Source organism: Phocoena phocoena, chromosome 7, assembly GCF_963924675.1.
Source record: "Phocoena phocoena chromosome 7, mPhoPho1.1, whole genome shotgun sequence".
NCBI classification, from domain to species: Eukaryota; Metazoa; Chordata; class Mammalia; order Artiodactyla; family Phocoenidae; genus Phocoena; species Phocoena phocoena.
The window spans coordinates 96,161,039-96,218,863 of NC_089225.1; the positions used below are offsets into that span (position 1 = coordinate 96,161,039).

The 57,825-nt window shown below is 42.9% G+C and overlaps 2 protein-coding genes across 2 annotated transcripts; both read left to right on the plus strand.

Moving 5' to 3' along the window:
• The first annotated feature begins 3,373 nt into the window (after positions 1-3,373).
• CNOT9 (CCR4-NOT transcription complex subunit 9) lies at positions 3,374-31,487 on the plus strand. The gene is made up of 8 exons (XM_065880764.1): positions 3,374-3,507; positions 13,195-13,374; positions 15,197-15,312; positions 17,227-17,336; positions 22,005-22,114; positions 27,335-27,433; positions 27,649-27,740; positions 29,164-31,487. Exons 1-8 carry the CDS (start codon positions 3,484-3,486, stop codon positions 29,330-29,332), a joined length of 900 nt encoding a protein of 299 aa, XP_065736836.1. The 5' UTR covers positions 3,374-3,483; the 3' UTR covers positions 29,333-31,487.
• Positions 31,488-42,172: 10,685 nt separating this feature from the next.
• Positions 42,173-56,784, plus strand: PLCD4 (phospholipase C delta 4). Its single transcript, XM_065880598.1, has 15 exons — positions 42,173-42,194; positions 42,332-42,490; positions 43,693-43,921; positions 45,039-45,174; positions 45,755-45,986; positions 49,493-49,694; positions 50,649-50,793; positions 51,426-51,578; positions 52,730-52,903; positions 54,422-54,578; positions 54,914-55,030; positions 55,258-55,430; positions 55,982-56,117; positions 56,448-56,597; positions 56,678-56,784. The coding sequence occupies exons 1-15, from the start codon at positions 42,173-42,175 to the stop codon at positions 56,782-56,784; spliced, it is 2,292 nt and encodes a 763-aa protein (XP_065736670.1).
• The last annotated feature ends 1,041 nt before the right edge of the window (positions 56,785-57,825 follow it).

Consider the following 57,825-nt stretch of genomic DNA (forward strand, 5'->3'; position numbering starts at 1 on the left):
AAATATGTGCTACTGATGCTAATTCCCCTCCCAAACATTAAAAAAAAAATTTTTTATTTTACTGTGGTAAGAATACTTAACATGAGATCTACCCTCTTAACAAACGTTTAAGTGTACAATACAGTATTGTTAACTATAGATACAATGTTGTACAGCTTATCTCTAGAATTTATTCATCTTGCTTAACTGAAACTTTCTCCCAAACATTTTTAACAGCTCATCACTATCTACAAAATAAATCCAAATGCTTCTGTGTTTGGCACTCCTACTTTTAATTTTCAATTTCTCAACATAAATCCCGTTCTACACACACAAATTATTAAATTTTAGTATTTTCTTCCATAACTACCACCAACCACTTACTTAAACATGGAATTTTCCTTTATATATTTTTGGAAACCTCATCTTCACTGGTCTCATAGTTTAACCTGTTGTTAAAATATATAAGCACTGCTCTGATTTCTAAGGGCTTTCTTTCCTAAAAAGATCCATAAAACAAATGTACAAAGAGATAAAATTAGTGTGGTCGCTGAAAGTAAAGAGAGAAGTTGACCTAGATAAAGTTTATCTCCAATTCAAAGAGTCTAAAATCTGAATGATTCTATGACATAAGAATGGGTAAAATCATCCAAAGCTGGAAAACCCTTTGGTCTTTTGTGTCCTTTAATTTGTCTGCAGAGTGAAAAAAGATGTTTGTCATCAGATGACAAGAATATCAATAAGCTGGTGTTTCCCAAAGACATGATGCTTCTTATAGCAAGCTCCAATTTATTTATTCATTTAACAAATTCTTGAGAAATAGAAATGAAATAGTTCCTAACCCATATTCTAGTAGAAGACACATTTTAAATAATCACACAAGTAAATATATAATTAAAAGTTCTGAAAAATGGTATAAAGTTCGGGCATGATGAAAGATTAATAGGGTACCTGATTTAAGGACCGGGGTGGGTTTTTAAGCAGAGAAATGATGTGTTACTGCTGAATGGAAAAGTGATGTGGTTTGTTTGGGTCTGGGGAAGAGAGTGAAAGGAGCAAGAATGAAAGAAATTAGGACAACCAGACAGGAGAGTATTGAAGTGATTCGGCTTATAACGACAATTACAACAACAATGAATGCTCACTGGCTATTTACTCTACATCAGGTGCTTACCATGGTTATTTAATTTAATCCTCATAGCAATCCAATAAGGTGATTATTATTGCCACTTTACAGATGAGAATATAGGAAACATTAAGTCCAGGTGAGAGAGGACTGTGGCTTGAACTAGAAAAGTGCTAATGAAAATGTACAGAAATATATTCAAGACATATAATGAAAGTAAGAATAAACAGAACCTGAAGAGGGTATAGATACATGGGATGAGGGCTTTCAAGTTTCTACACTATGTAAATGGATAAATGGATACACCACTTAATGAAACAGGATACCGGAAGAGAAAGCATTTGCGTATGGAGAGAATTAAGACTGGTTTCAGACATGTTACATTTGAAATTCCTAAGAAAAAAAATCAAGTTGAGATGTCAAGCAGACAGTTAGCTATTTAGATCTTGAGCTGAAAACAAAAGGAACACGCTGGAAATAAAACTTCTCATCAATATACAGGTAGAATTTAAAGCACAGGGTGGAAGGGAAGAGTAAAAGGAGAACAACCTAGGACTGAACACAGATAACCATTTTACTCCATCAAACATCTCTCCCTATGATCATCAATTACTTTGATGTCAACAGGCCTTTCAGTCTTCATTCAACTTTACCTTTCAGCAGAATTCAACATTATTGATAACTTCCTTTACCTTTTCTACAAGACTTGTACTCCTCTATCCGATTACTAAACACCAAGAATCCCTCAGGTGCTCCATCCTAGGTCTTTCTTTTCTAGCACTGTACTCTCTTTAGGTAATTTCATCCACATCCATAGCTTCAATTACTATCAACATGACAAATGACATCTACATATTATATACGTTTACCTATACATCCAGCTCAGAGCTCTCCTCTGAGCTCCAACCCAGTATCCCAACTGCCTACTTGACATCCTCTGATAGCTTTTCCTGTTAGAGACTTGTCAGACACTGCCACCCCAAAAAAGGTATTTACACAGAGCCTAAATTTTGAAAGGATTACAAAACCACTACAGGTCAACTCTTCAGACAGAATTTTGTCGTCAATTATCATTTCCTTTCACGGATCATGACCTAAAACAGGTAAACCTGACAACCAGATCTGATGGCTAGAGATGGGGACCAACCAAAGGCACTAAAAAATATAAATCATGCCTTTTAGTGAGAAAAGGTTAGGAAAGAGAAGGTGAAGAACAGCCAAGAGAGTGAAACAGTATCATATCCCAAGGCCTGATGGACGTGCGGCAACGGAAGTCACCTGAAGAGATAGCAGGCCTCTCTAAGGGACGAGTGGCGGACGACAACAGCCCCTAGCAAAGAGGGGTCAGGTTCGGGTCGCGGAGGGAGCGAGTGACGGTAAAGACCAGGTCAAAGGAGAGGAAAAGCCTGGGGAAAGACCTAAGTGGAGTACCTGTGAGGCCAGAGGGGGCGTCGCGAGGATGGGGTCGGGCTGAGCAGCAGCCGGGCGAACTCCAGAAGAGTGAACGCCAAGTGGGCGGACCGCACGGGGTGGTTGGGCCGGGGGAGCTAGGGGAGCCAGGGTTGGGGCGCCAGGGTAAAAAGGCTCAGTTGAGACGCTCGCCGGGCCCACCTTACCTGTGCCTGCGAGTCCGGAGCCTCGGACAGGCCTGCCGGAAGCACGAAGTCCTCAAGGAGGGGGAGGAGCCGGGGGTTAGGAAGGAAGGGACACCGGGCACGAAAGAGAGGGGCCGCTCGCTCCCCCAGTCAGGGAGAGCGGCTGATGGCGGGAACTGTGACCACACGCAAACACGCACGCACGCACGCACACCCGACGCGAGCAGATGAAGCGCGTGCGCGCCAGTCTGAAAGCTCCGCCCCTTCTACTCCCTCGCCCCGCCCCAGTGCCGAGCGAAGTCTCGCCCCAGCCCTGACCGTAGTACGCATGCGCACTTTCCACTACATTCACTTTCGCCCTCCCACCGTTTCCCTCCTACTCAGCCCAGTTGGGCATGCGCACTACTTGTCCTCCTGGGACTGCCCGGCTTTTCCCGCCCTTCACTGGCCTCCGGAGAAGGGTCAGAGTTCACGCCCTTCTCTGGAGATACCTGCTCCAAGCCGGGGACGCGGGGACTAGTAGGTGGCGGATGTCCTTCCTGTCCTGAAACTTAAGGGACAAAGGACAAACTCTAGAACTGTTAGCTCCAAGAGCTGGGAGGCGGGAAGAGGTTGTGTGGGCGGGGTCAGGGGTGAAAGGTCAGAGGGGCTGCGAAGGGGCGGAGCCAGCCGGAGGCGGATGGCGGCTGTGGCGGCTTATCTGCTTCAGCGGCAGAGGCGCTGAAGCTGGGACGCGGGTCGGGCGTGTCCGGCGGTGGGAGGAGAGCGGCGGCCGCTCCCAACATGCACAGTCTGGCAACGACTGCGGTAAGTGACTGGGCCGCCTAGCCTGGGCCCAGAACGCCTCCTCAGCCCCGCGTTTCGGCCTTCTTTCCTAGCTCCCTGTGTCGGGCTGGGAGTCCTGCTCCTCCTGCCCTCAACCCGCGAAGCCCCGGCCCCCTTCCTCGCCGCGTTTGGCTGTGGCGGAGCCGGCCCCCACTTTCCTCGCCGGCCAGCTCCCGCGGCCTCTGACGCCGCGTAGCGCGTTCTTTTCTGGCCCCGGGGCCTGGTCCCGCGGCTGGAGCGCCTCCCTCGCGGCCCAGACGGGCCATTCATTGATTCATTTCGCTGACCAACAGTTTCAGGGCGCCAGTTCCGTGCTTGGCGTTGGCGGGGGCGAGGGGACTTCCGCAGTCCGCCTGACACTGCCCGTGCTCTTGGAGCTCCCTGCTTAGGCACATCGCGGCGGGGAGGAAATGGCTTCTAGCTCAAACCACTTGCTTCACAGATGCAAAATCCGAGACCTGGAGAAGCAAATAGTTACCATGTCCGACTGACGGTTCTCTGCGCTTAAAACCTTTTTTCACACATCTCATTTTACCAGCGAGATCTTTTACCAAGAAAAACAGATAGTGTAAATTAACCTATGTGAAGTAATCCTGTGGTCTCCCATTGCATTGAGAGAAAATCCAGACTCTTTGCCTTGGCCTACAAGGCCCTCTGAACGTTATGTACCTTACCCAGGTTTTCAGTCTCTTCTGTCACTTGCTCCGCAGGCTCCAGCTACACTGGCCGCCGTTACATCTCTTCTACTTAACGCTTTTCCACTCCAGGTTGCATCTCTTACACACACACACACACACACACACCCATGTGGGTGTCCGGCTCCTTTTCCCTCAGGTCTCTGTCTAAATCTCCCTAGAGTTGCCGTCCCTGACCGCCCTATTTAAAGTAGTTCTGTAACCCCCCAACTTTTCTCTGTTAGAGTACCCTTCAAAGAATTGATCCCAATTTGTAATTCTTGTATTAATTTACTTGTTTGTTATTTGTCCCCCTTTTGAGGTCAGGGACAGGGATCATGTGGGTCCTGTTTATATGGTTACTCCAGTGCCAAGTCAGTTCCTGGCACCAAGTAAGGGCTGAAATATTTTGCTGAATGACGCCGTATAGATGAGGGAGATGACTACTGAGAGCAAATAGCCGTAATGAGCAGACAGGATCTTGTGATTCGAGCATATTCTTCTGAATGCCCATCCAACTTTTTCAGTTTAACCAAGGTGAAGTGACTTAAGGAGAGAGTAATATACTTAAGTTGCATTACCAGGCAAAATAACATAAATCCTAAATAGAGGACAAAAGTTGCCTCAACTTTGAAGTCAGAAAGTGAGCTGAGTGTGACTAGGCTATAGACAGCATTGTCATTTCCAGGGCAAGTGGCATCTCTGCCTCCTGGCACCAAGTTTCTAAAGTGTTTGTAACTTTTCACAGAGAGAGGTACCTTTTATATATCTCTTAACTAGGTGACTGCAATTTCCCCAGCTTTTTTGTTTCTTCCAGATTTTACATGTAATATGGGAAGAAGCTAGTCAGAAAATGAGGTTGTTGCTGGTAGGAGGGGGGCAGGTTAAACAAAGGATTCTGCTAAGGTTGGCTTATTCATCTCTCAAAATCTGATTGTCTTCTCTAGGCTTTGATACCAAGCTGCTCTTTCCCCTGTGCCTCCCCAGACTCTACCTATTCAGTTCCTTTTCAGTTGCTCCCTAATACATCTTTTGAACAGATATTAGAGCTGTGGTTCATTACTTAAAAACTCAGTACGTGTTTCTTCAAGTAAATTTATAGTGCCTTACCTTTATTTAGAAATTGAGCTTTTGATACTTTTTAACCTGTTATGCTGTTTGGACTACACAAAAGCTCTGACAAGTTCATTTGTACCACTCATTCACTGGAATATTTGGTTAGTGAATCTGAAGCAAAAAAAAGTTGAGCCACCTCTTTCCCAACCCTTAATGCCTTCCATTAGGCTAAACTGCCTGTGTTATTCTGATCTGGGTAAAGGGACACTAATGGTATATATCCCTCACTAGAAATTGAGGAGTTAATAATACATGCAGCAGTGCCTGCAGTAATCTAAACAGCTTGAGAAGATGCTTACTTTTTGTCTAATGATGAAAATTTGTGTGTATCTTTATTTCTTTTTTTAAATAACAAGTAAATCACTTCAGCTAGGGAGATAGTACTATCAAAGGAGAATGTGATCACATACGAATGCAGGATGTTATTCACTAGATGGAAGAATTGAGATCATTTGGGATGTGTCTTAAATTTTGACTCTTTTCTTTAGTATTTTATTATGCCAGCAATTTGTAGTATAGTGGACTCTTCTCATTCTTTGCAGAATACATCTTAACATCTTCATTATTGCCATCACAGAATGTAATTTCTTTCTCACATCTACTAAATAGAAACAGAAATACCCCACAGGATTGTTTTAAATAAGAATAAGAGAGTGCTCAGTGGTTGGCTAGGTTCATTCATTGGTTAAAAGACTTGCTCCCAGACTTTAGCCTTGGGACTCTAATTCCTGCCTCAGCAAAGTAACAAATCACCTGTTATGGACCTTGAAGACTGCTTCAGCTTAATAGTACCACAGATCTTCACATACAATGGGTCTTTTGTAATGAATGTTATACTAGTGATCTAAAACAGCCAAACGTAAACCTTTAGGAGGTGCATTGGGTATGCTTCGTTTTTTGTTTTTTTTCCCCACTAATTTCCAGTGGCAATTCTGACATCCTTAAACCCTTGCTTTTTCCTCACTTTCCATGTAACCAGCAGCTGCATTAGTCATTTTATATCTCTTCGCTGAAGCAGTGCTAGACCCCTCCTCTTTGGCAAGTAGAAAGAACATTAAGCACTCTGAAGGATCTAATTCAGACAGCTGTCTCCTATTGAAGATTTAAGCAAATTAACCAACTTTTCTTTGTTTATTCACTTCTATTTTTAAAAAGTTATTTTGAAGAACATTCTGGCCCGTATTTTATAAAGATATGAGGATAGTTAAGCTAATTTAGTGTTTCCCTGTGGCACTATTAAGAAAGGTGTTTTCTTGTTATATCATCATTATGTAGACAACCAAAGCCACGTGTTGAGTCATCTCCAGACCAGAAATAATCTCTATTTCAATCTAATTCCATTTTTTATTCACTATCATGTATTCATTGATAAGAAAACCAACAGCTGTTTTGGTCCTCGAACATGAAATTTTATTGATAGATTTGGCCATTTTCAGTTTAAGAGAGCCATCAACAGCAATTTTTTAGTTTACTCAAGGGGGGATCATATTTCTTTCCCATTTATGGGTAAATGTGGATCTTTTCTAAGTTCTAAATATCTTCTTTTCACATTCTGTTAAGATTTTTCAGAAGTGGAAGACCAACTATCAGTACCCTTTGTTAGTGACACTTGGAGTTAACCATTGGTGACTCACTTTGATAAATGTCTTAAGCTTCACTGAAAGAAAAATGTTACTTGAAATACATTTTCCACATACAAACCAATAAACAGGAAGGAGGAGAATGAGTCCCTCCTAGTTGATAGTACAGACATTTTTTAACACATCTGTTGAAAGGACCACTGACTCTAAGTAGGTTATAGCTAAAAGTATATAGTTACATGTAATTGATCTTGTTTTTGACGTTGGAAGTGTTGAGGGTGATAACTAATAGTCCAAATCAGACTTCTCATAAATGACTTTACCTCTGGGTATGTTAATTGAACCCACTATTTACTCAAATCCAACTGTAACAGAATATCAAACTTAAACTTCTGTATTGGGTTCTTAAATAATTTCTTCAACTTGGAGGAATATTTGTGATTTCAGTCCTATAGACAAAGTAGGACTCACTGATTCTAGAGAGTAGATTAGAGTTTAAATGTAATTCTGCCATATACTTGCTTGTGTAAACTTCAGTATATTAAACCTCCCTGAACCTGTTTCCTCTTAGAATTTTGAGAATAATTTGAGGTAATCCACAGTGACTGGCACATAGTATTTCAGTAAACATTGTCTCCTATTAAAAGTTCTTAGAAAAAATCAAACCTAGTCCATAGTAGAGGGCTGTGTGTGGGGTTTTCTGAAAGGAGTATAGAGAATTTGGGGGGGATAATGGAATGTCCAGTAATGTATCTTGATTGTGGTGGTGGTTACTTGGGTATATAGGTTTCTCAAAATTCATTGAAATGTACACTTAAATGGGTGCACTTAAAAGTTGTATGCAAATTGTACCTCAGTAAAATTGATTTTTTTTTTTTTGCGGTACGCGGGCCTCTCACTGTTGAGGCCTCTCCCGTTGCGGAGCACAGGCTCCTGGACGCGCAGGCTTAGCAGCCGTGGCTCACGGGCCCAGCCGCTCTGCGGCATGTGGGATCTTCCCGGACCGGGGCATGAACCCGCGTCCCCTGCATCGGCAGGCAGACTCTCAACCACTGCGCCACCAGGGAAGCCCAAATTGATTTTTTTGTAGCCAGTTAGATTAGTCTCTCACTTGTAACTAAAGAAAGAAATTTTTGAGATTTTAGAGCTGAGACTTTGATAATTAATTTAGTTCCCTCATATAACCAATGATAAAATGGAGGCTTAGAAAAGTAAATGATTTATTCTAGGTCACACAATGGTAAAAATGGCAAAACTGTTTTGAAGCCACTTCTAGCTCCCAATCCAGTGTGCATTCCAGTTATGTACTTGTGTAGTTACTTGCAAATCAAGGTCTTTCTTCCTTTTTTTTTTTTTTTTTTTTGCAGTACGCGGGCCTCTCACCGCTGTGGCCTCTCCCCTTGCGGAGCACAGGCTCCGGACGCGCAGGCTCAACTCTCAAGCACTGCGCCACCAGGGAAGCCCTTTCTTATTATTTTTAATTCTTTTTTGGCTGCACCACACACGGCCTGCAGGATTTTAGTTCCCCGATCCCTGGATCAAACCCGGGCCCCCTGCAGTGGAAGGTCAGAGTCCTAAACACTGGATCACCAAGGAATTCCCAAGGTCTTTCTTATTCTTAAACTTGACAACATGTTCTTAATTTTAGGTCTGTAAAAGGGGTACAGGCAGGATCTATGAGTTCCCTGAAATTATGTATAAATTTTAGGTAAAAATAAATTATGTGCAAAACAGTTTGAAATTGTGTATTTTTCTAAGGAAAAGATCCAGAGATTTCAATTCAAGAAATGCTACCCTCTGCTTTTGTGGTAGTATCCTGCCGTTATTGTTAATGTGTTTAAGTTAGGTAGTTTCCAAAAGGGAAATCAGATAAATTTGCTTCTCTGCCACTGGACGGTGTGTGCTGGTAGATTGTATCAGCCACAGCCTCAGAAATGTATTAGTAAATTATAAATTTAAAGAATTATAGCAATTGAACTAGGAATCTTTAGAGGTAATCTTTAAATAGAGAATTGGAGGAGGAGGAAGTCTGCCCACCGTTTACTCATAGTTCCATCAGTTGTAAAATGAGGATTATAACCACGGTGCTGTGATCATTCAATGAAACCATGCTTTTTAAAAGTACAATACAGGGACTTCCCTGGTGGCACAGTGGTTAAGAATCCGCCTGCCAGTGCAGAGAATGCAGAGAACACAGGTTTGATCCCTGGTCTGGGAAGATCCCACATGCCGCGGAGCAACTAAGCCCCTGTGCCACAAGTACTGACCCTGCGCTCAGGAGCGGAGCCTGCGTGCCACAACTACTGAAGCCCTTGCACCTAGAGCCCGTGCTCCGCAATGAGAGAAGCCACCACAATGAGAAGCCTGCGCACCACAACAAAGAGTAGCCCCGGCTCGCCGCAACTAGAGAAAGCCTGAGTGCAGCAACAAGCACCAAACACAGCCAATAAATTAATTAATTAATTTTTAAAAATAAATAAATAGGGCTTCCCTGGTGGCACAGTGGTTGAGAGTCCACCTGCTGATGCAGGGGACACAGGTTCGTTCGCCGGTCAGGGAAGATCCCACATGCCGCGGAGCGGCTGGGTCCGTGAGCCATGGCCGCTGAGCCTGCGCGTCTGGAGCCTGTGCTCCGCAACGGGAGAGGCCACAACAGTGAGAGGCCCGCGTACCGCCAAAAAAAAAAAAAATAATAATAATAATAAATAAATAAATAAAAGTACAATACAGTTCCCTCTCTTTCCTCATCTACCCCACCCCCTCTTTTACTTCCCACTCCCTTTTAGGAAGGCATCAATTTTCAGATTCTAACATTTTTGGGACAGGTGTGCCTAAATGATCTTTGGGATTCAGAAGGAGAGTCAGATGCATTTGGGGTTTTTATTACCATCAAGATCTAGTAAGATGCTGGAGTTGTGCTTTGGGGCTTTATTCAGGGATGAAGTCCAAAGTATTTTATCAGTCGTCTGGTAATATAAGTTAATATAGAAATCAGTGCGTAATTCAAAATGTAAAAATATGGGAATTCCCTGGCAGTCCAGTGGTTAGGACTCGGCGCTTTCACTGCTGGGGCCCGGGTTCCAAGATCCTTCAAGGCAAGCAGCACGGCCAAAAAAAAAAAGAGCAAAAATACTTCCTTTTTATTCTCCAAAATAACTAACTTTCCTTGTGTGTTATAAAATTACTTGTTGATGTAGGTAGGGAAGGTGTGTGTGTGTGTGTGTGTGTGTGTGTGTGTGTGTGTGTGTATGTGTTGGTGGTTATCACTAGCTGAATTATGCCCATCTGAACCATGATTTGACATAGGGAACTATGTCAAACTATTTCACTGACTTTTCCCATCAAAATGATGGTTATTAAGTACCTCATAATCTCAATAAGTAGAGAATTTCTCTTAGTATCAATGATATTGCTCATGGGTGTTGATTGTTTTTCAGATTCTGCTGAACTAACAGCAGTAACATTTTAATTTTTGTCTGAGATTTTTTTTTTTTTTGTCTGAGATTTTTATATATTTCCTATCTCTTTTGTCTAGGTCACAGGAAATAGTTTTTTGGAAAGTTGTGTTTAGATCAGACCTAATCTTTCAGGCAAGTGAGAAGCAGCATTAGCAAGGCAGTTAAGAGTATGGAATCTGCTGCCAGACTACCTGAATTCAAATCCTAGGCTTTGCCACTTAACTTTTAAATAACTTCTCAGTTTTCTCATCTATGAAATGAGGGTGGTAATGACAAGTATTTATTTAAGACAGTGCCTGACAGAGTAAGCACTATGTATGTGAGCTCTCACTTTTATTTTAAGAAATAATTGTATTCATCCGGTAACGAATAGGTATTCAGTGGGTTTAAACTAACTCCTCCTATTAAATTTGGGGCAAAATTCACCAGGGGTGATGAAAAGGAGGGTCCCTACCTCAGACATTTCCTGGTACCAAACTGCCCTAACTGCCTTCTGGTTGTTAGAGTGGCTGCAGAACTCATCTCTAAGCTTATATCTGAGGGCCACATTACCACCTACCTGACGTCCATAGCTCTCTTAGAACTAAAGTCCAATGGAGGCTGCAGAAGTTGTAGTATTACTGGCAGCAGGTGGTCATGGCCTTAGGGACCCAAGTAGGCACCAGATATTGACCCTCCAGAGTGCCAGCACCGCTCCAGGGGCACGATCTCCTCTGCTGTAGTCAAGCCAGCTCTGGAAACGTCATATGTGGAGATAGGACCTGGTGTTCAGAAGCCACAACATGCTGACTGGTGTCTACCAGTGCAGCCTGGCGTTGTTCACCTAGGGTTCCCCAGGACAGGATAGGGTACAGGGTGCTGGGTACAAGTCACACATTGGCTTTAGAGAGGGTGATGGAGTTTACTGATGGTGGTGTCTGGATGACAGGCCTCTAGGAATGAGTAATGACTAATCAGGATAGACACTATATTGCTGGAGCATTATCTGTGGGGCCCTCTTTAGGATTGTGGGTCATCCAAGAGACTGTGGGCAGGAAACCCAAAGCTAAAATTTTAGCCCTTGTTTCTACTGAGCTTTTAAGGTGATGTAATACTCTAAATGTAAACATATCCTATCTTCTGGTGGGAATTACATTTCCAAAAATAATTTTTAAAGTCAAGGGCCTATCTGTGGCAACATAGAAAAGTCAAGTGCTTGGACCATACTGTTTTTGCTGTTGGGAGCGGAGGGCAGGAAAACTATTCCTTCTGCATCATTTAGGAGCCTATGTTTTCTTGAGGAGCATCACTGATGGGAATTACAAAGCAACTTTTAGCAGATTACTCTGAGGCACTTAAAGAGGACTTAAATTACATGGTATTTTAGTCTGTTTAGCAGAACACCTTATGGTTCATTCTAGCAAGCAAGAGAAATGATAAACGTTAAACTAAAAGCTTCTAATCAAGCTTCCATTTATAGAAGGCAATTGTTCAGCTTGAGTAAACGTGACTACTCCTCAAAGTCCATCTTAGACTTCATTCTGTTCTTCAGCAAACACAGTTTTCCTTTTTGTTCCTCATTTTTATATCTGTGCGATGGGTAGGTCATCATTCTATCACACTAAGGTGTAGTGGGAACATGTGCATAGATTGAGAAGCTGGTGTAATATGGTTCAAGAAAGATTGGAATATGCAACTTTTGTACTTGGGTGAATTGAGCCAGTTAATTCCTCTGAGCATTAGTAGTTTCATCTGTAAGTGTAGATCCCTTTTTTCTGTCTGCCTACCCTATAATTCCTCATGGTTTGGGGGGAAATTAAGTGAGAAAATATTGGGCTAGGGATGGAAATCACCATGAATTTGTTAGGACTTTAGAGCCAGAAATAGCAATGGTTATCATTTTTCTGGTTTCCCATCTTATCTTCCAGATAAGAATAGTTAAGGGACTTAACCAAGGTACAAGCCTGTTTGACAAATGTGAAGAATTATAGAAGTGCTCAAATTTTTTGGAATATTGAGATTCTTTAGCACAATAAAGAAAGCATGTTCTGTTTATATAGTCCCTACACGAGTAAGGAATGAATGAATCTCTGAGGGGTGGAGGTACAATATGTATAAGAATCATTAGAGGGGGGAGTTTTTCCAAATTACGTAGATTTTCTGCTTCATGGAGGGGGATGCTGGAATTACTGGGGAAGGAAGAGCAATGTGGGGGAGGGCTTTTTCTTTCAAAAACCATCATAGGCACATGGTTAAAAAAAAGAGTTTAAACTACATGCAGAAGATTTTATTGTATACAATGACAAGTAGGTCTCCCATATAGATTCCAACCTTAGAGGTAACTACTGTTAACAGTTTCTTATGTGTACTTCTAGAAATGTTTTACATAAATATATAAGAATATATGTGTGTGTTAATGGAAGCGTATATGCTGTTCTGCACCCTTTTTGGGTTTTTTTTTTTTCTTATTTAGTATCAGCACAGTATAGAGCTAACTCTTTTTTAAGGGGCTATGTAGTATTCCATATAAAAATGTACCCCTGTATATTTAACCAGTTCCTTATTGATAGATGTTGATAGACTTCAAGTTTTCTGCTTTTAAAATAGTGCAGCAGTAAATATTCTGGTATATCTTCAGTACAGCCCAAGTAGACCTGTAGGATAAATTTCTAAACATGAAATTATTAAAGAGTGTGTGCCTTTTAGATTTTGATAGATTTAATTCATTTACATCAAGTATATGTATTTAGAAAAGCTCCCCTAGTATTTACAAAAAATATGTTCCCTCCAAAGGCTACTGCAGAGTAAGACTTGATTTGACTCTAATGAAACTCACGTTTACTTTCTTGTTTTCACTTGAAGCCTGTGCCTACTGCACTGGCTCAGGTGGATAGAGAAAAGATCTATCAGTGGATCAATGAGCTGTCCAGTCCTGAGACAAGGGAAAATGCTTTGCTGGAGTTAAGTAAAAAGAGAGAATCTGTTCCTGACCTTGCACCCATGCTGTGGCATTCATTTGGTACTATTGCAGCACTTTTACAGGTGGGTATATATCCATGAGTTGCATGTCATTCCTGTTTATCGCACTTGTATCTCTCTGTCTGTGCCCAAATGATTATGAAAACTTTGGTAGGATGGTTTTTTTCTTTTTATTATTTTTTTAAACTTTATTTATTTTTTAATATAAATTTATTTTTGGCTGCGTTGGGTCTTCATTGCTGCGCGGGGGCTTTCTCTAGTTGCGGTGAGCGGGGGCTACTCTTGATTGAAGTGCACAGGCTTCTTACTGCGGTGGCTTCTCGTTGCAGAGCACGGGCTCTAGGCGTGCAGGCTTCAGTAGTTGTGGCATGCAGCCTCAGTAGTTGTGGTGCACGGGCTTAGTTGCTCCGTGGCATGTGGGGTCTTACTGGACCAGGGATCGAACCCATGTCCCCTGCACTGGGCAGGCGGATTCTTAACCACTGCGCCATCAGGGAAGTCCTAAACTTTATTTTTTTAATTAGTTTATTTATTTATTTTGACTGCACTGGGTCTTCATTGCAGCACGTGGGCTTTTTGTTGTGGCATGCGTGCTCTTCTACTCGCGGTGCATGGGCTCTAGAGCATGCAGGCTCAGTAGCTGCAGTGCGCGGGCTTAGTTGCAGTATGTGGGATCTTAGTTCCCCGACCAGGGATCGTACCCGGGCCCCCTGCATTGGGAGCACGGAGCCTTAACCAGTAGACCACCAGGGAAGTCCCAGAATGTATATATATTTTTTAATGTTAGCATTTGTAAGAATCTGTTTTAGAAAAGTCTAAGGTACTTGTTAAAATGCAGATTCTTGGATCCTACCCAAGAGATTTGATATATTTAGTCTAAGATGAAAAATCTATTTTTAACAGGCAGCTCCCCCACACCTAGGTGATTCCAATGTACATGGTGTAAGAGCTACACTTTGAGAAACACAACTTTAGGAGTGCTACAAAATAATATTTACTACATGGTGGGGGGGATGGAAAGGAAGGTATAAGAACTGAAAGGTATATTCTGGGGAAAGAAAATGTTAAGATAAAGGTATAACAGCTGTAGGATTAAAGGTGGGTATTCTTGTACATTGAAGAATAAATAGCTGAAATTTGGTTCTGACCAGAACGGTCATTTGTGGGGAATAAATTGATACGGTATAGTCCTATGAACCAAGATAGAATGATCATCCTTTAAAGTATTGTCCATAATTCCCAATAATTAGATCAATTTTTTTAATCTGTTAAGTAAATTCATATTCTGTCCCTACAACACGTACCCAAGAAACTAATCTTTCTTATAGGAACATTTTCTGTGTAAAAGTTTTACAATTAAGATAAATGGAATTGTGTTCAGCAAATCATTGCCTTTCGGCGGAGAATACATATATTCCCTGCTGTTTGTACATATCCCCACACATATACCCATGTTCTTATCTCCCCCTTTTTGCAGTTGCTACCTGACCAAACAGAAACTTTTTTGTGAGTCACTGTGGTTGATTTACTAACACTTTCTGGCTAGCTATCTCATCACTGCAACTAAAAGTAAGGTGTTGACAAAAGGGGGGATTATAAATATGAGTCCCTCAAGTGAAAGCCTCAACAGGTGATGCAGGATATAGGAGGAAGTATGGTTGACCACAGTTGCCTCCATAGAGATCTTCCTAGAGATATATGTAGAAATGTCTCAGATAGTCTCAGTCAGGTATATTTATGATGAAAGGATAGGAGTATTGTTTATTTCTTCCCCCTCTTTTAATGGTTCGCTTCTTATAGGATACGTGGAATTAAAGTTGTTTGCTTTCATACCATGGGAATTAAAGTTGTTCCTTGTTCATCTGGTGCTGATTTCCATTTTTAGGAAATTGTAAATATTTATCCATCTATCAACCCACCCACCTTGACAGCACACCAGTCTAACAGAGTTTGCAACGCTCTGGCATTATTGCAATGTGTAGCATCACACCCAGAAACCAGGTAAATACTTTGAATGAGTGTGTGGGTAGAGGTTTGTGTTGAATGTGGTCCTAACTTCTGAATGATGAGAGGAGGGTCATGCAAGTAGGGTGCATGTGTGTGGGTGTGGATCTTCGGGACTCTTCTTTTACTTTTTTTTTTCCTCAAGAATTTCTGGTCTCTAATTCACCAGATTTTAGTGTAGTAACAATATGGTATTGTTTAACATGTTCTTTTATAATTAATTTTTTGCCTTTTCAAATTATGGTAAAATATAAATAATGTAAAATTTATCGTTTGAACCATTTTAAAGTATACAGTTCAGTAGTATTAAATACATTCATAATGTGCCATCATCACCACCATCCATTTCCATAATTCTGTTCATCCTGTAAAACTTAAACTCTATACCCATTAAACAATAACTCCCCATTCCCCTGCCCCCCAGCTCCTGGCAACTACCATTCTACTTTCCGTCTATGATTTTGACTATTCTGAGTACCTCGTTATAAATGGAATCTTATAGTATTTGTCTTTTTGTGATTGGCTTATTTTACTCACCATAATATCCTCAAGGTTCATCCATATTATGGCATATGTCAGAATTTCCTTCCTTTTTAAGTCTGAATAGTATTCCATTGTCTTATTTACTTTTTACCCATTGGTAGCAAGGAACTTTAAAGGATTGGTGGTCACCTCTCAGGAAAGGTCAGGCATACAGCTACTTCTCCCTCCTGAATCCATGGTAGGCGTCACTGTGCCACGCATGAGGCACAGTGCATGGCATTTAGTAGGAGTTCAGTTAGTATTTGGACTCAGTACTTTTTTCTCACATAGTAAGCCAGATTTGGCTTCAGAATCTTTTTTAACACAGGATTTTAGGCAACCTCTGTAATAAATGAGAATTGGCATTCAAATTGAGACATTTTTGCCTTCCTGCTATATCTGACAAATTAAGAAAGGGGAGATTCTGTTCAGGAATCTGCTTTGTGACTTTTATGGCCTTAAAGCACTTAATAGTCATTTTATTAAAGCCTTTCCTCTCTTTGTCAAGTTTTCCTTATAAAATCTGAGTGCTAGGTTGGCACTGACCTTTCGGAACTTTAGAAACATTGCTAAGAAAATTCCTTTTAAGTACTTAAAAATGCAAGAGTACTTTCTTAAAATTTTTGGGTGTTGGCTCTCCTGTAAGGTATAATTATAAATTATATAAAGTAATAGACTGATTCCATATTAGTTGCTGAACATATTAGCTGCAGATTGAAATGTTTTTAGGATACTTAGTGTATCTGAAAGCTCTAACCAAAAGAGTATTTAAGCATAACAGATAAACCTTGATAATGGCTGCCTTATTTTGTTGTCTTGGTTTATAAGTTTTTGTCAGCTCCTACCTGTGAATATTACTGTTGACCCATAAACTAGATGAGGTAGGGCATCTAGGAGAATCTCTTGGGCCCTTAAGTGCATTTTATGACCTATTTTTTAAAACTTGCAGTTGGATATTTTATCAGTTTTTAAAGTACTTGGTACTGAATACAGGGAAAATTGTGTGTTCTCTTAACCATTGGTCTAGGCTAGGGTTTTTCAGCCTTGACACTATTGACATTTTGGGCTGGATTAAGTCTTTGCGGTGGGAGGAGGGGGATAAGAGGGGACTGTCCTGTGCATTGTAGGATTAGCAGCATCCTGGCCTCTGCCCAGTGGATGTCAATCCCTTCAGTATGACAACCAAAAATATATCCAGACATTGCCCCTGAGGGGGCAAAATCACCCCAACTGAGAACCACTGGTCTAGACTAATGACCAGTAACAGTCTTTCCTAGAGATGCCTTGGTCAAGCAGTGTTATAGGCCTTACAGAATTAACCACCTGGGAATGTTCAGAATCCTTAGAAATTAACTCTGGGCTCTGAATGTGATTATTTTTTTCTTTTAGGTCAGCATTTCTTGCAGCACACATCCCACTTTTTTTGTACCCCTTTTTGCACACTGTCAGCAAAACGCGTCCCTTTGAGTATCTTCGGCTAACCAGTCTTGGAGTTATTGGTAAGTTATTAGGATCGTTTCGCAAGCCTGGAATCATCATCATTCATAATAGTGGTCTTAGGTGTTTTGTCTGTTCTTTTATAGCTTTTGTTCACCAGTTATTCATTTTTGTCTTCGGGGTTGAGTCTAATAAATTGTTTTTACTAATAAATGAATATCAGAACATTATTGCTCTTACCAAGTACCATTCTGAGTATTGTTAGTAAGGCTATAAGACCCAACATTTGGGATTAAATTCAGTGTGTATGTAGAAATGTTTAATAATTGTAGGGAAAGTAAAGAACAAGAGTGTTAACAAAATAGATTATTATTACAGGAGTAAGAATTTGAGTTTGTTTCTTGGTTTGATTTTTCATCTTTGTCACTTCTGAGCTGTTCTCCCATAATTCCAGGGATTTACCTTCTGTTTTAGCTCGTTGAATTTTTGCATGCTCAAATTAATGTTTCCATGTACATTTATTATGGGAGATGTGTCTAAAACGCTATATCAGCTATTTCAGATCTTAGACTCCAGGGTAGGAAAATCTTTAGATTTGTGAAATGTAAATACATTCAAGAAGATTTCTTTCCTAAATTGCCCTTCCGTTTTTCAGTGTCTTTTTCTCATAGTTTTTGCTCGACATACTAACCAAATAATAAGAACATCAGTTATACAAACTTTGTTTTGTTTGGTTATTATTTTTATGTTCAACCTGTGTTCACATCCTTATGTCTATAAACCATGAATCAGGAAGTATAATTTAAAAGTTTGGTATTTCTCAGGAACATTTTATTCTACTTTTAAGAAGTAACTGTTATCTCATACTCCAAATGAATGTTATTGTTTTTTACATCTTCTCCCAAGTGGTACTGTAATTAGAAACTTTTTTCCCAGTATATTCTTTCCAGCTTGTAAGATATAAAAACGTCTCGTGTAGGATTTAAAACATCAACATGATTCCAGCCAAAAGAAAACACTTGTATTCATTATTCTAATTCAAATCATCCTACTTCTGCTGTTTTTTTTTACTACTGTGGTTGGATGATGCACTTATGTGGTGTTAGGGTAAATGTTGACTGTGGTGGGGGGTGGAAACAGTACTTGGATAGTATTAAGCCAGTTGTCTACCCTTGCATGTATTTTTAGAAACTCAGTTTCTCCCAAGTCATTGAGAGTACAAGCAGAAGGTGAATGTTTGGGCCTAGACTTTTTCCTGCAGTTTAAGGGTTATCAGACAAGTTTGAATATAAATGAATTGATACATAACATAGATTAGAAAATACTTGAAACTGAGTAAAAGTAAAAATACAACATATCAAAATTTATAGGATGCAGCTTAAAGTAGGGCTTAGAGGGAAATTTGTAGCATTAAATGCTTATACTAGAAAGAAAGAGAGGTCTTCAATCAGTGAGCTAAGCTTTTCTTTAAGAAACTAGAAAAAGGAGCAAATTAAACCAGAGCAAACAGAAGGAAGGAAATAATAAAGACTAGATATCAATGAAAATATGAAAAGAAAATCAATACATAAAATCAGTGAAACCAAAAGCAGGGTTTTTTTGTTTGGTTTTTTGAGATATAATTGACATATAACATTGTATTCGTTTTTGGTATACAACATGATTTGGTATATGTATATATTGCAAAATGATCAGTACAGTAAGTTTAGTTAACATCCATCATCACACCTAGGCAGCATTGTTTTTCTTTGTGATGAGAACTTTTTACGATCTCTCTTTTTAAGATTTCTCTTAGAAGCTTTCAAACATACAATACTGTATTGTTACTGTGGTCACCATGCTGTACATTATACCCCTGGGACTTATTTATCTTATAAATGGACGTTTATACCTTTTAACCACCTTCACCCATTTCATCCACCCCAATTTTTTATTGAAAAAAATTCAATAAAATTAATAAACCTCTATCCAGACAGACTGATAAAAAAAAGAGAAGACACAAGTTACAAATACCATAAATGAAAGGGGGTGCATTATAAAAGACTCTACAGACAATTAAAAAGATAATAAGATAATACTGCTAATAACTCTTTGTCCATGAATTTGACAACCTAGGTGAAATGCACAAATTCTTTGAAAAATATGGTCTGGCAGAGTGCACTCAAAAAAAAAAAAAGAGATAAGCTGAATAGTTTTTGTAGTTAAAAACCTTCCAACATAGAAAACTCTAGGCCCAGATGGTTTCAACTGGTTAATTCTACCAAAAACTTAAAGAAGAAATAACACAAATTCTGTTAAAAACTTTTCCATAACGTGGAGAGGAGGCTTCTCAACTCTTGGTGAGGGCAGCATTACTCTGATAATAAAAACAAAAAAAGAAGTAAAAAGACTATAGACCAGTATCCCTCATGAACACAGGTGCAGAAATTCTCAACAAAATGGTAACAAATCAAATCCAGCAACATGTAAAAAGGATCATAATGACCATGTGGGTTTTATCCCAGGAAATCATTCTGGTTCAGCTTTCAAAAATCAGCCATTATGATTGACCGTATCCACAGACTAGAGATGAAAAATCATGTGATCTTCTCTGTAGTTTATAAAAACAGCCTTTGACAGAATTCAGTGTCCATTCGTGATAAAAACTCCAGCAAAGCAGGAATAGAGGGGAACTTTCTCAACCTGATAAAGTACAAAAACAAAAACAAAACCCTTCAGTTAAGATCATAGTTAATGTGAAGAACTGAATGTTGTCCCCCTAAGATTGAAAACAAGGCAAGGATGTTCATTCTCACCAGTCTTATTCATTCTCATCCTGGATATCCTTACCGGTGCAATAAGGCAAGAGAAAAAAAATAAAGGACATACAAATTAGAAAGGAAAAAATAAAATATTGGCTACATTTTATAGCTATAAATGGAGTATAATCTTTAAAAATTGTGAATCACTATATTGTATACCTGTAACTTACACAGTATTGTACAGAAACTATACTTCAATAAAAATTTTTTTTAAAAAAAGGAAAAAGAAAACTGTGTTCACATACAACATGATTAACTGCATTGAAAAGTCTTGAAGAATCTACAGAAAAAAGCTACTAGAACTAGTGAGTTTAACAAGGTTGTAAGTTATAGAGTTATTATACAAAAATCAATTACATTTTTGTGTGCTTGCACTAAACAGAGATTGAAATTTCACCAAAACGAGAAAAACTTGGGTGTAAGTCTTACAAAATATGTGCATAGTCTATAGCTAAAAACTATAAAACAAGGACAAAAGAAATCAAAACCTAAATAAATGCAGAGATACACCATACTCATCAATTGGTTTATCGTTAAGATGTGGTTAAGATGTCATTCTCCCCCAGATGATATATAGATTTAGAGCAATTCTAACAAAATCCCAGTAGGATTTTTTTTATAGAAATTGACAAGGTGATCCTAAAATTTAATCTGGAAAGACAAATGAAATAGAATATGCATCTTTTAAAAAGAAGGATAAAGTTGGAAGACATATACTACCCGATTTCCAGACCTACTGGAAAACTACAGAGTCAAGACAGTGTGGTATTGGAGAAAAGATAGACTTGTAGAGCAGAATGGAGAGTACAGAGATAGACCCACACAATTATGGTCAATTGGATTTTTGACAAAGCTGCAAAGAGAATTTAGTGAAGAAAGGATAGTCTTTTTCAGTAAATCGTGCTGGACAATTGGATATCCATATGCAAAGCAATGAACCATGACCTATACCTTGTACTCTATACAAAATTAACAAAATGGATTTTAGACCTATATGTAAAAAATCTAAATGAGATAATAATCTGCCATCTGCAGCAGGCCATGTTAGTAAATTATGGTATGTGCTGTTTAGAGATGTAGCATTTGTAGATTGTCAGTTCTGGTTAAAGTAAATGATATTACTCTCTCCTGAAGTGATTGACTTTAGTTATTACAGGTCCAGTTAACTAAGGCCTTTCATATAAAAGCTAGTGATACGTTGGGCAGCTCAGGGAACAGTCATTTGTTTAATGGGACTCTGCCTCCCTATATGCAGAATGGAGAGGATATCAGTGAACTGTGTCTGACACCCGGTCAGTGGTGTAAGTTTAGAAACCAACAGAATAATAGAATTGGGATGAATTTTAGAAGTCATTGGTCCAACTCTTATTTTATAAAGAAACAGAGGCTTGCAAAGGGAAGGTAACTTTGTCAAACTTAGGTAAACTAGTTGTGGAACCAGAATTGGAATCCAGGTGTGTGTGTTTCTTGTTTAGGTATGCCCTACAGTGTTTGTGCTCTTTGGGAAAAGAGGGGCAATTGAATAACCAGGAAGTAATGTTTGTTTATGCCTGTTGTGACTTAAGTAGGATTCAGACTGACATCGTTTCTTTGCTACCTGGGAATGTGCTTTAGTACTGATGTAGAATTCTTTTCTCTTACCTAAGGTATATGGAGAAGAGATGGTGATATTATTGTATGAATGCCTACCAAGAGTGATAGAAAAATTATTTAGATAGCTAAACAGATGCTAACTATATGATAGACCAAACTTGGTACCTGATCTTTTAGTGTTGACTGATAACAGTCAACCTGTGCTTTTCTTCCTTTTTTTTTGTTTTAATAAACCACAGTTTGTGTTGTATGTTAAGTTCCACAACTAGCTGGATGAACAATTTTAGTTGGAAACCCTGACTGTGAAATAATTTTGTTTGTCCATATTTTCTTTAGGGGCCCTGGTGAAAACAGATGAGCAGGAAGTAATCAACTTTTTACTGACAACAGAAATTATCCCTTTGTGTTTGCGCATTATGGAATCTGGAAGTGAACTTTCTAAAACGGTGTGTGTTTTTCTCTTAATTAGATTCTATATTGTTGACTCTTGGGCTCCTTCTTCATGGTTATCATTTTCTGCCTCTCTTCAGGTTTTTTGAAACTTTCATGAATGTTTTTTCTCTTTTAAATAAAAATTGTTATATAATGATGATTTTAAAACCCAGACCCATCAGAAGAATATCATGTTAAAACACTAAATTTCTCCCTTTCATCTGAACCCACTTCTCACTACACAGGTGTATTATTCCAGACATTTTTTTATGTATAATCAAGTGTATGTATACTTGAGCTTCTCCCTACTTTGCACTTTAACCGTGGATGATAATGTGACTGGTATAAATTCTTAACCTCTATTTTCCCTCTCAGAACTCCATTGCCATAGCCCTGTTGTCTTCTGGTATTGAATGTTGTAGTGAAATCTTGGGTCAGCCTAATATTTTCCTTTCATTGGTGAACTTGCTTTTTCTGTGTGGTATCTATAAGCTTCTTTTATAATTTTTAAGTTCGTTTGATAATTTTTTTTTTCTTTTGGCTGCGCTGGGTCTTCGTTGCTGTGTGCAGGCTTTCTCTAGTTGTGGCGAGCAGGGGCTATTCTTCGTTGCAGTGTGTGGGCTTCTCATTGTGGTGGCTTCTCGTTGTGGAGCACGGGCTCTAGGTGTGTGGGCTTCAGTAGTTATGGCACGTGGACTCAGTAATTGTGGCTCATGGGCTCTAGAGCACAGGCTCAGTAGTTGTGGCACACAGGCTTAGTTACCCCACAGCATGTGGGATCTTCCCAGACCAGGAATTGAACCTATGTCCCCTGCCTTGGCAGGCGGATTCTTAACCACTGGACCACCAGGGAAGTCCATCATTTGATAATCTTATATCAGATTTTTTTTCTGGAAGAGCCTACTCTTTGTGTCTCTTTTTTGGTTAATTTTATAGTTTTCCCTTTGATTTGTTTTGGCCTCTTGCTTCAGCAACATCAGTTATGCTATATTGTCTATTTTTCAAATATATATTTTTTCCCTCTCTACTTTCTATCTTTAATTTCATATCGTGATTTTTCTCAGGCTACTTTTCCATGTTGCTGACTATTTTTAGCAATATCTTACTTCTGCTTCCAAAGTGTATCTAGTCACATTGACTAGACTAGTCACTCTAATTTTTAATTTGGTAAGTACTTATTGCTGAGTTGGACGTAAGTAGATGTAATGATTTAAATTATTTTTGTTTTGAATACACAATACAAATAAAGTAAAAATTCAAATGCTACTACAAATGGCTATACAAACAAATGGAAGTCTCCTACCATAGCCTCTCAGTTCTTCTCTCCAGTAGTAACCAGTATTACTACTTTCTTGTAGAATCCTTCCAGAAATATTCTGTGTATACATGTAGCAGTTTAATTTTGTATTAATTATTTTCCTCTAGTCTCTGCCTCTCACTTCTCATGTCCTTTCAGCTCTTCTTTGAATTTTTTATGTTCTTTGAATTTTTTAAAATGTTCTTTAAAGTCCACATTCTCTTCAATTTCCTTGAAAATGCAGATAAGTATTACTTGTTACCCCTGTGTAGGGTATGTCTCAATAGAAGTTTCCCTGTGGGCGTCTTTTTATCCAAGATTGCCATTTGTTTAAAAATAATGGATGGAAAGAGAGATGTTATGAGCTGAAGTTGGCAGCTTTTAAGTCAAGTATTTTACCTCTGAATACTTTTCCACCCAGCCTGCCATCTAAGGTGTGTGTGTTAGGGAGGATTTAAACCTCTGTCTTCAATTTTCTACTAACACACAAAGAATAAGTGACATGTGATCTATGTTCATGCTTTTCTTTCTTTCTTTGTTTTTTAAATAAATAAATTTATTTATTCATCTATTTATTTATTTATTTATGGCTGCATTGAGTCTTCATTGCTGTGCACAGGCTTTCTCTAGTTGCGGTGAGCGGGGGCTACCCTTCGTTGCAGTGCGCGGGCTTCTCATTGCAGTGGCTCCTCTTGCTGTGGAGTACGGGATCTAGGTGCACAGGCTTCAGTAGTTGTGGCTCATAGGCTCTAGAGCACAGGCTCAGTAGTTGCGTCTCCCGGACTTAGTTGCTCCACAGCATGTGGGATCTTCCCGGACCAGGGCTCGAACCCGTGTCCCCTGCATTGGCAGGCAGATTCTTAACCACTGCGTCACCAGGGAAGTCCCTATTCATGCTTTTCTACTCTCATTTGTCCCTTAATTTTATTCCTTTTGTTAATTTCAGTGGCTTTCCGGGACCGGATTGGAATGGTTACAACTGTATTCTGTCATTTTTTATTTACAGTTGCCTATGAATAGGGTTTTTTCAAGTTGGCTTCTTATGGCTGGGACAGAAAAAGATTCATTTCTTCTTTAGTGACATTTCTTCCAGGAGCCCCCATCCTAATGATCCCTCCCCTATTTACATTCCTTGCCCATTACTAGAATTAATTCATCCTTGATGTGTAGATGTTCCCATTGACCTTTACGCTTCAAGTAGAATACTTCTCCTATCCTACGTTTTATGGTTTTATGGTTTGTAGTCACTTCCTGGCAAGTCTTTCTTCTTTTGCTCCATGCAAGCAGACACCTCGTTGTGTTCACTTTTTATGTACGATGCTTAGTCAAACGTCTTGCCATAGTAGACACCCAGTAAAGCAGAGGTTCTCAGTCAGAGCTGTGTGGCATGATCACCTGTGAAGTGTTTTTGTTTCTTTGGGGTTTTTTCTTTTTTTTTTTTTGGCTGTGTTGGGCCTTAGTTGCAGCACACAGACTCTTTCGTTGCAGCGAACGGGCTTTTCTCTAGTTGTGGCACGTGGGCTCAGTAGTGGCAGCACCTGGGGTTAGTTGCCCCGCGGCATGTGGGATCTTAGTTCCCCGACCAGGGATCGAACCCACATCCCCTGCATTGGAAGGTTGATTCTTAACCACTGGACCACCAGAGAAGTCCCTGTGAAGTGTTTTTAAAACATCAAGGTCCAGGTCCCATATCTGACCTACTGAATCGTTCTGCAGGTTGATAAAGTATGGACATTTGTGTTTTTTTTTAAATCCCCCTGGGTGAGTGTATAGTATAAGTTATTTTGGAAAGCTGTTATTTTGGAAAGCTGTTTGGCAGTATCCACTATAAGCATAAACCTACCCTATCACCCAAAGAAAAATGAGCTCTCGGGAATTCCCTGGCGGGCCAGTGGTTAGGACTCCACGCTTTCACTGCCAAGGGCCCAGGTTTGATCTCTGGGCAGAGAACTAAGATCCCACAAGCCACACAGCATGGCAAAAAAAAAAAAAAGCTCTCATGGGCATCAAAACATATATAGGAGTATTTATAGCATTTTTACTCATGAAGGATAAATTGTAGTATAGTTACAAAATAAACTGCACAATAGTTAAGAAGCATGAACTGCTGATACATGCAATGTGGCTGATATTATGTCAAGTGAAAGAAGCCAGCTATATATGAGTTCATACCATGTGACTCATATATGTATGTGAAATTCAAGAACGGGCAAGTACAGTCAGTGAGGATAAATCAGAATAGTGATTACCTCTCAGGGAAGGATATTGACTGGGAAAAGGCACAAGGGAATCTTCTGGGGTGCTGGAAATGTTCTGTATTTTATTTTATTTAAAATTTTTATTTTATTTCATTTTTATTGAAATGTAGTTGATTTACAATGTTGTGTTAGTTTCGGGTGTACCGCAAAGTGATTCATATATATTTTTTTCTTTTTTTACATTCTCTTCCATTATAGGTTATTACAAGATATTGAGTATAGTTCTCTGTGCTATACAGTTGGTCCTTGTTGGTTATCTATTTTATATTTAATATTGTGTATGTGTTAATCCCAACCTCCTAATGTTCTGTATTTTAATCTGGTTGTGGTTCACAGATGTGTAGGATGTAAAAATTAAGATACACTTAAGATTAGTGCACTTTACATATTTTACTGTGTATATGTTTGTATTAGTTTCTTATTGCTGCTATAACAGATTGCCACAAGCTTGGTGGCTCAAAACACCACAAATTTATTCTCTTACAGTTCTGGAAGCCAGCAACCGTAAATCAGTTTAACCAAGCTAAAGTCAGGGTGCCAGTAAGGGCAACATTCCCTCTGGAAGCTCTAGGAGAGAGTCCCTTTCCTTGACTTTTCCAGCTTTTAGAATTGCATTTCTTGGCTCACTGCCCCCTCTTCCATCTTCAAAGCCAGCAGCGTAGCATGTTCAAATCTCTCTCTGCTTCTGTCACATCACCTTCTCCTCTATTGTCAAATCTCCCTCCACTTTCCTCTTTAAGGACACTTGTGATGATTATATTTAGGGCCCACCTGGATAATCCAAGATGATTAATCTTCCCCTAAGATTCTTAACTTAATCACATCTGTAAAGTCCCTTTTGCCATATAAAGTAGCATCCCCAGGGTTTGGTGATTAGGACCTAGATATCTTTGGGGGCCATTATTTAGCCAACCACAATGTTATACCCCAGTAAAATAGTAAAATAAAACAATTCCCACAGTTGTTTCTGAAGAGCAGCTGAGGAAGAGAATCATTATAATAATCATTTGACTTGAATTAAACTAGTATTTTTTTAATCCCATCTATGTAAGAATTAATGAGCTTAAAGTGAGTATATTCTTTATTACTGTTGGAACAATTTTCGAAGGGAGGCTTAAAAGTCTTATTTTCTTTAAGATCTTTTAAGAATAAGAAAAGATTTACCTAACTCATTCGGAAGAGATGAGGCATAGCTGAATTGCTAAAATCATCTTGGCCCATGGAAAAGGGAAGAGGCTCTGTGTTTAACTAGGTTTGATCTCAACTCTGAGTTAGTAGCTTTGTCACTTGGGACCTTAACCTGGCAAGTTATTGATCAACAGTTACACCTGGCACATAGTAGGTGTTCAGTAACAGACAGTCTCTCTGTTTTTAAGACTCTGATAATTACCTACCTTTTATGTAAAATGAGAATAACAATGGTACCTACCTCATAGGTTTGTTGTGAAAATAAGATAAGGCATGTTATGGCTTAAGGAAAAATTCCAGCACATACTAAATGTTCGATATGGCAATATTTATTAATTTTTTTGTACTATGCGTGTCTCGTCAAGTAAGTTATATAGAATGCAAGGGTATTTGCTTAGTTTTCTGCTTATGGTTATTCCTGGGAGAAAAGCAGACAGTTGGAAGACAAGTCTGAGCAACGTTTTGGACTCCTTAATTTTGTTTTACTCCAGGTTGCCACATTTATCCTCCAGAAGATCCTCTTAGATGACACTGGTTTGGCTTATATATGTCAGACGTATGAGCGTTTCTCCCATGTTGCCATGATCTTGGTGAGTTCTTTGATTTGCCTTCTTTGTAACTGCTTCTGATCACACAGCTTAGTCGCTTTGCAGTCGACACTGAGCTGCTTCAGTCTCCCAACTAGAAATAACAACTGTGGAATCTTGTATAACTGTTCTTGCAATATCTGCTCTCTGATATCAACTAGGATTATTTTGTGTTTTGTGTGTTTTTTTCCTATCCCACCTTGTTTTGGGGGAAACAGGGTAAGATGGTCCTGCAGCTATCCAAAGAGCCTTCCGCCCGTTTGCTGAAGCATGTAGTAAGATGTTACCTTCGACTCTCAGATAATCCCAGGTAAACATTTATAGGATTTATAGGACTTAAATACTCTGGTGAGTATTTCAGGGGAAATACTCTAGTGAGCAGTTGCCCCATCTCATGGGGTAGCTCCTATGTCTTTAGGACAGGGAAGGGATAAAACTATATTTAGCTTGTCTGAGACAGACCTTGATTTATTCCTTTTAAAATCTGAAGTGCTGAATTTAAAACTCCATCAGAGTTTTATCTCCGCACTGGAACTCCGTACCCTACTCTAAAATTCCAGAGAGTTCAGACAGTGAATCTTCTGATACATTACTCCTGTGGTTTGAGCTTTCTGTTGCTACTCCAGGTGGTCAGAAAGAAAAGTATACTTTCAAAGGTCTCTTAAGAAAGGAACAGGCCCAGAGGGCTCTTGAATTATATTTCCAGTTCTCTTCCTGTAAAGTCCTTGAGCTAATTGTTTTATCTCCCTATGTTCGTAATCTTTCTGCCAGAAATCATACATTGTAGATACAATGCGTTTTAGAAATATTTGACCTTTTGCTTTGTAAATCCATAATTCATGCTGAAAGCCACTTGCTCAGATTCTCCTAAACCACATAATGGGTTGATTTCTGTGTTCTAAGGAATGAGGATAACTTGATTTAATGTGAACTCAGCCTCCTGCCACTGAGGTTATTTAAGCCCTAACTATTTCTTTGACCATTTTGTCTTGTTCTTTAGTGGTTCCTGTTTTCACCAAAGTTTGAAAATATGTTTATTTAAAACTCTCCTTGCACAAAGAACCTAGGCTGAGTACAAAAGCTATAACTTTTTTTAAAAAGCAGCCTTATAAATAGTTAACATTTACCTTTTTGAGTTTTCAGATTCGACTTTTACTGGTCATATTTTAAAGTAAATGAAACATTTAAAAGTTCATCTGATAATAATGTTACCATAGATTTGTTTTTACTGCTCATCTCTTATTAAGGGTTTTAACTATAAAACTGAAGCTGTTTTTGGAAAGACAAATTTATATCAGTTTAAAATTCATTAATTTATCATACTATGAGTGAGGTCATATCCCCTGTTAATGTACTGATTTTGGAATATTTCATTTACTGTATAATCCATATATTTCCAACATGAGTATTATGACAATGTTTACTGTAATAAATCAGAAAGCAGTTTGAATTGAAGTAAATTATTGCACCATTTTATTCCATTTGCTTTGTCACAAAATTCTATATTGGGGCATCATTCTGAAAATGTTTGCAGACAACAGATCCTGGAGCAATCTGAGCCTATGCCTAACATAAGCTTTAAAGAATTTTAATGGCTTCTTAAAGTACCTTGACAGAACCATAGATTCCCAGGATTCTATGTATTTATATCTAAGAAAAGGGCTCTTCCCTGTCCCCCAGATATGGGTTTATTTGTTTGGTCTCCCTGGTCGGTTTGTTTATTTCTGATGTAGGGCACGTGAAGCACTGAGGCAGTGCCTCCCTGACCAGCTGAAGGACACGACCTTCGCCCAGGTGCTAAAAGATGACACCACCACTAAACGCTGGCTTGCACAACTCGTGAAGAACCTGCAAGAGGGCCAGGTCACCGATCCCCGGGGTATCCCCCTGCCCCCTCAGTGATCCTCCCCCGTCCCCTCCCACTACTCCCCCAAGTTGGGGAAGGGAGGGGGAACCTGCGAGGAATACAGCTCAGGTTTTATCGCTGACTGGGAATAGACGACCTCAATGCTGAACTGCACTGGAGAAAAGAGGCACAGTACCCCTGCTGAGGTGTATGAGCTGCCATCAGGCTGCCTTGAGGACCTGGGCTCCTTCTGCTACTCCCAGGAAACAGGCTCCTGACACAGTGTTCTGCCACCACAGCCAAGGAGGGTGTCAACACCAGCAAATGCTGTATTTGCAGCATGCCCAAGATGACCGTTCTCCCTCACCTCTACCCAGCCACTGGCAGGGAGGGGAGACAGTGGTGACAGCAGCAGCACTCTAGGCATGGTGAACACCTGGGACCAAGCCATGTGGCGTTTTCTTATTTTGCCTTCCTGGAAGACTCAAGATATGTCTCTTCATCCTCTCTCAGTATTTGTTTACTTTGGTTTTTTGTTTTTAATCTCAGAGAGAGGTGTATTTAGTGGACACAAGCTGTAATATTCAGCAAAACTTTGTCAGTTGGTACTGTTTACAAGTCTGTTAGATGTGTAAGCTCAATAAAAAGTTGGTCTGGGCATTACATCCCCTCTAGCAGGCCAGTAGCTGCATGAGCTGTTGGGAGGAATGGGAGGCAGGGGAAGGATATAAAGCCAAAGGACAGCAGGAACCCACCACCTGTTTCCCTTCCCTTTCCCATTCTTTTACCCCTAGTTCTGGATGCCATAAGGACCTTAACCTTGCTTTTGGCTTTAGCTGCTAGCATTTCCAAATCTCCGTGCTTTTCCATTCTTCACTTCCCTCCTATTAAACTTAAAACAGACGTCTTAATTCATCAGGCTGTCCTGGAAGGGTATTGTATTGGGGGAGGAGAGGAGATGGTGGACGTCACCTTCAGTTCAAGTCCTCAAAGTTATTTTCTAGATGACTTTTAAAAGGGAGGTGTCTGTGCTTAAGATGATAGGCTACTTGATCGTATTCTTTGCCCTAGTGTGAATCTACAGTTCCATCTGTCTTCATGATTGTACTTGAAGCAGTATTAGCTGAATGAGTTAATTTTATTCAGATTTAAGATAGAGGGCTGGACTCTGCTTCCTCACTTATTCTGTCTTTTTTTTTTTTTTTTTTTTTTGACACATTCCCCTTTGGTCTATGGGAATTACAGGGTTGCCACTAAAATATTTTACACTTTTTCATATTGTGTCAGAGAATCCCCCTTCCTGCTCTGGAGCTTTAGGTGACTCTATTCACAATCCAGAGGCTTGAATCTGCAGTGTAAACTGCCTTGCTTTCCCCCAGTCCTTCCCCCTGCCATCACCTGCTTTCTCTGTCTCTAATCCCCATCTGCAGTCAAAGATGGGATTATTAGCCCAACTAGAGAGAGACCAAGTATTTTTGGCCCATATCTCACACGACTGAAGGTGTCCCTGAATACATTTGGGGAGGGTTTATAAGGGGCAGGCTCAGAGAAACCTTGGCAGAGGCAGTTTGCCAACCCAAGGGCTCTTTCAAGCCGACTTTCACAAAGGGAGCCGGCTTGTTAGTTGGCTTCTGTCTCTTTAGAGCCAAGAAAGTAGTAATTAAGTAGCCTAGATGTAGAAAGGGTCGGATAAGCACTTATTCCCCTGCTTTCCAAAATGAAGAGGAGAACCAGGCCAGCTCTCACTAATCTCAAGCCTGAAGAGAAGAGGTCTTGGAGAAATCAGAGAACAGCATGGACTGGATAAATGTCTTGACTCCCTTCAGCCCGTAGTTTTGACCTGGAGAGTCCAGCTAGGGTAATCCTGATTTTTGCCAACCACCTTCCTTCTGAGCCAAAGTTTTCTCATTCCCCCTTCTCTGGGGAAGCAGCTGAGGGCCAGGCCTTGCTCCCTGAAAAATTCTCTTCTGCATCTTTCGGTGCATTGGCCATTGTACTGTGCCAATAGTATCTTAATTCTTGTACCATCTATTCTCAGCTGGCCTTGGACCCCATGTAGGAGTTGCGGGGAGGGGTGGAAATGGGTGTTGTTCCTTGTAGTTGATCCTGATGTCCTGTGTGTATAAAGAGGACCTCTCCCCCGCCCCACATTTTCTGTGTTCCATCCTCACTCCCTCAACAGGATTGAAATAAAACATGCTTCTGTTTTTGTAACAATAATTTTTCTTTTAAACTGGAGATTTTATTTTGTCAATATCGAGGTATCTAGGCACTGGTCAGATGATCCTCATCAACCTTGCCTCTACCTCTGTTGAACTACACACACACACTGCCAAGAGGGCAGTGATGGTTCCTTTCTAGATAGGTCCTTTGGGAGAAGATTACTGATGTATAAAAGCTGTTTGCAAGGCTGAGATGGTGCCCTTTTTCGGACAAAGTATCTCTTGCTGGGGCAGAACCTCACTCCTGGCTGTAGTAGCTAGAACAGTACTAGTGTGGGAGAGACTTCTATAAATGAAGAGGTAAAGCTTGAAACATTTTATCAAAGACTTTAATATTCATTTCTTTCCAGGGTTCAAGACTTAGAGCACATCTCCAGAGTTGTTTCCATCCCTGTTCCTGGCTCTTAATGGGAGAGAGCCAACCTCTGCTTCCAGCTTCTTTTTTCCAAGGGTTGAGGGCCTTCATTTCAGTGATGGTACAGGGCAAGGAGAGGCATTGGTAGCCTTCAGAGCTTCCTTACTAGCTATATGTATGATTCCCTTGCTCACTATTCCTGCTGCTCAAAGGCTGGGAAAGTATGAGGGGGAGAGGGGGAATACACAAAGTTAATTGCTATCAAAAGTCCAAGGAAAACATTTAAAATAGGAAACCATAGAATGAAATGAGATTTTTCTTTCCAGAATGTTGTGGAATTTAAATTTTTTTTAATAATACATTTATTTAAAAACCAGATATAATAGGTAAGTTGAACAACACAATTAAACCTAGCTTAACTGACATAAATAGAACATTGTCACTGAACCAACAGTATACATATTTTTAATAGCACCAAAAGCTTTTACCAAAATTGATCATAGCTGGACCATCAAGTAAGCCTCAGGAAATTTCAAAAATAATTTAAAATAATACAGTGTTCTCTGAACACAGTGGGATTAAGCTAGGGAAAAAACAACAACAACAACAACAACTGGAAAGTCCCTAACTGTTTATAAAACAGGAAGTAGAGTTCTAAATAACCCACTGGTCACAGAAAAAAAAGCACAAAGGAAATAAAAAAAATTAACTGGTAATAAAGATATGCCATATCAAAACCTGTGGTATACAGGTAAAGCACTAAAATATATAACTTTAAACTCACACATTACAAAAGAAAGGCTGAAGTCAGTGATCTAAGTTTTCACATCAAGAAACTGGGAAAGAATAGCAAATTCAAAAGGTAGAAGGAAGAATGCAGAAAAAAAAAAAAGTGAAATAGAAAACAGATGTACAAGAAGGAAAATCAGTGAAGCCAAAAGTCATTCCCTCAAAAACAGTAAAACTGATAAACCCATAGACTGATCAGGAAAAAAACCTCAACATTAGAAATGAAAAAAGAGGGACTTCCCTGGTGGTCCAGTGGTTAAGAATCTGCCTTCCAATGCAGGGACGCAGGTTCGATCCCTGGTTGGGGAACTAAGATCCCTCATGCTACGGGGCAACTAAGCCCGCATGCCACAACTAGAGAGCCCGCATGCTCTGAAGCCCGTGTGCCACAACTAAGACCTGATGCAGCCAAAAATAAATAAAATCTTTTTTTAATGGAAAAAGGGACATCATTCATATCTTAGAGTCACCAGTATCAGAAACTATAGAAAAGGGGAACAGATCTCAATTCACTTTTTAAAAATATATATATTTATTTATTTGGCTGCACCAGGTCTTAGTTGTGGCACATGGGATCTTTAGTTGGGGCATGCAGGCTCTTAGTTGTGGCATGCGGAATCTAGTTCTCTGGCCAGGGATCAAACCCGGGCCCCCTGCATTGAGAGCATGGAGTCTTAACCACTGGACCACCAGGGAAGTCCCTCAATTCACTTTTGAAGCAGTATAACCCAGCCACCAAAACTATCAAAGATATCACCAGAAAGGAAAACCAGGCGCTAATCTCTCCCGGGAATGTTAATGTAAAACTGCCAGACAAAATAAGCAAGTCAAATCTAGCGATATATAAAAATGATAATAGGTCATATCTAATTTGGGTTTACTGCAAAAATACAAGATTGATTCAACACTTGAAAACTAATGGATTCAATTCACACAATCAACGTATAAGGAGAAAAATCAATCTAGACACATGCAGGAAAGAACGCTATTCAACAGCTATCCATGATTTTTAAAAACTTTGAAAACGAGAAATAGAAGGGTATATCCTTAATCTCATAAAAATCTTACATATGTATGTAGGTAGGTTAATTGATTACACACAAATATATATATGTGTGTGTGTAATTACTTTGACCCAAAATAAAATTTAATTATAATTTAAAGAAGTTAAAAGTTTCATATTCATGAAAACAAAAAAATTTTTTTAATAAAATAAAAATCTTAATAAAAACCCTACAGTAAACCTCTCAGTGATAAAATATTGAAATCATTCTCCATGAGATGAGGAATAAGATAAGGATGTCCACTATCACAACTCCATATACCATTATACTGGTCCCAGCCAGTGTGATTAGTCAAGAAAATAAAAGAAGGGACTTCCCTGGTGGTCCAGTGGTTAAGACTGTGGTCCCAATGCAGGGGGCCTGGGTTCAAACCCTGGTCAGGGCTCTAGCCCGCATGCTGCAACTAAAGATCCCGCATGCCATAACTAAAGATCCCTCATGGTGCAACTAAAGATCCCACATTGCTGCAACTAAAGACCCTGCATGCTGCAACTAAAGATCCCACATGCCATAACTAAAGATCCCTCATGCTGCAACTAAAGATCCCACATTGCTGCAACTAAAGACCCTGCATGCTGCAACTAAAGATCCCGCATGCCATAACTAAAGATCCCTCATGCTGCAACTAAAGATCCCATATTGCTGCAACTAAGAATCCCGCATGCTGCAACTAAAGATCCCGCATGCTGCAACTAAGACCCAGCACAGCCAAATAAATATTTTTTTAATTAAAAAAAATTTTTAATTAATAAAAGATTTTTAAAAAATAAGATTATAGATACAATAAATAGAGAATGAAATTTCAAAAATATGTTGTTTATAATAGGATAACAAATAGCTAGAAATATCAATAGATTTATCAAAAGATATGCAGAATCTTTATATTGAAAACAATGAAACATTCTTGAAAGAAAGACTGACAGGTGTGTGGTCAAATCATGTATAGTCAATTCACCAAATATTTTTCTTCCTTGTTATAGGTTAGCTTCTGTCTGTTGGAAGCAAAGGGGAAACTTGCCTATGTTCTCAGCTATTTGGAAATCTCACTGTGAAAGTTGCACAATAACTTAGTTTTATTTCTTGAAATTGTATATAAGATAACATTAGATTTGAGAAGCATTTTTAACCCTGATGAAATTTCAGGGATGACTTTACGATCTGACAATAACATAAATGAATACATTTTGAAAATAAAAAAAATTGAAATGCCTTAAATGTAAAAAAAAAAAAAAGACAAAGATTAAGACATATATCGACTCCATGGATTGGAAAATAATATTGTAAGGATGACAGTTCTCTCAAATTGATCTGCTGGTGAAACTCAATTCTAAGTAAAATCCCAACAGGTTTATTTTTGTGAAAATTGACAAGCTGATTCTAAAATTTGCATGGAAATGCAAAGTGCCAAAACAGTCAAGGCAATCTTGAATAAAAATGAAATTGGAGTCCTTCCACACCCAGATATCCTCCTTTAACTTTCAACATTTTAGTACCACCTTTCTGAGATATGGCTTAAAAATAGCATACACTTGTATTTTGTGAATTTTCTGAAAGTTTTACCTCTTACACCCTTTGCATTTACACCCTTTGCATTTTTAGTTCTCACTTCTATCATCTTGTTCTCTGGTTTATTTTATACCTCCTTGTTCCCACTCCCCTTGGTGGTTTTGGTGTTTTTTTGTTTTTGTTTTGGGGTTTTTTGTTTTTTTTTTTTTTTTTTGCTGGAATGGAAGAGTGGCTACATATTCTGTGGTCTTTCGAAGTTATATATCTTGGCTTATAATTCAGCAGGTGGTCTCATATTGATGATTTTTTAGATGGAATTTAATATTTTGAGTTGCCTTTTTGACCAACAAGAAGGGGGCTTTATTTCAGAAGTTTGAGTAGTTTGGTTGGATGGTCTGGGAAAGAGGTCTCTGAAACCCCAACCTGACTCCTGAGAAGCAGAGAAGTTTAGGGCATCTCCCCTGGGTGTCAGGAGGAGAGTTTAGGCTTGCCTACGCAGCAGTAAGAGAGTATACTGTTTAGATCTCCCTCTTTGCCAGCTGCCCCTTCATTTCAATTTAGGGCTTCTAGGCCTTTCCTGGGCATGGTTCCCAGAAAGTCCCTCTGCTGCTGCTACCCTGATCAGGTTTCTGGATCTGTTAATAATAGACAACAGTGGGGGAAGGGCCAGGATCATTATGGAAATAGGAGCAACTAAACCAGATGGACAGTTCCTATGCACAGGGCCCTGTCTGTCTGCTCCTGTCCTGTGTCTGAGGAGCATTCTGCAGTGAGCATGTCTTCTAAGCCATTCTTTGGAGCCACATTAACCTTGTGAAGGTCTCCAAGTGCCTTTCCCCAAAATCAGAACACATGATCTGGGGTGCTTATGAGAACACTGAAACAGAATGTTTGAGATTCAAACTCTACCAGAAAACCCTGGAGGGGTGATAATACCCCTCACAGAACACCCAGAAGGGAAGGAGGTTGGGCCGCAATTAGGTGAGGCAAATAGTGACACAGAGAGGCAAACTGTATGTAATCCTGGAATCCAGAAGGGGAGTGGGGAAGGTGAAGGGGAAGTATGGAAAAATAAGGACATGATGATGTTGGAGAAGTGGAAATGGGAGAGTAAGACGAGCATGTGACACAGGACCATTATTAAGTAAAATATGAAATCAGCACAGTTTAAATCTTGATGCCTCCTAATCTTCCTGTTCTCCATGAATGGACTTCCGTCTTCTGCCTCTACTCCCTGCATACTCCTTTTCCTTTACCAAAACCTGCTCGTAGTACAGTAAACTCAACTTAGGTCACGACTCCTCCCTCCTCCCCAAAGTAACCACTATCCTGACATTTATGGTAATCACTCAGGATTTTATTTTAATGGGACTAACGATTTAGCTATAAATAATCACTGATGGTAGACTATTAGGCAGTTGAGGGATGTTTGGAGGAGCCACAAGAGGCAGCTGGATCTCAGCACACTCAAAAATCACACCACGTCGTACAGTTAGTTCCCTCTGTGCCTATGATTAAGACACACCTCACCAGAAGACGATCCCACAGAACTCCAAGTACAGTGCTGTGCCCTATGCCCGCAGCTCCATACTGTCATCCACTGATCCAGAAAGAACCATACCCTACAGTCCTCCCAAGGCAGAGCAAAAGTAGGTCCCAGCTCACAGTACTTGGGCGAGTGTAAGGGACTGGCAGTCTCTGCTGCTGACATGTGAGGCTAGGACATGGCCTAAACTTCCCTGGGCCTTAGTTTCTCACTGTGAAGTATGGGGCCATGATAAAGCCCTTTACAATCCCCTATTCCTCACCTAACTTGGTGCCCTTTCCTCAATCTTGGTTTCTGTTTCTGCTGCCTATTTATACACGCTGTAAGAAGCTCATTACCTTCCTTTCCCAGTTGGGTGTCTTTCCAGCCTTGTGCTCCTCTTTTTGCCCTTGATCCTCAGACACCATGATTCTGCTTCATTTCTACATGTACCATTATAAAAACACATATACGTCCTTGCATATTAGAGGTGCTGAACAAATGGTTGTAGAATGAATGAATATATGAAACAAATTGTTTTCTACATTCACGTATGCATTCCTTCAATATTTAGCAAGTACCTAATATATACGTAGATACCAAGCTATCCCTCTACACAAATCATTCCTCTCCTCCTTTTCTCATCTTCCCCCTTTCCCATTCTATCTTTTTTCCTTTCCCTGAGCCATAGAGTTAGACTGAGTGCCCGGCAAGGCAGGATGCAGAGACACTTCTGCCAGTGGAAACAGACACCATGGAAAGGAGCCAGATGAAATAAGGGCAAAGACAGCTGTACAACACGCAGAGAGAAACCAACCAGAATGAAAAGCAGTGATTCATGGAGCACTGCAACTCGGATACTCCTTGGGTTTCACTCTGAGAGCTACTGCAGGACTGAGGTCAGTGAGGGCTGGCATCAAGATGAAGGACAGACAGGCTCCTCCTCCCTGGAGATGTGATGCCCGTCAATCCCTCCCCTTAATCCTCTTCTGCGCACCCCACCCCCACTCCTCCCTCACACTGACCAGTGTCCTGGGCCTTTAAGAGTTGGATGGGCTGGACTGAGGAGAGCGCTCACACCTCTCCCCACCCTACTCTTTCTATCTGACTGTAAGTCTGCCAGTGACAGCAGCAAACTGCAGCAGAAGAGGGGAGGAAGCCAGAGAGTGCAAGAGAAGCAAAGGAGAAAAGGAGCCCTCCTGGGTTTCCTCGGCCCACAGCAGAAAGCGTCGCAGATCTCAGACACAGGACTTCTCTCCTGCCCACGGTAAGGGCCTGGAGGCTCAGACCAGCCTCTGCTCCAAGCTCTGGCCTGTCTGAGTCCCTAACTCTGCCCTCCACATGCTTACCCACCCTGACTAAATCATACCCTAGACTCTTTTGCCTGAACAGGCCTACAGGGCTCTGACCTCCTGGTTTTCTCTAGCTTAACCTCTTTGACTTACAGTTTTCCTGCTGGTTGTATCAGTCACCTCTTTATATGAGGACCTCTTAGCTACCCAGGCTACCACTCAGAGGTGAGCCCCACCCTAGTAAGGGAAGAGAGAGAATTGGAGCAGCCATTCTTTAGCACAAATTCAATTACAGATTGTTGAGGATTACCAAATGAGGGCTGGCCAAGACCCATGGGGAGTACAGAAACCCCTGGTAATAGGGAGAGTTATGAGACTTCCTTGGAAAGAGCCAGGGTTTGAGTTCTATGCCTGGTTCTTAGCCTGCTCAATGACCCAGGGCAGTTTGTTGGTGTGCCAGAGTGCTGTGCTGGGAAGAGCACTTGCTTCTAGTCCTGACTCTGATGTTAACTAGCTCTGTGACTTTGGACCACAACTTCCTGATCTATGATCAGAGGGAGTGGAGGCTTCCCCAGATTTGCTTGTGTATCAGGAGTGCTTACTAAAGATAAATATTCCTGGACCCCATCCTTGGAAATCTGGATCTGGTAGATTTGAGGTGGAGCTAAGGAATCTCTATTTTAAGACACTTTCCAGGAGATATTGATATAGCCAGGAACTGCTGGATTGATGTGTTATAAAAGAGGAGTCTTCAAGCTCTAACATTCTGAGGGCTATGACCCATTCTGTCCTCTTTATGTGAACCAGGTCTGTCATAATCCTGCTCCAAAGCAAGAGAGTAGACAGAATGATTCTCTTCCTTCCTACCCTCAGAGAGACCATACACACCTTGAATTCCACTATTAGCCATTGGCGCCATTGGCAACTCTGCCAAAGTCCATATCTAGGTGACATGAAGCCACCTGGCAGTTGAGGACCAAATCTTGCTCGGCAGTCCTTGGCTACTTCCCACTTTATTTTGTGTCTCTATTTTCTCATCTGTGTTATAGAGGTAATTATCCATATCCTCAAGGATCTCCACATATGTGCCTAGGAGTAAACAGTTAAGACCCAGTCTCTCTTACTCTCAGTCATTATCCTCTGCTCCTTGCCTTTTGCTCTTGCTCCCACTTCCAAATCCTTTTTCCCTCTTCTCCTAACTGCACCTACATCAGTTGTGACCATACTTCCCATCCTACCTTCAGGCACCAAAGGAAACACCAAGACCTAGAACACCTGGGTTCTAAGTCTCATTCTCTGGGCAGTTTGTTTACTCAATCTCCTAGGATACAGGGGAAAATGAGGCCAAGCAGAGGGATGTGCTACTCAGTATCCGAACCCAAGTGTCCCCCTTCCAGGCTCTCAAACTCCTCACAGTGGAAGAGAACCAGAGCTATTGAGAATTAGAAGAGAAACAAAAGAGGAAGGAGTAATGAAGAGAAGGTATAAGGAGAAGGATGAGAAGAGGAGAGCAAAGAGAGGCTGACTTAAGTGAGCAAACAGGGAGGCAGAGAGGATGAGAAGAGTGAGCTGGGGAGAAAGGAAAAGGAAGGGGTCAAGCAGAGAATGGGGAAAGGAAAGAAAGAAAAGAAGGGCTATTAAGTGGAATACGGTGGGAACAGAAAATGATGGGGAGGAGAGACAAAACACTGATGTCCCTCATTCAGTCTTATCTCTGCTTTAATCTGCTTCCTAGAGAAAGCCCTTTCTAAGGGCAGAGTCTCAGTGAGACCTCTGAGGCGGTCGTATAGAGACCTCAGTTCTAGTCCCAGCTCTGCCACTTAATTCATTAGGCGACTGGCAGTTCAGCTAGTCCTCTGTCCCCTTCTCTATAAAATGCAGTCCAGCTCTGACATTCTGTGGCTCCCTGAGTTGAAATTGGCCCTCTAATGGCCACATGTCACCTAGATACAGGTTTAAAATAGTGATTCAGGAGTGGGAGCGGATTGGAAGAGCATGCCGAGCTCTGGGATTGGAAGAGTTTGACAAGAGAGGTTAAAATAATTTTCTAAGGCTGGTTTGAGAGGAGGAGGAGGTAGGGGTGTCCCAGCAAAATAGGGGTGTCCCAGCACTTGGGCTCTGTTCTCAGGCTTCCCATGTTTCAGGACATCATGGTGAGGCTCCCAGACACAGGCATAAGGGAAGGTAATTCTGTCTTCTTCCAGGGCCAAGGCCCACCCATCCCAGAAGTTTAGAAGAGAGATGAGGCAGGATGTTGGCAAGGAGGATTAGGCTTCAGCCCGGGTTACCTCAACCTCCCTTAGAGTCTGAGGACCTAAGACATTTAAGAAAGACCTGTTACTTTTCAGTCTTCATACAGCTTTTGTAAACCTCAGATTCCAAACTGTGCATCCCCACCCAGCAAAGCAGAGATGCTTTTCTGTCTTCTTTTCTTCCTTCTTCAATCAGAGGTTTCTTCTGGTCTCACCCAAGCTTACACATTTGGCATCAGCCAGCAAAACCTTTCCCTGACAGTTGGAACTGTCTCAGGGTTCTTGCTCTCCTGAGAGCTGCCTTGAGATATTTCTTCTGCTTAGGCTCAAACTGATTCCCTGCACATTTCTACTCCTTTGGAAAGCCTTCTCTAGGTCCTGCAGTCAGGAAAGCTGTATTCTCAGTGATCTCCACATTATTCCTGAAGACTTAGTCACCCTGGGTGACTTTATAGTCTCTTCCTACTTAAGGGAGATAGGGCACTAATATGCTGTGTGACCTCAGACAAGTCACATCATATTTCTGGACTTCTGCTCCTTCATTTGTAAAACGTAGGGAGTTGAACTGCATGATGTGTCAATGGAGTACTAACTGAATGATTGGTTTAAGGATTCTTTCAGTTTTTTAGATGTTCACCACTGTCAAAATGTTAAACTTATTAATTAAAAACCACAACATTTTTATTCAAGTGTAGATCCTTTGCTTATACAAGAGCATAGAGCTTTATGTTTCATGGGCTTGGCCAGTTTCAGCATGATTTGGTTAAGAGTTGAGTATATTTCTTCTTGAGGCCGAGCTAGAATCAAAGTGGCCACAAATCAAATCTTCTAGTTCTTTTCAAGGCAAGTTTGTTGTTAGCTATTAGGACAACCTAACCAGTCCTAAATTAGACAGCACATATTTAAAGGTAGGAACTCTTTTTTAGTAGGTAGAGAAAACTTGAAAATGCAGTTCTGAGACTATGTAACTTATCTGGTCCATTAAAACTGTGAGAATTACTTTTATGAAAAGGAGTATAAAATATACTTTATCATGTGAAGGTAGAAGTGGCTTATTTAAGTAGGTGCAGCACCAAGCGTTGTAGAAGAGACAAAAGAAATACTCTGGGGCTTCCCTGGTGGCGCAGTGGTTGAGAGTCCGCCTGCCGATGCGGGGGACACGGGTTCGTGCCCCGGTCCGGGAAGATCCCACATGTCGCAGAGCAGCTGGGCCCATGAGCCATTGCCACTGAGCCTGCGCGTCCGGAGCCTGTGCTCCGCAACGCGAGAGGCCACAACAGTGAGAGGCCCGCGTACCACAAAAAAAAAAAAAGAAATACTCTGGCTTAGCCCTTCTGGAGCTGGATGACCTACTTGGGACCATGGGGAGGGCTTCCGGAGGAGGGAGCTGGGACGATTCCACTTGGAGAAGGGAAGGCTAGGATGCAGAGAGAGTCTAGTTTCTGAAAGGGGACAGGCAGCAAGTTAGTGATTCCTAATAATGGGGAACTGAGACGTGTGGTCAGCATTACCTCGTGGATAGCAAGATATTGGGAAGGAAGGGGTATTTGGCAGAAAGCCCTGGTGTGGCCCTGTCGGAGATGGCTGCGGGAAACAGCATAGGCTCTGGAATCAGATATATTTGGGTTTAAATTCCGAGTCCCTGTGTGACTGAGGCAAGTTTCTTAGCCTCTCTAAGCCTCAGAATCACCAAACTCAAATCAGAAGTAAAAAGAGCTACAAACTATGTAGATGAAGTAGCTGACATACAGCGTACAATCAAGAAACACTAGCTTCCTTCTCTTCCTCCGCTGATCTGTTATTCTAAGACCCCGAGATTAACCTAAAGCCTCTTGCTGCTGCTCCTTGCTCCTTTAGGTGACTCTGGCATCAGCTGGTGAAGCAGTGGGTGATGGCATCCCTGCTGCAAGGCCGTGAGTACCCCTGCAGGAGAAGAGGGCTTGGGGAGACAGCCCAGGGACAGGGAGGAGGCTGGACCCCTGTTCAAGAGCTCCTCCTGGGCCCTCCACCCTCCCCGCCGGCTACCCAGTCCCTGCTTCTCCTGGCTCAGGGCTGCCTGTTAATCAAGACCTGCTGCTGATGCAGAAAGGCACGCTGATGCGCAAGGTGAGGTCCAAAAGCTGGAAGAAGCTAAGATACTTCAGACTTCAGGACGATGGCATGACAGTCTGGCATGCCCGGCAGGCCGGAGGCAGGGCCAAGCCCAGCTGTGAGTGATGTGGATAGCTAGGGGCGGGCACATGGGTGGATAGAACCCTGAGGACCCAGCAGCCTGAGAGCAGGGGGAGGGACCAGTGTCCTATGACGTGCCCTTGTGCTGTCCCTTTTGTGTCTGTGTCTGAGCCTGTAAAATGGAAATTATAACAGTACTTGCCTCTTAAGTGTGTTATGAGGATCAAATTGGTTATCGCATGCAAAGATCTTTGAAGAGTCCTGGCACATAATAAAGCTCAGTAAATCATAGATTATATATTATTATACTATTATTATTATTATTAGAGCTTGATCTCAGGCATCAGAATGTTTGGATTAAAGCCCTGGCTCTCCCAATTTCTAGCTGACTGGCTTTGGACAAGTTACTTAACTTAAACTAATATCAGTTTCCTCATCTATAAAATGGGGATTAAACAGTACCTGTCCAGTATGTTACAGAGGCTTAAGAAGTTAATGTATAAATCACCTAGCATGAGGTCTGAAAGCAGGATGCATTTAATAAATGTTAGTCATTATAATGAATACTTCTAAATATCATAAATGTGTCATAATAATGTGCATCCTATTGGCCAAACACTTTATGATCCCTCTAAAAATTTGATCACAGGACACATCTAAGAGAATCTACTTTAGAGACATAACCAAAGCTCACGATCCACACCAGCTCCAGCTGAAGAAGTGGGGGGAAGGATTTCTCTGGCTCCCTCCCAGACATCTGGAAAGAGGAAGCCCTCAAACCTGGACTGGGAGAATTGAATTTGGGCACATCATGCTTTGGTGTAACTGCTTCTACCCTGCAAGTGTGTTTCCACTTGTCAGCCCCGCCAGTCCTCCTGTGATCACCATGTAAACTGGCCATGGAGGGGACCATCCCTTATTTAAGATGAGGGCACTGAGGGGTTATGTCATTTTGGCCCATGTCACGCCGCCAGCTGGTGGCTGGAAGCCAGGTCTTGCCACTCCCAGAACAGGACCCTTGCCATGCTGCCTATGAAAACAGCAATGACTTGTGGCATCCTGAATTCCAAGGGTCTGCATCTCCCTGTACTAAGGCTTTGGGGGTTCCAACCTGTGGAGGCTGGGGTCCCTCCTCCTGTGGCTTCAGAGAAAAGAGGGGAGTACTGGTTCTTGACCCTCGGCTGCTGCAATTTGGCAGACCCTCTTCCTCAGTGCCCGCACTTGCCTCTTCTCCGGCAGTCTCAATATCCGACGTGGACACAGTGCGTGAGGGCCACGAGTCTGAGTTGCTGCGAAACCTGGCAGAGGAGTTCCCCCTGGAGCAGGGCTTCACCATCGTCTTCCATGGCCGCCGCTCCAACTTGGACCTGGTGGCCAACAGTGTTGAGGAGGCCCAGATCTGGATGCAGGGGCTCCAGCTGTTGGTGGACTTTGTCACCAGCATGGACCAACAGGAGCGGCTGGACCAGTATCAGCAGGATGGAGTCAGAGTGGGCTCCACGGGTCACTGAAGGAGCCAGATGCTGAAGGGCTAGGGACCGGTGGGAGGGGGCACAGGGCTAGGTAAGCCCGAGGGTCCAGATGGGGTGGGTAAGGACTGCTCAGCCGAAGTGAGGCTGAGATACTGAGGGAGGAATGGAGGCTTGCGATGGCACAGGCATAGCCAGGCAGAGTTTGGGCAGGAATCAGGGCCCCCAGGATTGGGGGAAGGGACAGTGAGAGGCAAAGGACCAAACTAGGTGCTGATCCTGAGAGCTGAACAGAAGATCCCAGTGACATTAACTACAATAGGGATGGGAAGCAACTCCTTAGAGGGCTTAGTGGGGTCAACTCACTTCAACTTTCCTAGATTGTATTCACCTTCTATGCCAGTTCATTCATTCATTCACCATCTATTAAGCAGAATGTAAGAGGCACTATGCCAGGATTTAGGAATACAAAGATTAATGAGAATCAGATACTGTTTTTGTCGGTAAAGAAAATAGAATTGTATAAATAATTTAAGTACCTTAGCAGTGTTATGGTACTCTGGATGATATGTGGGTGTCCAAAGGAAGGAGAAATATTTATTTCTAGCTGAGATGGTTCTGAGAAAGCTTCAGGGAGGAAGTAGTATTTGAGCTGAGCCTTGAAAATGAATAGAATTTGAACATGAAGAGAGGCGGAGGGAAAGGTACTCCTGCCTGAGGGAACAGCATGAGTAAAGGCCCAGAGGTGGGAAACTGAAGAGCAGGAGAGAGAGTGGGACATCAGCAAGCAGGGGAGTTGCTGAGTCTGGCTGAGGTACGGGGAGGTCAGTGATGTGTTGAGAAGACGAGGTTGGGGCCAGATCATGGGGGTGAAGGAGATCTTAACTTCTGTGTTAAGGAATTTGGGCTTCCTTCTGCAGGCAACAGGGAGGTCCCCGCAGGCACCTGAGCCATGCAGGGACAAGGTAGATCGGTGCTCTGGGGAGATTATTCCAGAAACTAATGTGGAAAATGAATTGGCATTGGGGAGAGACTGGCGACAAAGACAGGGGCGCAGATGTCAATGGATGAACGTGCACACACAAACACACACTCAGTGCTTTTGCCTTGACTCAGACCTGGATGGCTGAGTGATTGGTTCCAGCACGGAGACAAAAACCAGGATGGTCGGATGAGTTTCGGAGAAGTCCAGCGGTTACTGCACCTGATGAACGTGGAAATGGACCAAGACCATGCCTTCCAGCTTTTCCAGGTGAGTCTTCTGGGGAAGGAATAGCAGAAGCCAGCCAAGGCCACATTCTCACTTGGCCGGAAGTCCTCTGACCCTCTCAAGGAACACTCATCTGGTTGAATCTCTCCTGTGCACCCTAGCACTATGCCAGGCTCAATGGGAAGTGTGGGCAGGACATGGTTCTTAACCTTCAGTCTTGTTGGAAAGATGACTCATAAACTTATGAAAGGTAAATAACAACATGTTATTACATCAGACCTCAGGGATCTCTCTGCTCTTGGCCAGAATTTCACAAGTGCCTAGTACAGTGGAAAACTCCACCTGGTAGGTGAGTAAATAGGAGGAGGGATCTTCTGATCTTTTAGGGACATGTTGGGGTATTTAACTCCTCTGGTTGAAAATTATCTCCAGTAGCAAATGGTATGGCTGAAATTTTGCTTTTTACTTACTGAAGTGGCTTCTTCTATGAACACTGAATGTCAGGAATTCTGTGGAAGCACGTTTGGCTCCACCAGTAATATTGCCCTTACAGGGCAAGTCAAAGCCAAAAAATCTGCTGTTAATAGGGTCTGTCCACTCTCCTCTAAACCCTCTTTTGCAGAGAGCAGATGCATCCCAGTCTGGGACTCTGGAGGGAGAAGAATTTGTAGAGTTTTATAAGTCATTGACTCAGCGTCCTGAGGTGCAGGAACTGTTTGAAAAGTTTTCATCTGATGGGCAGAAGCTGACACTGCTGGAATTTGTGGATTTTCTCCAAGAGGAGCAGAAAGAGGGAGAACGGGCTTCTGACCTTGCTCTAGAACTCATCGACTGCTATGAGCCTTCAGATAGCGGTAAGAGGACAAGGGTGGAGAGGAACCAGACGTGGGGGCCGGATGGGGGACTGTGGTTAGAAAGGTGCAGAGACAAGCAGCCTTCTGCTTAACTAAGGGAAGGCTGAGTCCACCCCTATCCAGGCCCCCTGCCCAATCAGCTTCATCTCATTCAACCACTCTTTCGGAAGGAGAGAGCCATTTCCTGCCCACATAAGACAGGAGTCTCCTCTGTAGTGCTGGATTTCTCAGGAGGAAGAACATTCCATAAGTCCCCTTTCCTCCACCATGCTCATGTTTCTCATCCTTCACTTTCAGGAAGTTCTTCCTGATATCAACATTTGTCCTCAGTGGAAACGGAAAATCCTTGGTCCTCTTGCTATTTTTTTAAAAAATAATTTATTTATTTATTGGCTGCGTTGGGTCCTCGTTGCTGTGCACGGACTTTCTCTAGTTGTGGTGAGTAGGGGCTACTCTTTGTTGTGGTGCGCAGGCTTCTCATTGCAGTGGCTTCTCTTGCTGCGGAGCACAGGCTCTAGGCGCGCGGGCTTCAGTAGTTGTAGCACGCAGGCTCAGTAGTTGTGGCTCGTCGGCTGTAGAGCGCAGGCTCAGTAGTTGTGGCGTGCGCACAGGCTTAGTTGCTCCGCGGCATGTGGGATCTTCCTGGACCAGGGCTCGAACCCATGTCCCCTGCATTGGCAGGCGGATTCTTAACCACTGCACCGTCAGGGTAGCCCGGTCCTCTTGCTTTTGGCCTCTTCTCTAGTGCATGTGATTCCTTTTCCTCCAGCTCCCTTCATGGTTCCTGTTGGCTGTCTCTTTAAATGCTGGCTCTCTATCCTTTCCTGGGCTTTCTCCAAATTCTCCAAGTGGTTCTTGAGTCCTGAGCCCCTGAGCAGGGAAACTAGTCAGTCCCTGGCTGAGGGGGATGATGAGGTGGCCAATCATTTAGCTCTTTACAAGCACAGCTAAAATATGCCCTGTCTGCCCTCAAACCTTTCTCTTTGCCCCTTTACTAGACACCTTCCTACCCTCCATTCCCTGCAGAAAGTGAAGAATTTACATTACTAATATTAAGTGACTTACAAGGCATTTTACATCTCTTACTTCTTTTAGTCCTCACTATATCCTTGTAAATCAAACCCAATAATCTTTATTGGGCCTTTGCTAAGTATCCCATAATGTGCTAATATCTCTACATGTTTTTCCCTTCAAATCCTTCCAACAACCTGAGGAAGTGGGATCTATTATTGTCAGTTGTACAAAAGAGGAAAACTGAGGTTAAGAAAAGTTAAATGACTTGCTCAGAGTCAACAGCTAATGAAAGGAGGAACTGGGATTCAAACGCAGGTCATCTGACTCTTACCTGGTGCCTCTCTTGAGAACAAGGATTAGAGATGGGAGGAATGTGAGCTGGACAGGTGACCCAGGTTTCCTAGGTCTCAACTCCCACTCCCTTTCATTCATTCATTCACTCACTACTTCAGCAAATGCTCACTGAGTACTTGTAACGTGCCAGGACCTATGGTAGGCACCAGAGATACAGTAGTAGGTCAGACAAGTACAGTGCCCTCATGAAACGCAGAGTCAAACAGAGAGCGTTGGAATCGCTGATTCCAGATTCATGTGGGTGCTCAGAGAAGGAAGGGGCTGTAAAGCAATCATTTCAGGAAACTAAATAGAAGAGGAAGTTGGTGGGTTAAGAAATAGGATCCTCTATTTTCGGTTCAGGATCCGGTATACATCATTACATTTATTCTACCTCCCACCACTTTTGGTGTTCCTTCCCCTTGCACTTGACTATCAGATACTACACTCTGGCTGCAGAGTGTGGTATCAGTCAGGAGACGGGGGCTGAAGTCCCCACTATGCTTCTTAGTAACTGAGTAACTCTGGGCAAGAGTCACTTAACCTATTGGAGACTCAGGTTTCTCATTTGTAAAATAATTGGTGATCAAATGAAATAATGTACATGGGGACTTCCCTGGTGGTGTAGTGGCTGGGAATCCGCCTGCCAATGCGGGGGACGGGGGTTCGACCCCTGGTCTGGGAGGATCCCACATGCCGCAGAGCAGCTAGGCCAGTGCGGCACTACTGAGCCTGCACTCTAGAGCCCGTGCTCTGTAGCAAGAGAGGCTACCGCAATGAGAGGCCTGCACACCGCAGCGAGGAGTGGCCCCAGCTCGCCGCAACTGGAGAAAGCCCATGCACAGCAACAAAGACCCAACGCAGCCAAAAAAAAATAAATTTATTTAAAAAAAATAATGTACTGAAAACTACCTAGTAACTATGGACTTACCCTAGCGATTTGAGTTATTACAGTCAAGAATGAAACTTTGTGCCCAACTTCTTGTCGTTTTCCACCATCCTCAGGCCTTGTCAAACCTGGAGTGAGGAAGCTGGGCATGAGAGTCAAGCTGTTCTGTCTCCCCTGCAACAATGTTACCCTCAGTGACACTGTACAATCCAGTGGTATAGAGCGTGGCTCTGACATCTGGCTGCCTGGGTTCAAATCCCAGCTCCTTCACTTATTAGTTATTAGTTATGTGACCCTGGGATAAGTTACCTAACCTCTCAGGGCAGATCATGTTACATCCACCTGCTCGTGTTGGTGAGAGCATTAAGAGAGATGCTGCATGTAACGTCCTTGGCACAGAGCAAGTGCTCAAGAACTGTTAGCCATCATTGTTGTTATTATATGAAGCCCGTGCTGAGGGGGTGAGGGCTCTGGAAGGAGCAACAGGGCCCTGCCCTCAGAGTGTAGTCCAAGGGGATGTTGGACAAACACTCCTCAAAGCACCATATGGGGAATGACGATAGGAAGAAACCCTCAGGCCATACTTGGCAGCAGCTACACAGCCCAGGGAATAAAATACAGGTATCTTGGTCTTGTCACTAACAAGTCTTTGACTTTGATCCTCTCTGAGCCTCAGTTTCCCCATCTATGAAATTAGCCCTTTGGACTGAATACTTTGCTGTCCATTATGGTAACCATGAGCTCCATGTGACTATTTAATTTGCAGTTGGCCCTCTGTATCCACAGATTCCACATTCGTGGATACGGAGGGTCGACTGCACCATGCCATTTTATGTAAGGCACTTGAGCATCCACGGATTTTGGTATCTGCTGTGGGGAAGGGGGAGGTCTTGCAGCCAATCCCCTGTGAATACTGAGGGATGACTGTAACTAAAATCAAAATTTTAACTCAGTTCCTCAGTCGCACAGCTACATTTCAAATACTCAGTAGCTTTATGTATTTAGAGGCTATCATATCGGGCCGTGCAGAATAGAACATTTCCGTCATCCTAGAAAGTTCTATTGGACAGCACTGGACTAGAATGATCTTAATGATTCCCCTTGTAGATTTAATGTTCTCTGAGGGTGGGGGTGATTGAAATGACAGACACTGGATGGGGCAAGTTTGGGATCTGGAGGCTGGAAGTGGACACCATTGGAAAGGCCAGGCCCTGTAGGTGTGCTGGGTGCTGTCACCAGAACTTCTCACTCTAGCTACTCCACACCCTAGGCAAACTGCGGCATGTGCTGAGCATGGATGGCTTCCTCAGCTACCTCTACTCAAAGGACGGAGACATCTTCAATCCGACCTGCCTCCCCATCTACCAGGATATGACTCAGCCCCTGAACCAGTACTACATCAGCAGTTCCCACAACACCTACCTAGTGGGAGACCAGCTTTGTGGCCAGAGCAGCGTGGAGGGATACATACGGTGCAGTGGGGCCGAGGGGTGAAAGGGTCCAGCTCATGAGAAAGGAACATCTGTGGGAAGTTGGGGCTTGCTGTCAGGCGATAACAGGGATTGAAAAGTTGTTGTGGGGGGCTTTGGGGCTGAGGATCCCTGGATACCTGAGAGACATGGAGGAGCTACTGAAGACTGGCGGGAGAGTGGTATGGAAACCCTGTGGGTAAATGGAGCTTCTCTCTCTCTCATAGGCTATGAAACTCTCTTGGAACTCAGAGGTCCTGACAGATTTATTGTGAACAAATAAATAAACTAAATGTTAAATGGGAGGCAGTAGAGAAGAGGAGTTAAAAACATAGGTTCTGGAGTCAGACGATTTGAGATCAAATACTAGCTCCCTCACTTGGGACTATAGGGCTAAATATTTAACCTCTCTATGCCTCAGTTTCCCTATCTGAGAAACAGAGATGATTACAATGCCTATTCTGTCGGGGTTGTTGTGAAGATTAAATGAGGTAATCCATGTGTCAATAGCTAATAAATGGTATCTGCTTTTAATCGTGGATTAGAGCAAATAGTCAAGATATCCTTGTAGTGCCAGCAACTGAACTAGTAGCTTCAAGGGATACATGATGAGTGGAACTTCCCCAGGAAGTCTAGTAGAGAAAATAACTGTAAATTTACCGAGAGTTTGAATAACTCGGGTGTTGTATAACGATTTACAAGCAGAACACCCAAGGCAGGATGTGATGGCTCGCTAAGGGAGGATTGTGAGTTGGGCTGGGTGGGGGTGGGTGGAGATCAGTGTGAGCTGCAGCCCTGTCCCAGTAGACAGAGAAGGGTCTGTGGAGATGTAGCTTGGTGGAGTCTTGATGGGTAAGTGCCGGTAAGCACTCTTCTCTTCAGGGTGGGGAGAGAGGGTCCCTAGGTGGAAGATCAGACCTTGACCCCTCCTGTCCCTGGGGGGTGGGGTTCTTGCAGGGCCCTGAAGCGAGGATGCCGCTGCGTGGAGGTGGATATATGGGATGGACCTAGCGGGGAACCTATTGTTTACCACGGACACACACTGACCTCTCGCATCCCATTCAAAGATGTTGTGGCCGCCATTGGACAGTATGCCTTCCAGGTAGGAGCCTCAGGATGGAAATACTGATGAGGCAAGAGGATCTGAAGGAAGAGGCTCTGGGTCTGGGGAGGGCGGAGGGATGCAGGGGAGGTTACGTCAAATGGCGTATGTGTAAAAGAGATTTTAACTGTGAAGCATCAGGCAAATATTAAGGGATTATTATGAATAAGTGTTAGATGTGTTACTAGTAGTCATAGAGCTAATTGCTAGAGATTAGTAATTATTACCTCTAACAACTTCTGTCACCCATCTGGGAGAGGGTGGATGAGGAAACAGAGAAAGTGGTGGGTAGAGCTGGGAGACAATAGCAATCTGGAGATGAAAGCCTGAGAGTGTAACATGAACAAATAACTGGGGGAATGGCCTGGCTTTCCCACTCTGAGCCTGAAAACGCAAAGGTCCCAGAGGGACCTGGGTCAGACCTGGCACAGATCTGAGATTTGGGGTCCCAAGAGTGACTTTTAGATGTGGGGTGCCCAGACCCAGGAGGATCTCCTTGAGGCCTGGCATGGGGTTGGAGGACCTTGGCAATCAGGGTGCTCAGTTGAGTTAGTAACTCGGGGGGCCTGAAGAAGCAAGGAGGTTATAGGCCTCAGAACTCTGGCTCCAGCGTGCCCTCCCCTCCCCATCAGACATCAGACTATCCAGTCATCTTGTCCCTGGAGAACCACTGCAGCTGGGAACAGCAGGAGATCATAGCACACCATCTGACAGAGATCCTGGGAAATCAGCTACTGAGCACCACCTTGGATGGGCAGCTTCCCACTCAGCTGCCCTCCCCTGAGGTAGGACCATGCTCCCCCAGCCCAGGCTCTGCCATGGCTCCCCTATTGCCCCACCTTGGCTCCTTCTTCCATGCCCATCTTGTTCCCTTCTTCTCACCCTCAGATGGACCATCTTACTCTTTAATATCCCTGGAGAGAACTTCAATTTTTAAAAAATCTGATTCAGGGGATTCCCTGGTGGCCTAGTGGTTAGGATTCCGGGCTTTCACTGCCGTGGTCCGGGTTTAGTCCCTGGATGGGGAACTGAGATCCTACAAGCCGTGTGGTGCAACCAAAAAAAAAAAAAAAAATTTAATTTAACATAGAATTCTAGGTAAAGTTCTCTAAATTTAAAGACATTTATTTACTTTATTTTTTTAATGGAAAATCTTTTTTTCCTGATAGTTCATAATTATAGCCTAGCCCCCCCACCATAATCTCAGCCTCTCCCATAACAGCTGCCAAAAGATTTTCTAAATGCTTATATAGACATATATGTGTATATATGGTCACATTTTTAAAAACGTGAATGGGATCATCCTTTCCACCCCTTTTATATCTCACATATAATATCAATATATATCATGAATGTCTTTTCATATATATATATTTTTTCTTTTTTTTTTTTTTTTGCCGTACGCGGGCCTCTCACTGTTGTGGCCTCTCCCGTTGCGGAGCACAGGCTCCAGACACGCAGGCTCAGCAGCCACAGCTCACGGGCCCAGCCGCTCCGCGGCATGTGGGATCTTCCCGACCGGGGCACGAACCCGTGTCCCCTGCATCGGCAGGCGGACTCTCAACCACTGCGCCACCAAGGAAGCCCCATCTCATGTTTTTAAAGGCTTTACCACCTTAAGGTTATTCAGAAAGATTCTGTATTTTCTTCTAATACTCTTATGTTCTTTATATTTACATGTAAATCTTTAATCTGTGAGGAATCTTCATGTGTCAAATGTGAGGTAGGGGTCTGCATGTATTTTTTTCCTTATGGATAGAGATGTTACAGGTTCGCTTAATAGGAAATCCCTGTTGTATGTATCAAGAAGCCTTCCTGTGGGAACTTCTGACCACTCACTCACTTCCTGTGCCTTTGAGAGCAGCGGGACCTGCATGATCCCCAGGAGGGTTCCAGACGAGATAGGTAGACAGGCCCCCTCATTTTTGTCCCCTAGGAGCTTCGGAGGAAGATCCTTGTGAAGGGAAAGAAGTTAAAAACGCTTGAGGAGGATCTTGAGGAAGAGGAGGAGGAGCCAGAGTCTGAACTGGAGGAGGCTGAGCTGCAGCTGGAGGCCCAGATGGAGTCTGAGCCCCAGGAGTTGAGCCCTCGCAGTAAGGACAAAAAGAAGGTAGGCCAGGAGAGTGGTCTTTCTGCTCTGGCATTTGATCAGGTGGTACCACTAGCTGAGAGCCCGCATGTGAAGAGACTGGAGACAGACAGGGTGGAGGGCCAAGGAGCAAAATGCTCCTTGCCTCCAATGAAAGAGGCATAAGAATGCGTACATAGCATCACTATATAGATTGCCATATATAGGTACATTGCAGTGGCTTTCCAACTTCTTTGGGCTGTGAAATCTTTTTTTTTTAATGAAATCTTATATGGAAGCTCAGTGTACAAAATAGATAAATGCAGAGCCCTCCTGGTTGAAGCACCCCTGTGGCTCTCTCCTGGGTCTCCCAGGTGACTTCTGAGACATCTTTGTACTACTTCCCAGTCTCCTTGAAGGCTAGTTCGAAAACCACTGATGGGTACATGCGTGCATGCGTGCGTGTGTGTGTTATATTGGGTAAGTAGGGCTTACTAGAGTGACTGCTGTGACCTCAACTAAAGTGGGCTTAGTTAGAGAAAGCTTCTTGGAAAAGGTGAGTCTGAAGAGGGATCAGAAATAGCCAGAGGAGGAGCAGGAAGAGGTGGGGAAGGGGCACCACTGGTGGGACCACCGAGATCCTGTGGGGAAGGGGCACCACTGGTGGGACCACCGAGATCCTGCTCTGAAGTCCGCATTTCTCTCTTCTGTGCATTTGCTTGGCTCAGATGACTTCTAGCTTATCCTGTTCTCTCTGGAGCTGTGTTGTCTAACCTGCTCCCATGCCCAGGGATGGAAATGGGAATTCAGGAGAAAAATCTATAGATATTACTCTAGGACTCTCACATCCTTCCAGGTGTGATTTCCATGACCATCTGCATACCTTGACGTATCTGTCTGGGCTCATGTGCATTTTTTTTTTTTTTTTTCTTTTTTTGCGGTACACGGGCCTCTCACTGTCGTGACCTCTCCCGTTGCGGAGCACAGGCTACGGACGTGCAGGCTCAGCGGCCATGGCTCACAGGCCCAGCCACTCCGCGGCATGTGGGATCTTCCTGGACTGGGCCACAAACCCGCGTCCCCTGCATCAGCAGGTGGACTCTCAACCACTACGCCACCAGGGAAGCCCTCATGTGCATTTTGATAAAAAATTACTTATTTGTTTTAAAAGATGAGAGGTAGGGAGTATGACATCTGTTTAATAATAATAATAATAAATTAAAAACCTGTTACTTACAAAGTAATCCTTCAAGCCCAGAGGCTGAAACTGATCCCATCAGTATACATAGACTGCCTTTATTGCCATTCCCATCCTCAGGTTGTGATGTGCCCACTGTTGTGTCTGCCTATGTGTTGTCAGATTATGTCCCAGGCTCCTATTTCCAAGCCTGGGTTCCTTCTCTTTCCAAAGCAGGTGAGGCAGGAGGGAGAATACAGTGGGGAGGCAGTGGGCAGAGCCTTAGGTTGGGTGGAGAAGTTCAGATCTTGGCCAGTGGCTTCTTCCCTCTCAGATTGCTAATGGTTCAATTCCATCTTCCTCTCTACTTTCTCCTTTTCCAGAAATCCAAGCCCATCTTATGTCCATCCCTCTCTGCCCTGGTTGTCTACTTGAAGGCTGTCACATTCTACAGCTTCACTCATTCGAGGGAGCACTACCGCTTCTATGAGACATCATCTTTCTCTGAAGCCAAGGCCAAGAGCCTCATCAAGGAGGCTGGTCAGGACCAAGAGGGAGGGACGTGGAAGGAACTGGGATGGGTTAGGGTCAGGTCTGATGGGCAGGCAGATGAGTCCCAAGAGGATGAGGGAGCGAAGGAGGGATGGTGGAGCCAAGGAACTCCTCAGACCGGGTACGGGGATGGGAGTATTAACAGTGGGCTCAAGGCTCTAGGAGTAAGACAGGTGTGGGAGATGGTCTGCATGGAGGAGAGATAGGCACAGCCTTAGGAGTTGCTGCAAAGAATGAAGTGGGTGGGCAGGGTCATTGAGACCAGGGAAGTGGGAGGATCCACCCCACCCACTACCATCTCCCCACCCACACCCTCTTTGCAGGCAATGAGTTTGTGCTACACAATACCTGGCAGTTAAGCCGCGTATATCCCAGCGGCCTGAGGACAGATTCATCCAACTACAACCCCCAGGAGTTCTGGAATGCAGGCTGCCAGATGGGTGAGGGGGCAGTAGGGACAGGGAAGAGCGAGTGGAAGAGCTACGGGTGGGAAGTCAGTCCCTGGGTGGCAACGGGGCCAGGGAGTGCTCCGAGAGGAGGGCTAGGCTGAGGATGCTCTCCATCGTGTTCCCTGCAGCCCTTTTACACCCAATGTCTGTCTAGCTCCATGCAAGATGGGCTGGATGGCCCCCACGGTGAATCTTTCCTTTTCTCCCCGGGCCCTCAGTGGCTCTGAATATGCAGACTGCGGGGCTTGAGATGGACCTGTGTGATGGGCTCTTCCGTCAGAATGCTGGCTCCGGCTACGTGCTGAAGCCAGACTTCCTGCGTGACGCCCAGAGTTCCTTCCACCCTGAGAGGCCCATCAGTCCGTTCAAAGCCCAGACCCTCCTAATCCAGGTATAATGGAAAGAGAAACCATTGGGAAGAAACTGGGATCACTGGGATAGAAGCCAGGGGGGGTGGTGGGTGGAAGGGGTGAGGGGTGGGTGGCTAGGACTGACAGGAGTGTAATGGGGGAAAAGTTCCTCATGAGGCAGCATGGACTTTGGAGCCAGTTGCCTAGGTTCAAACCCATTTACTAGTTGTGTAACGTTAGGCAAACTCCTTAACCTTAGTCTCCTCACCTGCAAAACTGGGGTAACAATACTGCCTACCTCTCAGGGCTGTTGTGATTAGTTAATCTGAAGTGCTTACAACAGTGCCTAGGGCATAGTAAGTGCTATAGAAGGGCTGCTGTCATAAAATACCTACTTTCAAACCTTGCTAAATTTCTACTTGGATGCATTTTAAATAGCAGGTGAGGTACTAGAATATATTACCCATGAGAATTAGCTTTGCAAACCCCAAAGCTATAGTGCAAGGTCCTGTGTCTCCCCCGCAAGGGTGTGAGAGCTGGACGGGGGCTGGGCTGAGCAGGAACTAGTGAGGTTCCAGAGCTCTGGTTGCAGGTAATCAGTGGGCAGCAACTCCCCAAAGTGGACAAGACCAAGGAGGAGTCCATTGTGGATCCACTGGTAAGAGTGGAGATCTTTGGCATCCGCCAGGACACAACCCGGCAAGAGACCAGCTACGTGGAGAACAATGGTGAGACTGGGCAGTGCTCGGGGAAAGTGGGAGGAGCATGGCTGTTGTTTTCCTACCATCCAGCCCTCCATTAAGCACAGTCCATCACCCCTCCCGCCACCTTCATGGGAGGCAGTGTGGAACCGGACAAAGAATAAGGACTTGGGACATCTTGGGTCTGAAGCCAGGCCTCTCACAAGCTCCAGTGACTAAGCGAACTGCTTACCCACTCAATCTCCTCACTTGTAAAATGCTATGAAAATTAAGCGAGAGAACATGGGGAAAGCAACCCAACATGGTCAACAATGTCTGTTCCTTCATTTCTTCCCTCACTTACCCTCCCCCACTCAGGTTTTAATCCATACTGGGGGCAGACACTGTGCTTCCGGGTCCTGGTACCTGAACTGGCCCTGCTGCGTTTTGTGGTAAAAGACTATGACTGGAAATCCCGAAACGATTTCATTGGTCAGTACACCCTGCCTTGGAACTGCATGCAACAAGGTGAGCCAGTCCTCCCACCCCTGGCCCGCACCCCAGCTCTGGGCTGCCTTCCTAATACTGTCCCCCGCCCCCCTTTCCAGGTTACCGCCATATACACTTGCTCTCCAAGGATGGCATCAGCCTCCATCCAGCCTCCATCTTCGTGCACATCTGCACCCGGGAAGGGCTAGAGGGGGTTGAATCTTAAGGTGGGCACTTCACGGGAAGAGTGGGTATATCGGCTTTAGACGGTAAGAAAGGCCTGGAAGGATGCTCCAGAAAGCAAACAGAGGTGGTGAAAACCAAGCTTTGGACTGTGCATTCCTAGGCACAAAATTACTTCATCCTTCCTGACAAGCAAATCTAGGACCTGATTTTTCACTTTCTTTCTTTTCCCTTTCTTCGTTTTCACCAGCCTTTGGTATCATTCCTGTCCTTACCCTCTGCACACTCTACACTGGAATTCCTTCCTTCCTTCCTCTTGCTATAGGTTCAATACCATACCCAGATCTAGGACTACACTTTCACACCAACTCTGGCTCAAAGGCAGATTGCAACTAGAAATCCAGAGAAGGGCTTGGGGCAGACAAGCCTATCTCACTATCCCACTATCTCCTCCACCTCTAACTCCACCTCTAACTTCCTCAAAGTCCAGAGCCAAGGGAATGACAAATCAAGCCCCAAGGCTCCCCAGGCAAAGGCTGGGGAAGGAGATCTGACCCCAAGGCTGTATGACGACTGTCGAGAGAACACTACGCAGCCCTCAGAGTCTCCACTGGACTGCTGCTCCCTAGCCCCTCTGGTATAAATAGAGCTTCTCTCTCAATTTGGCTTGAGTACAGTCTCTCATTGTTGGGCAAGAAGGGGAGATATGAGGGTTGGGGGACATTTGGGATAGGGAAAAGGTGGAAAAATAGGGTTTCCAGGGCCCCCCCTGCACTTACTACAAGTATGGCTTCTAAGGGACAGGGCAAAACGAGGAGACAAAGAGTTATGTGATCCCAGCCCTCCTAAAGAGTATGCCCGGAATAGTCCGGGTTTATGTCTGGTGTCAGCATAATTATTAATAGTACCCTCTTCAATTTTCCCAGTGTGTCCCAGTTTAGATGATTAATTATACAGTCACTGTGAGGCACTGACAGAATCCTGGGTTAGAGATTTACCTTCCCAGTTGTCTGTCTTTCACCCTATCCTTGTGCTTTAACTCTAGTGCAGCAGCTAAGCCAGTCAGGACGGTGCCGAATTAAAG

Coding starts and splice junctions, on each gene's coding strand:
- CNOT9 (XM_065880764.1), top strand. CDS start 3,484: ATGCACAGTCTGGCAACGACTGCG. Junction 3,508..13,194: donor ACAGTCTGGCAACGACTGCG/GTAAGTGACTGG, acceptor TTTCACTTGAAG/CCTGTGCCTACTGCACTGGC. Junction 27,434..27,648: donor CCCATGTTGCCATGATCTTG/GTGAGTTCTTTG, acceptor TGGGGGAAACAG/GGTAAGATGGTCCTGCAGCT.
- PLCD4 (XM_065880598.1), top strand. CDS start 42,173: ATGGCATCCCTGCTGCAAGGCC. Junction 42,195..42,331: donor GGCATCCCTGCTGCAAGGCC/GTGAGTACCCCT, acceptor CTCCTGGCTCAG/GGCTGCCTGTTAATCAAGAC. Junction 55,031..55,257: donor GAATGCAGGCTGCCAGATGG/GTGAGGGGGCAG, acceptor CCGGGCCCTCAG/TGGCTCTGAATATGCAGACT.